The sequence below is a fragment of the Sceloporus occidentalis genome, unplaced genomic scaffold (assembly GCF_023333645.1).
Source record: "Sceloporus occidentalis isolate IW3139 unplaced genomic scaffold, rSceOcc1.0.p SCAF_6, whole genome shotgun sequence".
Taxonomy (NCBI): domain Eukaryota; kingdom Metazoa; phylum Chordata; class Lepidosauria; order Squamata; family Phrynosomatidae; genus Sceloporus; species Sceloporus occidentalis.
In genome coordinates, this window is record NW_028316986.1 from 106,640,462 (window position 1) to 106,712,550 (window position 72,089).

At 40.0% G+C, this 72,089-nt stretch overlaps 1 protein-coding gene across 1 annotated transcript; it reads left to right on the forward strand.

Annotated features, from left to right (window-relative positions):
• Positions 1-1,960: 1,960 nt before the first annotated feature.
• SEC63 (SEC63 protein translocation regulator) lies at positions 1,961-54,089 on the forward strand. Its single transcript, XM_089530634.1, has 21 exons — positions 1,961-2,103; positions 14,021-14,120; positions 15,938-16,052; positions 21,534-21,646; positions 23,706-23,767; positions 26,714-26,772; positions 27,572-27,622; positions 29,396-29,504; positions 34,826-34,920; positions 35,010-35,142; positions 37,592-37,684; positions 38,156-38,310; positions 39,595-39,742; positions 40,622-40,704; positions 43,956-44,015; positions 45,171-45,341; positions 46,414-46,572; positions 47,365-47,466; positions 50,438-50,536; positions 52,262-52,366; positions 53,667-54,089. The coding sequence occupies exons 1-21, from the start codon at positions 1,980-1,982 to the stop codon at positions 53,808-53,810; spliced, it is 2,280 nt and encodes a 759-aa protein (XP_089386760.1). The 5' UTR covers positions 1,961-1,979; the 3' UTR covers positions 53,811-54,089.
• Positions 54,090-72,089: the final 18,000 nt, after the last annotated feature.

Consider the following 72,089-nt stretch of genomic DNA (forward strand, 5'->3'; position numbering starts at 1 on the left):
TCCCTTCTGTCTGCTTCCCTCCGCCTTTCCTAGCATCTCAAATTAATTGATTTTCTTCCTATCATCTTTCTTAACTGTCCAACTCTCACATCCATACATGGCAATAGGGAATACAATGGCTTGTATGAGTCAGACTTTTGTGTTCAGATGTATATCTTTGCATTTTAGCATCTTCTCTAGTTTTTCATAGCTAATCTCCCCATTCTTAATCTTCTTCCAATTTCCTGGCTGCAGTGAAAGGAAAATGTTCAGGATCCTCCCCCTTTGTATGTTCCAAGCCTCAGTGGGCCTTTTTGGCAGCATCTGGTCCCAAACACACAGCAGAAATAATCCAGTTTGACACCACTTTAACTGCCCTGGCTCAATGCTAGAGATTTCTGGGAACTGTAGTTTTGTGCGACAGTCAGGAGCGCCTGCTATCAGCTTTGGCTGATTTGCCAGCTGCGCCCTTTCCTGGAAGTAAGGCACCTAGAAACTGTAATGCATACACTGGTAACCTCACGACTCAATTTTTGCAATGCGCTCTACATGGGGCCACCCTTGTGCCTAGTCTGGAAATCCCAATTGGTACAGAATATGGCAGCCAGGCTGGTCACCGGAACATCTAGGAGTGACCACATAACACAGATGCTGAAATCCCTCCCCTGGCTGCCTATCAGTTTCTGGGTGCAGTGCAAGGTGTTGGTGATCGTCTTTAAAGCCCTACCTGGCCTGGGCCCAACCTATCTAAGGGACCACCTACTTCCATATAATCCGCCCGCACCCTCAGGTCCTCTGGGAGGAATCTATTGCAAGCTGTCAAGACCAGACTAGCTGCAACCTCTCAGAGGACATTTTCTGCCGCTGCTCCCAGACTGTGGAACGCCCTTCCGGAAGAGATCTGTCAAATAACCATTAGAGACAGCTTTAAAAAAGCAGTTAAGACGGATCTCTTCCGGTGGGCCTTCCCTGAATAGATCAATTTGGCTATATTGAATTCTCCCTGCTCCATGTAACCTACCCCCATCTTTGCAGCAGGCTACTGTTATTAATAGTCATTTTAACAGATTGAATTTTAAATTGTATTGTATTTAATTCCTTTTTTTTTTGGGGGGGGGCTAACTTATTCTTTCTATTGTTTGTATGTATTGTATACTTTTGCTATAAGCCACTTTGATTGCTCCTGTAGCAGGAAAAGTGGGCTACAAGTAAAAGGTTATGTATTATTATTTAGCCTTCTCTGTCAGAAAGAGCTCTGGTGCCACAACAAACCACAGTTCCCAGGATCCCCTAGCACTGAGCCAGGGCAGTTAAAGCGGTCTCAAACTGGGATTATTTCCCAGGGTCCCTTTCAGAGATTTTGGGCTTCATTTCCCAGAAGCCTCAGCCTTGGTAGCCAGTAGTCTGGGACTCTGGGAGCTGAAGTCCAAAGAATTCCTTTACAGAGTACAGTTTGGGGACTACTGCTATAATATGAAGGGTTCAGCAATGGTCCTCAAACTGTGGGCCCTTTAATAAGGGACGTTGGACTCCATCTCCCAGAAGCCTCAGCCTTGGTGGCCAAAAGCATACAGTACTCTTAAACGCTCCCTTCTCTCTTTATTGCGCACGCGCGAAGCTCCCAGCGTCGGTTGGACAGCGGGCGCCTCGCGCAGCCAATCCGAGCACACCGCAGCAAGAGCGCCGCCGTATGACGTCACGATAGTAGTGACGGCGCTTGCGCAGGGACACGTCTCCTCTTTTTTTCTCTTTCTCCCTGGAGAGGGAGGGAGGGGGAGGAGCTGGGGGAGGGGAAAGCCAGAGAGGACGAGAGTGCGCACGCGCACCCAGCAGCTAATGCTCTCGCGAGATCGGCGGAGAGGCCGCCGCAGCCGCCGCTGCTGCTGCCGGGGCCGAGCTCGAGAGCGAGATTAGGGAGGAGGAGGAGGGGTCTCGAGAGGGCAAGCGCGAGCCGGAGGAGGAGGGGGCGGGGCGAGGAGGAGGAGGAGGAGGAGGCTGTCATGGCGGGGCAGCAGTTCCAGTACGACCACAGCGGCAACACCTTCTTCTACTTCCTCACCAGCTTCGTGGCCCTCATCGTCATCCCCGCCACCTACTACCTGTGGCCCAGGGACCAGCACGCAGGTGAGCCCCAGGGAGGGAGGGAGGCAGGCAGGGGAAAGATAGCCTTCCCTCTCCTCCTCCTCCTCCTCCTCCTCAGCCACTGACCCTCTGTGTCCCCCTCCCTTCCTCCCCTGAAGGCCGGGCCTTGGAGGCCTTTAAACAGGAAAATGAAATGCACAGATATAGGATTATGGGGGACACCTGGCTGAATGAAACTACGTGTGAAAGGGATCTGGGAGTCCAAGTAGACCACAAGTTGAACATGAGTGAACAGTGTGATGCGGCAGCTAACAAGGCCAATGCGATTTTAGGCTGCATCAATAGAAGTATAGTGTCTAGATCAAGGGAAGTAATAGTGCCACTGTATTCTGCTCTGGTCAGTCCCCACCTGGAATATTGTGTCCAGTTCTGGGCACCACAATTTAAAAAGGATGTGGAGAAACAAGTGTGTCCAAGGAGGGCGACTAAAATGGTGAAGGGCCTGGAAACCATGAAGCCCTATGAGGAACGCCTTAGGGAGCTGGGGATGTTTAGCCTGGAGAAAAGAAGGTAAAATGATAGCCCTGTTTAAATACTTGAAGGGATGCCATATTGAGGAGGGAGCAAGCTTGTTTTCTGCTTCTCCAGAGAACAGGACCCGGAACAATGGATACAAGCTCAGGAAAAGGGATTCCAGCTCAACATTAGGAGGAACTTCCTGACAGTAAGGGATGTTTGACAGTGGAACACACTCCCTTGGAGTGTGGTGGAGTCTCCTTCTTTGGAGGTCTTTAAGCAGAGGCTGGATGGCCATCTGTCAGGGATGCTTTGATGGAGGGTTCCCGCATGGCAGAAAGGGGTTGGACTGGATGGCCCTTGTGGTCTCTTCCAACTCTATTACATTCTATGACCTGCCTTTCATCTCCATCTCTGCTTTTCCTGTCCCAAAACCTCCTCCATTTTGAGCCTGACAGCCAAGAAGTCGAACAGATGGTTCCTATAGCAGATAAAGCCATCAAGTACCGCAGATCAAGTATTCCCTATTACCATGCTAGACCTAGTAAAACTAAGAATGGGGAATGTGGCCATGAAAGAACTAGAAAAGATCCTAAAATGTCAAGATATACAACTGAGCACAAAAGTTAGAATCATACAAGCCGTTGTATTCCCTATTACCACGCACAGATGGTAATAGGGAATAGGCTCAGGGTCACCATTCGTCAGAAAGGACTTGAAGGCACACAGCAACAAGAACAACAACAACAACAGCATAACATGTATAGCACCTTGTGAAGTTTATTTCTGTTTCTCTCTTTTTCCTGTCATCTAGCATGTTGACCTTTTGGGCGCTGGAAATCCAGAGAAGTAATTCACTTCTGCCTCAAGAATCAATGTCGTTTTTGTTTTGTTTTGTTTTTGCATGGCTTCTGGATTTTTCATGGAGTCTGTGGTTCATAGTATTATAGCATTTGAAGGGTCTTCTGAGGGTCCCTTTTTGGGTTCAGACTGGTGCTGTATGGTGTATAGGACCAGTAGGGTCTCCCTCTTCCCTGCAACAGACCAGGGACTGGCACCATAGTTATTATATCTACTGGATACAACTGTTTCTTTCTTTCCAGGAAACTTGTTACAGAGTGGCAGCCAATGGCTCATGAATCACCTCTGGTCCACAGAAAAATGTACTTTGAATAGCATTGCTATTAGAGGGCATAGAAAAATGTATGTGTACAGTTGAACCTCCCCCACCCCCCACGTAAGGCAGATTTTGCCTATGCTTGAGGCCCATTCAAATAAATGGGCGCGGTGAGGGGCGCACCCCTATTCATTCAAATGGAGCGTGCCACCCCTTGTGCCCTGTGCGCTCCCCGTGGCTTGAGCACGTACGCTCAAAGCCGCATATAATGCAGATGCACTGTATGCATAACTGCTTTGAGAGCCAGTTGGCATAGTGGTCTGAGTGTCGAATTACAACTTTGGCGACCAGTGTTCAGTTCCCCACTGGGCCATGAAACCCACTGGGAAAGTCACACGCTTTCAGCCTTGGAGGAAGGCAATGGCAAACCTCCTCTGAATAAATATTGGCAAGAAAACCCCCATTATAAGTTTGCCTTAGAGTTACCATAAGACAGAAATGACTTGAAGACACACAACAACAAATGTGTAACTGCTTAGTATGCATACTAAAGCTTCAGGTGAACATAGCACAACCAGTCTGGGTGATACTGTATGTTCAAGACTCTAGTCTAGTCACATATGCTGTGCTTCATTAACCTAGGGAAATAGGTTATCTACCGCAGCTTGGCTTGTAAATTGGATTAGCAGCTTCCATGATGAAAAGAGGATGCCTGCGTTTGTGCTTTCTGACAGTTCAAATCCAATAGAGTTTAAGGGACAGGTAGCCTTCATGTAAATATCCTTGCCTGTGCACCCTGACTCTGCCTAGGGAATATAAGCCTTAGACCTACAGATGTAAAGCAGTGATCCATGCCATTTCAACTTGGCCTCCAGAGTATGTGGGATATTGATACAAGCTTTCCTTCATTGTAGCCTTTGTATTAGTGAGAAGCAAATGAATGTGCAACTTGATACTAAACCACAGTCTGTGCACTATCACTGGTTTCAATTCCAGGCCCCTAAGAAGCTATTGGGAAAATTCCAAGAATGCTCTGGAGTAAACAAGCCATGTAGTAAGTAGTTACTGACTCCAGTCATGCTTCTGAAGATCTCTCCTACCTTGTTTTATGTCTGTATTTATTTGACTCCTACAAAATGAGTCTCAATCATTATTTTTCACATCTTTGCCACAGTACACCATTGTCAGATGGCTACACACTCTTTTACTGCTATGCCCTGTCATTTCCAGAGGATACGTTTCTCAATGGGCTGCAGCCAATAGTGCTGTTTTCCTACTTCCTCTTATAAGGGAGTAAGTACAAGCCAGATGGCTGCTCTTTATATTACCTTTATTTTATCATGCACTTACTTACACTCAGTATTAGCCTTGTATACTCTGTTCTGTAGCTTCTTGTTGATAGGCTGGCTTCCTAGCAGACTCTGTGAAATTGGAAATTTGAGGTAGTTAACTCAGCGTAAGAGGGAGCACAAGCAGCAAGAGATGATATAAAATAGGGTCTTGGGAAAGAAACAAAGAAAGGCATTTTCTTAATATGTTTAAATACATATTATTTCAAAAGCTAGCATGGTGTAGTGGTTTGATTGGTGGCCTATGACCTGAGAGGCCAGGGTTTGATTCCCTGCTGAGCCATGGAAATCTACTGGGTGACCTTGGGCAAGTTTCAGATTCAGGGGAAAGGAAGGGCAAAATCCCTCTCAACAAATTTTGGTAAGAAAACCCTGTGGTAGGTTCACCTTATGGTTGCCATAAGTTAGAAATGACTTGAAGGCACAACAACAACAAATAATGTGGTGGGTAGCTATATGCATAATATTCAGTAGCAAAAATTAAGAGCCACCCAAATGGCCTGAATGAAAGTGAGAAGAGATATCTTATCTGGGGCAGAAATTCCCACAATTGTGTATTTTGATGGGAAAAAATTTCTCATCCTCCTGTCACCTATTCCTCTGGTAATGAGACTGGAACAGAGCTTGTCTTAAAGATCAGAGTTAACAGACAGGAGAATGTGGGAGCTTGTAGTTTTTCAGATTACTGTTTCTAAGCTGTTGACAACTGTAAAGTTAACAAAGTCTTGAGTTCAGTTGAAAATAAACACACAGGCGGGTTATAGACTGCCCATTTGGGGCAGTCTGCACCCGCCCCTTTCCCCGGTGTATCGGGGCCTCAGCGTGCAGAGCGGCAGCCGTTGAGGCCCCGATCCGCCGCTTTTCAGGCTGCGGGGAAGCAGCAAAAGGCCGCTTCCCTGCAGCCTGAAAAGGGGTGTCCCTGGGGCTTCAAGCCCTAAAGACACCCCGCGGCAGCGGGGAGAAGGAGAAAGGGGCCGCTTGGCCCCTTTCTCTTTTAGTCCGCTGGGCGCAGCCGTCTGAAGGCTGCGCCCAGTGGACTAAACCAGGAAGGAGCTCCGAAACGGAGCTCCTTCCTGCTCCGTGTTCAGGGCGCACTAAGCGCCCTGGTGCGGAGCAAGGATGTCACGTCCGCATCGCCCCGTCTAGAGGCGGCGCGGCCGTGACGTCCTCACGGCGGCGGCCGTATGGAAGGGCCGCCGCCGTTTAGTGCATGACGAGCACGCACTAGGGTTAGGGCGGTGCGGAAGCACCGCCCTTTTGTAACCCTAGTGCGTGCTCGTCACGCACTAAAGTGCCGGTCTGTAACCGGCCTCAGTCAGTTCATTGGAGTAGCAGTTAAATTATGTGCTTCATGAAACTGACTGTTAACTGCAGTATTTTGCACTAATTTACACTTACAGATACATCTCAAAGACAGACACCAAGTTGCATTAGAGTACCATACTTGATATAATTAAGGCATATGTGATTATGTCCAGTTCTGCCTGCTGCAGAAATAGGTGCAGCTGGGCAAAACTTACCTGATAAAGTTGTCCTTACAAGCTTTCACAGGCTTAAAACCTTATTCTTCTGGACGATGCTTCCTCATCCTAAACTGGCGATATCACTATCCATGTCTTGGTGCTCCCTGTAGATTCGACATGTAGTCCATTATTATTATTATTATTATTATTATTATTTATATAGCGCTGTAGATTTGCAGAGCGCTGTACATAAAACAATCAATATAAAAGAGTAAACCTGCCTATGGTGTACAATCTAAGAAATAATAGGATAATACATATAAAATACATAGCAATACAGGAAATGGTTCAATAAAACAGGCAACAAAAACAACATCAAACAGCAAATGATAATCACGCAGTGCCTGGGAACGCTTCTCTGAACAAGATGGTCTTCAGCTTCGTTTTCAAAAGAAAGCAAGCTGTTCCTGTTCCAGGAAAAGCCACAGAGAAGAATAATTCAATTCCTTGTTTGCATTTATAGTCTCCTTCCCTGGTATTATTAAAAACTATAAAAATCAAAACTTCTATGGCAGTGTAGTGAATCTAGGGCTATGTTGGCAGAAGATGTTCATAAAAAGGACTTCTGTCCAATTTTTTGTGGGGGGATTTCCCCCTCCCTCTGCATCACAGCTGTTATTGTCATTGTTATCTGCTGTTACATCGACTTTGACTTATGGCAACCCTATGAATGAGAGATTTGGCAGATCTCCCATTATCAACTGCCCAGGTCTTGCAAACTAAGGACTGTGGCTTCCTTGATTTTAATCAATCGTAGTACGGTCTCCCCTCTTTTCCTACTGCCTTCCCCAGCAAGAAGCTGTACAGTAATACATTTAGCAGGAGTCCCCAATCCCCTGTATAGCATATTCAAGGAGTGGCTTGTGTCACGAAGAAGGAACAGAGAAATCTGCTTCTGCCAGATCGGTTGTACATGGTTAGATCTACCCCCAAACCAGAATGCTTAACAATTTCCGCTCATTTACATTTGGGAATAGGCAGAGTGGTCAAGCAAGTATATGAAAGAGGTAATAGCAAATAGGCATACTGCTTTTCTCTAAATATTCAAAGCAGATGCCTTATTACATGCTTCAGATGTAATACCAAACTGTGCTTTGATGTTGCATGGATAAGCTTGTCTCCACATTTTGCTGTGACCTCCACACTCAAGCAATGATAAAGCAAGCCATGATTGAACTTGGTTTCATATCCCAGGTTCTTAACCAATTGTCATTAGACTAACCCATAAATTCGTATGTTGTGGAAATTGGTTAATTCACAGTTGAAGTGGAACTTTTGTACCCAGCCATAGTCTCCTCAGTTTCTATGTCATGGGAAAAATGGTTAATTCAAAACAAAGTGGAATGTGAAGTCGAAGGCTTTCATGGCCAGCATCCATGGTTTTTTTGTGGGTTTTTCGGGCTATGTGGCCATGTTCTAGAAGATTTTCTTCCTGATGTTTCACCAGCATCTATGGCTGGCATCTTCAGAGAATGCTTGCCTGCAAAAAGTGAGTCTATATATACTGTGTGAGCCAGGGAGTGCAGGAGTGATTAGCATATATATTGTTCTGTGCTGATGGCAGGCCTCAGGCTGGGAGGCTAATGCAAAAGAAGATTAATGTCTGTTAATTGGTGATCATTATCTGCTGGGAAAGCCCCTGACTCTGAGTGGTTTCCCATTTGCATTTGCTGAGTCCTTATTTTGCTATTTCTATTTTGCTATGGCCATCTGGCGGGGGGTTGGACTGGATGGCCCTTATGGTCTCTTCCAATTCTCTGATTCTATCCAATGCCCATATTGGTTGGGGGATGATGGAAATTGCATTCCAATACATCTGGAGGATGCCTGGTTGGGGAAGACAGCTATAGCCAGATGCCCAGGGGATGAGCAGTAATCTCCAGTACAATATTCTGGGAATGCTCAACCAAAAAAGATCAGAGAACTGCTTCAGCTCTATGGTTCTATGATAGAAGGTGTTTGCATTTCAGTGTCCTGCTCTGTATAGCTGTGTTGGTGATAGGTTTTTCATCGTAGTAAACACTTTGTGTATTGCCAACTGCTCTGTTTGCTGATGTCATGCATTGATTACACAAAGTAGTGCATGTCAATGTGTACTGTCAAGTGTAGTTACAGCTAGCACGTCCCAGTTTTCTGTTAAACTCATTATGTTGCACTTTTTGGTGCTGGATCATTGGTTGACGTAGTATGTTTCTGCTACATTATTCTATTTGCATATTGAGTGTAGGGACAAAATCTTTCAAGCGTTTGATAGGATGGTACTGCTACTAAGGCAAGCTTCCACTTTTATAAGTGGCTATGTCATTACTGGAATTTGTGTTGTGCATGTATATTTTCCATTTTTGTTCAAAAGCAATTATAATCATTCATTCATTTGTATCAAGCTTTCCCCAAAACTGGGACTCAGGCTAGCTAACAAAAAATAATGAAAAAATGCAGATAACAACTAAAAATACAAAAAAAATATACAATTAAACTATTCATGTAATTAAAACCATTTTAAAAAAGTCTTTAAAGTCATGGTCATTTTATCTAGAAAAGGGCAATTTATTGTCCACCAAAGTTATGTACCACATATTTAAATGCAGGATAAAGAGTTACTTTGTCAATATTCATTTATATCATTTTCTTTGGTACAATATAGGATTTCTTTATGTTCATGTGCGCATTTATTTTTCTTTAGCTTTTAGTCCCAGATGATGAAAAAAGACATGGCTTGGTTGGATACTTAGTCTTACCTAATGGCAAGTGAAAATTACTTGTAGTGACCAGGCATGGAAGAGTTTCAAATAGTTAGAGAATAAGCACATACACTGAGGTTAACAGAGAAGCAAACAATTTTATGGGCCAGAAACTTTTTTGTGTATGTACTATTTCCTTAGGACTTGCACATGACCAAAATTGAGGTGGTGTTAACATTTGTCAGCATATATAGTATTTGCATGAGTGCATTCACACACAAATGAATTTGACATGGTAGTCTTATTTTTCTTAATAAGTGTTATCAGGAAGCCTGTTGAGCTGTCCTGTTGAATTAAACTTCCTTCAAAAATGTGATGGATAGCTAGTTAACAAAAGTAACTAGGAGATTCTGTGGGAAGCAATAATTGTGAAAAGAATAAACATTCTCTCAAGAACAATTTCAGTGTTAAAGGATTTCAATGCAAATATATTGTAAAGGTTAAACAGAGAAGAATTTAGAGGTTGAAAGAACTCCTTAAAACTTACTTTTAGTATGAACTTGGCTTTAAAATAGATCATTTGAGAATTGGGTAAAACATGAATCACATCGCCTGAGAAGGTGATAAAGGTGTGTTTTTGTGCATGTATATCTGAGTGTGGCACATTAAACACAGTGGTTGGGTTATGAATAAATCAGATTTTGTTGGTTTATGAGAGACTTATTTGGCTTTTATGAACATCCATTTTTATTAATGCAGTAATAAGGACTTGTGCCACAGTAGATATTTAATTTTGTCAAAAGCTGTCTGCTTGCTTACTCTTGATATTTGTAGCACCTTTTGGTCACAGTATGCTTATAAATTTGGGTTTAAATGCGGAGCTGAAATATTTTTACCACTTAATAACAAATGTGCTTAGTTATTCATAAATATTGCCTGATGACTTCATTGAGACACTTTCCAGTATTTATACAATTGAAGCCATAATTCTGATAATACACATTTTTTTCATTATGTCAGTTCCTTGAAAAATCACAATCTGAATAGCTTTAACAAATCATATGATGAAGATTTACATGTAGGAAGAGAGGCTTGGTTTCACTATTTTGCAGTAGTGTATGATACTGTATAGACTTTTATAGTAAACTGGCAGAACTAGTTAATGAAGGTTTATGCAGATCTTTAAAGGTCTAAATAGATCTGCTTTTACTTTGATAAAAAGTAATATAAATGCTGTCTGAGGAACCTTGAGTTAGGAAAAAAATATCTGTTGACAAACCAACCAAGCATGTCATAGATGTTATTATTTTTAAAAAAGTGTGTTCTTTGTGGGTTGTGATGGTGACACTTTCTTCAAGAACATGTAGCTGATAATTGAAGGAAGCAGCTGGTATGATTAGCAACAAATGTTGAGAATATTCATATATGCTTTTGCATAGTATCTAGGATGATCTCAGTATAACAGCTTTGTGTTTCTGGTATTGTATATTTACAATATATAGCATATTTTTGTTTATTGAAAGTGTTGCTATGAGTTGAGATCGACTCGAGGGCAGTTACCAACAAATTGTATATTGGACTCGTTAATTAGCTCAAGCTATAGTTTGGAGGCGGTGCGGCCGTGACGTCGTAATGGCGATGCCCATGTGGACAGGGCACCGCCATTTTGTACATACTCTGTACGTACTAGGGTTGGGGGCGTCTAAAAGAGACGCCCCCAGGCAACCCTAGTACGTATGGAGTACGTACGAAACGGCCTGTTTGTGCGGGGCCTAATATTTTCAGGTGTGTGGATAAAAAACAACAACACCTAGGACACTTGACTATGTAGAGAGAGCAAAAATTATGACAAACATGTTAAATGGATACTCCGGTAAAAATTTCAGTCTGGACAACTGCAGATGTTAGGGTGTGTTTCTCTTTCATTAATGGAATGACTCTTTGAATCCCTGCCCCAGCACAAGGGTAGGAATCATGCAGCTCTCTTGCTGTGTTGTACTGCAAGTCCCAGCATCCTTAGGCAATACAATCAAAGTTGAAGAATGTTGAGAGCTGCATGCCAGCAACCTCAGGAAGGCTACATGATTCCTAACGCTGCTGTAACAAAACCATGTGCTAGTGGAAGAGGTAGGTAAGCTGTTCCTACTACCTGTACCATTTCCACACTGTTCTTCAGGGTCTCTGAAGGGAACTGATGGGTTAAGAGGTGATATGATAGCCCTGTTTAAATATTTGAAGGGATGTCATATTATGGGAGCAAGCTTGTTTTCTGCTGCTCCAGAAACTAGGACCTGGAGCAATGGATGCAAGCTACAGGAAAAGAGATTCCACCTCAACATTAGGAGGAACTTCCTAACAGTAAGGGCTGTTGGACAGTGGAACACACTCCCTCGGAATGTAGTGGAGTCTCCTTCCTTGGACGTCTTTAAGCAGAGGCTGATGGCCATCTGTCAGGGATGCTTTGATTGAGAGTTCCTGCATGGCAGAGGATTGGACTGGATGGCCCTTGCGGGCTTTTCTGACTCTATGATTCTATGAAATCTCTTTTTCTCCACTTCTATCAGTAGAAGCATCTGCTAGATTTGTCTTCACATGAAAGAAAGAGCACTTACTAGGTAGATTGAAAAATGGATGGGAATCTATGATCTTCCAGATGTTTTGGCCCCAACTATTGTTAGCCTTCCCCAGCATGCCCAAGTGCTCAGAGGTAATGGAATTTCTAGTCCAACATGGCTTGGAAAGTTACACATTCTAGACTGTTCTTCTAAAGTCATCTGCCAACATAATGATAAAAGGACATTTAATTAGTGAAAACAGAACAGACTACCACATCATGTCCTTTAGGTATACTACCCAACTAGAGTGAAATGTGTGTGTGTGTGTGGGGGGCAATTGTTCGGTCATTTAGCCCTAAGTGGTACTAAGGTCCAAAACACACTGCAGAAATAATTCAGTTTGAGACCAATTTAACTGCCCTGGCTCAATGCTAGGGAATGCCAGGAACTGTAGTTTTGTGAGATGTTTAGCTTTCTCTGGTGCCACAATAAACTATAGTTGCCAGAATTCCCTAGGACTGAGCCAGGGCAATTAAAGCGGTCTCAAGCTGGATTATTTCTGCAGTGTGTTTTGAACCTAAATTAGCAAAAGGGTGCATGATCCCTTGATTCAGAAGCTCTTCAGAGTAAGTCATTTGTATATGCTTGCATATTGCATGCACATTTATTCAGAATTGCAGTATTACTGTTGTATGGATCTACAACAATTGTATTGGTATCTGACATGAAAATAGTGAGATTTTCCTAGCCATCTTCAGTAGTTTAGTTTCAATGGTCTATGGTTTAACAGATTGAATGTCTGTTATTTTCATGTCAGTAAAGATCTTGAATTCAGATGCAGATAATTCTGTACTTAAGAATTGTGCCCAGAAAATAACTGTTTACAGTTTAATATAAAATCTCATATTATTCTAGTTTGTGCGTGTTTGTTCTGAAGGAATATAACTTCTTTGTTGGAACAGCTTCATTGGTTACTGGTCCATTTCTGGTTTGGACTTAGAAATTGCTGGTTTTGACTTACCAAACCCTTTAGGTCCAGACTATTTGAAAACCTTTATCTCTTCATATGAGTCTTGCGATCTTAGGAAGAGGGATTTGTCTCCATCCATCCCACCACCCTCCTAGGCTAGGTTGGTAGGGACATGGAGGCAAGTGTTCTTGGTGGCTGCTCTTAGGCCTTCGAACCTCCACTTGACAAGTTTCCATCTGCCTCTTTTCTGTTGTCTTTTTGCCAGCAGCTAAAGAGCTCCTTGTTTAAACAGGCCTTCAGTCTTGGCTGACTGGGGTGGTGTGATGTGTAATGGAGTGTGCTGTTTTAATATGCATTGTGCATTTTAAGCGGTTTATATTGTTTAACATTTTAATGTTTTAAAAATTGTGTTTTAATTGGAGTAGGCAGGATATAAATAGAAGTTACTATTAATATTAAGTTATTATTAATGCTTTTTAACTTTTGTACTTCATATTGTTTTAACTGCTTTTTTTAGTTTATGCTGTAAGCTGCTTTGAATCCCAATCAGGAGAAATGTGGGGGGGGGGATGGTGATGATGATGGTGATGATGATGATGATATAAAAGAATGAGCATGAACGGTGTAGTTTGGCATAATGAGTACACTTAAATAATTTTTTCAGCTTTCAGCTGAGATTTATGTCGCAACACTGAAAAGACATTTCAAACTGCATATTTGGCTTAATTTGTAACTTTAATATAAGGCAAGAGGATGAGGTATGAACATGCACCTCCTTTTGGGAAGTAAAAGATCAATTTCTTTGGACTGCAGCTGCTGGGAGAAGTATTTAACCACATAGGAGGTATCAGCTGTGCCTCCCTTTTCACAAACCTGCTGTTCATGTTGACAGAAGAGCAGAAATATTTTCCTTCATAGGTTGCATCCACACTGCAGAAATAATCTAGTTTGACACCACTTTAACTTCCATGGCTCAATGGTATGAAATTCTGAGAATTGTAGTTTGTTGTGGCACCAGAGCTCTCTGACAGAGAAGGCTAAATATCTCAGAAAATTACAATTCCCAGAATTCCATAGCATTGAGCCATGGCAGTTAAAGTGGTGTCAGACCAGATTATTTATGCAATGTGACAAAATACTTTTTTCTTTAAGGTTTCAGCAGATTCAAGAATAGATCCATGTTCACAGGTTGTTCTGCTGCTACCCAACATTAAAATGTTTTTCCTTTCTCTCTTGTTCCATCACCAGAGCAAATTCGCTTGAAAAATTTAAGAAAAGTATATGGAAGATGCCTGTGGTATCGATTACGGTTGTTAAAACCCCAGCAGAATATAATTCCCACCATAAAGTAAGTATGTTTTGGTATGTAAGATGTAGATTCTTATTTTTTTGATAAGAGCTGTATTAATTTTATATTAAAATTTAAATCAAACGTTCAATAATACTATGCCAGACTCTTAATGTTATTACAGGAGTAGGTCCTAGAAGACTTGTGAATGGGCTTTTGAGGTCATAAATGTAAAGAAGCTGAGGAAGACGATCCATACTTCAAAGACTGAGTTTCTAATAATAATATAATTTTACTAGGTGAAATATTTTAGGATTCATAAATCTTCTTTAAACAATTGTATTCATAGTCACTTTAAATCTAGTACTGTACTGTAGTTATAGAACTGCTTTGGAGATTCTGGGATTAGGAGCTTTCTGGGTGTTCCCAAGGATAAGTCTTTTCCAGAAGGACAGTTTCTTTACCACTGCTGATAACAGTCATAGAGAAGTAGTGGGTGGATGTGTTCTTGTTTGGACTTGTGTGGACTTGGAAACCATTGGCTTAAATTAATAGTAATGTTTACTGTGAAGGTCAGTATTGAGGAATCCACATTGGTTTCACCATTGCTTTCTACACAATTTAAGGAATAGGGATAAAGAGTTTAAGCAATTAAGATCTTTACGAGAAACTGCTGTGGAACCCTAGTTGATGGACAGGCAGAAGAGGACTTTTTGTAATGTTGCTCTCATACTGTTGAATACAGAATACACTCTTCCAGATTTGCTGTCAGTCTTCCTTTTCATTGCCTTTAGGAAGGGTGTGCAGACAGTGCATCCTTTTAAAATGTTTTAGTATTTATTATTATGAGGATCTTAATTGTTTTGTTGTTAAATCTTTTTTTAGTGAGGTTGTTAGCAATCTTTTTTAATAGTAGAATTTAAAACTGAGAATATATTCTGAACATTTTGGGGACTATCAGTTTATTCAATAGGCAGTGCTGATCTTGTGTAACTGCTTTAAAGATTCTTTTATCATTGTTGCCTGTAATAAAACACAACATATACTTTGATAGTAAGCAACTTACCGTATTTTCCGGCGTATAAGACGACTGGGTGTATAAGACGACCCCCACTTTTTTTGGTTAAAATATAGAGTTTGGGATATACTCGCTGTATAAGACTACCCCTCATCCAAATCCAAGCAGGGAGCAGGCCAGTGGTGCTCGCGCCGGCCGCGCTCCCTCGCGACCTCTGCGGAGGCCTCGACCTCCTCAGAGGCCTGGAAGGAGGGAGCAGCCTGGCTGCAATTGTGGCGATCGCGGCGGCCACACACTCCTTCCAGGCCCCTGCGGAGGCCTCAGCCTCCTCAGAGGCCAGGAAGGAGGGAGCAGCCCAGCTGTGATCGTGGGGGCCACGTGCTCCGTCCAGGCCCCTGCGGAGGCCTCAGCCTCCTCAGAGGCCAGGAAGGAGGGAGCAGCGTGTCCGCGACCATGGTGATCGTGGGGGCCATGCGCTCCTTCCAGGCTCCTGCGGAGGCCTCGGTCTCCTCAGAGGCTTGGAAGGAGGGAGCAGCCCGGTGGCGATCGCGGCGGCCATGCGCTCCTTCTAGGTCCCTGCAGAGGCCTTGGCCTCCTCAGAGGCCTGGAAGGAGGGAGCAGCCCGGCTGTGATTGCGGTGATCGCGGTGGCCATGCGCTCCTTCCAGGCCCCTGCGGAGGCCTGGGCCTGGGAAGGTGGGAGCAGGCCGGGGCTTAATCCCATGTACAAGATGACCCCCAACTTTGAAGAACATTTTCATGGGTTAAAAAGTCATCTTGTACGCCGGAAAATATGGTACATTCAGAATTTTAAACATTTAAAAATGCTTCTTTCAAAAAAATCTTTTTCATTTTCTCAGGAAGGCAATTCTGCTTGCTGGATGGGCACTCTTATTGTTTCTTGTTTACAAAGTTTCCAAAACAGACAGAGAATATCATGAATACAACCCATATGAAGTATTAAGTTTAGACCAAGTAAGTAATATCCTTCACTATTTATTATTTAATTCTGTTTGAAATAAATTCCCAGGTACATTCAAGAGTACATGAAGTAATTAGGCACCATCCAGTGTCATGGGAATGGACTTTCCCTACCTCTCCCCTCCATTGTGCCCCTGTTTGCATCAGATGGTCTAGAGCAGATGAATGGGGTTGGCTGCAGAAGAACGGGAGAAGTACTGTAGGTCCATTTCAATTGATAAATGCCTTCTAAATTCAGTCCTTTTGGAGGCTAAAGTATTATCAATATGTAGTATTTCTCATTTGAAAACTGGCACAAACTACTTTATGTAAAAAAAATGTATTTTGATGTATGTTAAGCAATTCTAGCTTCTGGGTGTTTTTTGTTTTACTTAGAGATCCGATGCTGTGGGGAGAAAACTGTCACCCCCATTTTTCCCAAAGCCCCTCTGTTCTGAATCACTAGCTGAATGCAGTGATGATGGACTGTTTATGGGCACAGAAGTTGAGAATTAATATCTACAAGACTCTCTCTCTCTCTCTCTCTCTCTCTCTCTCTCTCTCTCTCTCTCTCTGTGTGTGTGTGTGTGTGTGTGTGTGTATGAGAGAGAGAGAGAGAGAGAGAGATTTTTGATCTGGGCTTGGACATGTGGGTTGTCTTGGATGAGGTTACATTCCCCTTAAACGATCACATAATCACATCTGTGTTGGATATTGCAGTATGCTCTTCATGGGACTGTATTTGAAAGTTATTAAGAAACGTAATGGTAAAAATTGTCAAGTTGTTTCCGACTATAGTGTGTGGTGCATATCTCTGTCACTAAACCAAGGGAGACAGCGTTGTTAAAGACTACTCTGCAGAATGTGTGGCCAGCATGATTGCTTGGAATGCTGTTACTTTCCCACCGAAGTGGTACCTGTTTGTCTTCTTGCACTTTTACACGCTTTTAAACTGCTAGGTTGGCAGAGGTTGGGTCTAGCAATAGGAACTCACCCCATCATGCAGCACTTGGGTCTCGACCTGCCGATCTTGCAATCAACAGAATTGGCATCTTAATGGCTGAGCCACCACATCTCTTTATTTAAAAACTCAGGGGGGATACAGATGGCTCCATGCCGCCCATTTTCCCCCCTCATTGGTGCCACGCCAGCCCCATGTCACAGCACCAACATGCTCCCTAGCCAGCTTCTTTTTAAGGGCATCATAAGGGCATGTATGGACGCCCAGCCCTACGGAGCCCTAAAATTGGCCCCAGGCTAGTGCAGAATGCCAGTCTGTACTGGGCCTCTATTGATGCAAAAAGTGGAAATTTCAAATGGTTTAAAATATAGCCGTTCCTGGGTTTAATCTTCAGTGTGTATTATGTGAGCTCTTTTTCATTTCCAGTTCTGATTTGTTTCTGTGGACAAGTCATGATTGATTATTACCTATAAAGCTCTAAGAGAGTTACCTACATGAACATACTTGCATGATACGTTCAACATCTGAGGCCCTGTTACAGGCTTCACCACCTTCAGAGGTGGGTGTGGTGGGGATGTGTGAGTTGTACTCCTTAGTAAGCCTAACATGAACTTGAACTCCTCATACATCAAAGCAAATATGATATAATAGGCCTCACTGAAACCTGGTGGGATGAGTCTCATGAGTGGAATGTAGGAATAGAGGGGTATAACCTTTTAAAGAGAAATAGGCCAAACATCAAAGGAGAAGGAATAGCATTATATGTCAGGGATATTTACACCAGTGAAAAGATCCAGGACATCAATACTGGAAACCAGGTGGAGAGCGTCTGGATAAAAATTAAAGGGGAGGGAAACAACAGGGATATTATTGTGGGAGTCTTCTACAGAACCCAAGTCAGACAGAGGAATTGGATGATGCCTTTCTAGAACAGATGACCAGAAAGGAGAAATGTAGTAGTGATGGGTAACTTCAGCTATCCTGATATTTGAGGAAAGTCAAACTAAGCCAAATCCTCAAGGTCTAGCAAATTCCTCACTTGCCTCGAAGACAATTCCATTGTCCAAAAGGTGGAAGAGGCAACAAAGGGGTCAGCTATTTTAGATCTGATCCTAACCAACAGAGATGATTTGGCTAATGGGGTGCAAGTGGTGGGATCATTAGGTGGAAGTGACCATGTTCTCCTGGAGTTTGTTATACAGTGGAAAGAAGAAGCCAGGCATAGTCAAACATGCATTCTAGACTTTAGGAGAGCTGATATCAGTAAACTTAGAGAAATGCTGGGGGTGATTCCGTGGTAAGGAATACTAAAAGAGAAGGGAGTTCAGCACTGGGAGTTTCTCAAATGGGAGATACTGAAGGCATAATTTAAAACAGTTCCAGTGAGAAAGAAAAATGGGAGGTGTCTCAAGATACCAGGATGGATGACTAAGGAACTTTCAACTGAGCTAAGTTTTAAACGGAACACGTATAAGGAATGGGAAAAGGGGGAAATCACAAAAAAGGAATTCAAAGAAATAGCAAGCATGTGTAGGGGTAATGTCAGAAAAGCTAAAGCGCAGAATGAAGTCAGGTTTGCTAGAGAGGTTAAGAACAATAAAAAGGGACATTTTGGATATGTCTGTAGCAAAAGGAAGAAGAAAGAAATGATAGGGCCATTGCATGAAGAAGATGGCAACATGCTAACAGAGGACAGAGAAAAGGCAGAATTACTCAACATCTTCTTAGCCTCAGTGTTCTCAGAAAAGGCAAAGGTGCTCAACCTGAGGATAATGGAGCAGAGGACAGAATAGGGGAAATTCAGCACAGAATAAGCAAAGAGAAAGTACAGGAATACCTGGTTAATCTAAATGAATATAAGTCTGTAGGACCTGATGAACTACATCCAAGAGTATTAAAAGAACCGGCAAATGTAATATCGGAGCCATTGGCAATAATCTTGGAGAACAGGAGAAGTCCCAGCAGACTGGAGGAGGGCAAACATTGTCCCCATCTTCAAAAAGGGAAAAAATCCCAACAATTATCGTCCAGTTAGTCTGACATCAATACCAGGAAAGATTCAAGAGCATGTCATTAAACAGAGAGTCTGTGAACATCTAGAAGGCAATGCCATAATCACAAAAAGTCAGCACGGGTTTCAGAGAAACAAGTCATGCCAGACAAATCTTATCCCTTTTTTTTGATAAAAAATACCAGCTTGGTAGATTAAAGGAATGCTGTGGCTATAGTATATCTTGATTTCAGTAAGGCCCTTGACAAGGTTTCCCATAACATTCTTGGAAACAAGCTTGTAAAATGTGGGCTAGACAAGGCAACTGTTACATGGATTTGTAATTGGTTGTCCAGCCGAACACAAAGGATGCTCAACAATGGTTCCGTTTCATCCTGGAGAGAAGTGACCAGTGGGGTCCCACAGGGCTTTGTCCTGGGGCCAGTGCTATTCAACATCTTTATCAATGACTTGGATGACAGAATTGGGGGCATACTTATCAGATTTGCAGATGACCCCAAATTAGCTGGAATAGCTAATACTCCAGAGGACAGGATGAAAATTCAAAATGACCTGAATAGACTAGAAAGCTGGGCCAAAGCTAACAAAATGACATTCAACACAGAAAAAATGTAAGGTACTGCACTTAGGGCAGAAAAACGAAATGCATAGATATATGATGGGGACACCTGGCTTTAGGAGACTACATGTGAAAGGGATCTAGGAGTCCAAGTAGACCAGAAGTTGAACGTGAGTAAACAGTATGATGAGGCAGCTAAAAAGGCCAATGCAATTTTACACTGGATCAATAGAAGTATAGTGTCTAGATCAAGGGAAGTAACAGTGCCACTCTATTCTGCTTTGGTGAGGCTTCACCTGGAATACTGTGTCCAGTTCTGGGCAGCACAATTCAAAAAGGACGTTGAGAAACTGGAGCATGTCCAAAGGAGGGTGACTAAAATCATGAAGGATCTGGAAACCATGCCATATGAGGAATGACTTAAGGCGCTGGGCATGTTTAGCCTGGAGAAGGAAAGGTTAAGAGAAGATGATATGATAGCCCTGTTTAAATATTTGAAGGGATGTCATATTGAGGAGAAACCTCCTGACAGTAAGGGCTGTTCGACAGTGGAGCACACTCCCTCAGAGTGTAGTAGAGTCTCCTTCCTTGGAGGTCTTTAAACAGAGGCTGGATGGCCATCTGTCAGGGATGTTTTGATTGAGAGTTCCTGCATGGCAGGGAGTTGGACTGGATGGCCCTTGTGGTTTCTTCCAGGTCTACAATTCTGTGATTCTATGAACTCAGATTTCAGAACTTCTTCCTGATCCGGGTTCATGTGGACCTCTTGCTCTTCAATTTTAGTGGATGGCAAGACCCTGCCGTACATTTAATTTTTTTATCCTCCTGTCTAAGCACTACATTTTAAAGTGAAATGTATGTCTCATGTTGCTATTTTAATAAGGTCATTGGTATATTTGATTATATCAATATTATTTTTTGGGTATTTAATGCGGATGCCACTGGATACCTTGTGGAATGTCTAAAATGTGAGTAGGTAGTAGGAGATTTTTGTAAAACTTAAACTATTCAGGAGCTTAGAAACAGGGGACAGACTAGAATGACTGCATATACACACACACACACACACACACACACACACACACACACGTCTTAATGGGCCTAGACAGACGGGGAGAAAGGTCCTTTCTCTCCCAGATAGAGGTCATAGCAAACAAATGCTGCAGCCTCCGTGAGGCTTAAAAAACCCCCTGCTCCTGGCGGGTTCTTTTTGCGTCACACGTGGGGCGCCATTGCCACTCTCGCACGCACCAATGACATATGTGCAGCACAGCGCCTTTGGATGTTGCGCCGCACGTACATCATCATTGTGGTCCCTGTGGATGGTGGCGAGCCATGATAGATCCTGGACAGCCGAGTAGGGCCCGGGAGCATGCGGATGCTCCACTCGCCCGAGCCCTAAAATTGGCCCCAGGCCCACGCTTTGCGCCAGTCTGTACTGTGCCAATATTATCCTTCAACAGAGTTTTAAAAATGGGTTACAGAAGCCAGAAAACATAAGAAAATTGAAGTAAATTAAAATAAATATGCTTATGCATATCCAAAAGCTGAGAAACAGCAGCAAAAGGTTGCTGTGGCAGCATAGAGGAATATACTGGGGGGGCTATAGAAGTAGTATCCATTGTGGCACAGTAGTCATGTGAAGGTTTTTTTTGTTGTTGCTTAGGTTTAGGCAGCTTGATGTATTTTGCAAATAACAATACAAATTGCAACATACTTTGAGTGGTACAATTGTTACATGCGTTTGATCATCATTACACAAAAATCATTGAAAAATATTTGTGTATATGAAGCCCGGTATGTCTTTCCTTCAAATATGGTACAGTTGCTGAAGTTCATTGTGCAGTTCCAAACATATCTACTCAGAAGTATTGAATTCAGTAGGAATACATACAAATAAGTGGTGTCTTAGATTGGAACTTTAATGTACTTTAGCTAACTCATATGATCCTCTTTCTTGAATAGGGAGCAACTCTGCAAGAAATTAAAAAACAGTACCGTTTGCTGTCACTGAAATACCATCCAGATAAAGGAGGAGATGAAGTTATGTTTATGAGGATTGCAAAGGCTTATGCAGCGTAAGTTTTTAAATAAATTTTCTTCGTGAGAAGAGCAATTGATGCAAGTGAACACACAAAAGATACTGACATCCTGATTGAAATCTTTGAACTAGTTGGTCTGCTTATGGCATCTACCAGTTGCTCTAATTCCAGCCTAATGTTACCTGCATTAATTCTGTGTTACCCCAACTCATTTCTATACTTCCTCCTAACATCCTAGTGTGATGATGAGGTGTAGTACTTACATCCATTAGCCAGATTAGAGCTAAACTTATTTTTCCCACCGGACTTTTTAAAGATTGTACATATTTGTGGCCAAAATGGTATCTGCATTTATGATAAACAAGGATTCTAGAATGTCTTAGCTTATTGTGAATAAATTGCCTGCTTATCCATTCACTCCCACTTTGCTCCTTCTGTTAGGGTTACATCTAAACAATCTGGCAATGTTTGATTTATGATAGGGGCAGGGAAAATGTTGCCTATGGGCCACATATAGCAAGTAATAGCAAGTATATTTCTATACCACTTATCAGTGCACTTAAGCACTCCCTAAGCGGTTTACAAAGTGTAAGCTAATTGCCCCCAACAATCTGGGTACTCATTTTAGTGACCCCAGAAGGATGCAAGCCTACGTTGAGCTTGAGCTCTTTTTCTGGTATTGAAATCACAACCTTATGGTTTGTGAGTGAGTGGCTGTAGTACAGGCATTTAACCACTGTGCTACCAGGGCTCCTATTGCAACCCTAGCCTGCAGAAAACTGTTATTAAAATTTTGCAGCATACCACTAAAATGCTTTAAAATAAGCAGAAAAGGCTTGCTTTAAATGTTTTTTGGGACCATTTTATGAAAACTGAGTAGGAAACGAGGAAAACCCAATTAAACAAGAATCTCCTGCTTGTTTTAATGATCTCTTCCAGTTTGCTGCTAAAATTTGGTAGTACTTAGCAGGTCATAAGATGGTTGTAGTCCCTTAGACCCAGTGAATTTTCCCATCCCTGGTTTAAGCGTACTGTTTGAGCTGGGAATCTTGTTTGGTTGCTTCCTTGATAAGCCAGGGTTTGTAAACCAGTGATAAAAACTGTTTTTTGATTCTGGCTTTTAAAGGCAGCAGCAAACCAAGATTCCAGGTTTGCATAGTACACTAAACAAAACATCAGCTGGGTACATTTAACTGGCATGTTTGCAGGAATGAACAAAGTGTGAACAATGGGCTGAATATTGAATTTTCTGTGCAAACTATACCCCTGAGTTGCAAAATTTATTGCCAGTCATGTGTTAAGTGTCTGTTTGGGTAGCTTAAAGTATGTATATTGTAGCAAAGAGAGGATTGCAATGTTGTTGGACTGCTGGTGTCACTATTCTTCACCACTGACTATGCTAGCTAATTCTGAGGGGAGTTACACTCTAGGAGAGCCACATGTTCCTCATTGCTATTTTAGCACGATAGAGTAGTTCAAATGAAATGAGAATTTTTGCTTTGCTAGCACTTACTTTGTTTTCTTTGAACAGACAGTGATCTGCTATAACACTAAATGGTGATTTATTTACATTTACGAAACTCAGAAATATGCACTCCCCCTACTTTAGTGTAATTTTGAGGAGAAAGTTGGAAGCTTTTACTTTACATTTTCAGTGTACTTTATCTTTAGTCTGAATTGAGAATGGCCATCACTGTAGTTTAGTTAAACAAGTCATCTTGATTCAGTACAGTAATTTTATGACAAGTTCTATTTTGGTTTAATTAGAACACATGGGAACCCCATTCCAACTGATTCAGGCTGCAGCCATAAGCCACTAGAGACCATTTTTCTTTAGTATAGTAATTATTTTTTAATTTTATATTTTATTATTATTATAATTACAGTGTTACTCTCCTACAGTTAATTCTGAATAAGCTGATTCTGAACTTATATGTATTTTAGCAGTGTTATTGGACCTCCTCTGCCTCTTAAGGATTAACAGTTTTTAAAAAAATACCACAGTCCTTAGGACCAGAATATATGAATGAAAAAGAAAAATATCACCAAGCAAGGAAACAATCTTTCTAACATGCTGTTCTCTTTTTTTGGTTAGTTTAACGGATGATGAATCTCGAAAAAACTGGGAAGAATTCGGCAATCCTGATGGTCCACAAGGTAGTCCTGCACATTATTCTATGTATCTCTTTGTTTAATAAGTATCTCAGCCTTTGCCCTGTGGTTTTGTTTTATTGTATTGCTCATTCTCTTTGTTGCAGGTTTACAGTTTCCTTATTTGTTTTGTGTCAGCTAAACACAAAATTATTAGCTATGTTGGCTTGGGATTCTGAGAGCTGAAGTCCAAAATATCTAGATACTAAAGTCTGAGAACTACTGGTTTAGAAGTAGTGATATAGCCCAAAGTTACTTGGGCAAACTGCAGTTTTCTGTTTTGTGCACTGCACTAGGCCTTATTGCTAGATTACCTCTTAAAATAAAAGATTGTTCAAAGAGTATTATACAACAATACATAGGAAATAATTATATGAACATGCACCGAAAGTACAGACACCAAACTGTCACCAAACTATGAAAAACCACATAGATGTACTTCTTCAAGTTTCTTCTTTATAACTTTAGTGGTTACATATAGAATTCTACCTGGCTTGTATCACAGAAACCTGGCTGGGTGCGACTTGGACTAAGGCCCTCCCAGCTGGGTATGCCGTTCAGGAGCAGGTTAGGGAATGTGGGCAAGGGGAGGGAGTTGCCTTGGTCCACAAAAGCACCATCACGTTGACCAGGAGACCTGTCCGGAAAACAGATCATGTTGAGTGTATCTACCTGACTCTGAAAGCTAAGGACAGTCTGGGGATTCTGTTAGCATATCATCCATCCCATTGTCTAACAGACTCCCTGGCCGAGCTGTCACAGCTGGTCTTGGAGCTGGTGTTGGAGCCTCCCAGGCTTCTTGTTCTGGAGGACTTCAACATCCCCTTCGAGGCTGGTTTATCAGATCTGACAGGTGCAGCTCGGGAGTTCATGGTTTCCATGACCACCATGGGTCTGTCCCAATTAGTCTTAGGTCTAACACATTGTGCTGGTAATACATTTGATGTGGTCTTTAGTACAGATCAGGAATATCCGTGGGCGGAGGTAATTCAGTTGATCCAAAACGCTGCAGCCAGACTGGTCATGGGAACATCAAGATCAGACCATATTACTCCAATATTAAAATGTCTTAATTGGCTGCTGATCAGCTTCTGGGCGTAAATCAAAGTGTTGGTCATTACCTTTAAAAGTCTACATGGCTTGGGCCTGAGTTACTACACAATCCGCCCCGCACTCTCAGAACATCAGGGAAGAAATTATTGGAATATACGAAAACTAGACTAATTACAACTTTCCATAAAGGATTTACAGCTGCGGCCCCTAAACTATGGAACAACTTACCAGAAGAGATCTGTCTTATTACCACCCTAGAGGTCTTTAAGAAGGCACTTAAGACGGATCTCTTCCAGCGGGCCTATCCATCTAACCTTCTATAGCTGATCTCAAAGAACACTCCCACTTCTGACTTTGATAGCATGGAAAACAGACAACGATTTGGTCATTTTAGTGATTGGTTATAGTTTCGTTGTTTGTTCTATTGACTGTATTTTCAGTTAATACTGTATCTTGTATTTTATCGTTGATTTTATTCTCTATTGTAATCCCGCCTCGATTATTTACACCTTCAGAGCCAACTTTGGGGACCAATCACAAGCTTTATACAGAGCTAGTGGTATTGCCTCCATTGTTGGAACAGATCCATTACACATACTCTCTCTCCCCCCCCCCTCTCTCTCTCTATATATATGAATGACCCAGTTGATGGGGCAATACCTTCCTACTCATTTATAGTATCAGGCCCCACCTGGAATATTGTGTCCTGTTCTGGACCCCACAATTCAAAAAGGACATTGAGAAACTGGAGCGTGTCCAAAGGAGGGCAACTAAAATGGTGAAGGGTCTGGAAACCATGTCCTATGAGGAATGACTTAGGGAGCTGGGGATTTTAGCCTGGAGAAGAGAAGGTTAAGAGGTGATATGATAACCCTGTTTAAATATTTGAAGGTATGTCATATTGAGGAGGGAACAAGTTTGTTTTCTGCTGCTCCAGAGAACAGGACCTGGAACAATGGATGCAAGCTACAGGAAAAGAGATTCCACCTCAACATTATGAGGAACTTCCTGACAGTAAAGGCTGTTCAACAGTGGAACACACTCCTTCGGAGTGTGGTGGCGTCTCCTTCCTTGGAGGTCTTTAAACAGAGACTGGATGGCCATCTGTCAGGGATGCTTTGATTGAGAGTTCCTGAATGGCAGGGGGTTGGACTGGATGGCCCCTGTGGTCTCTTCCAACTCCATGATTCTATGATCAAGACAGGGAACTTGCTCTGTGGACATCTTTCTTGAGAGAGTTATTTAATTGTTCAGTCCTGCTGTAGCCCTAAATTGAAAGAGATTCAGATCATCTCTCTCATGTAGAAGGCTTTGCACATTGCTAGTCCTTTCAAATCTTGAGCTGTTAATCTTTTCAACTGGCCAATAATTATTAGTGTTCCAGGTTCAAATTATTTTAGTAATAGTTTAACAACTTCCCACTTCAAAGCAACAGGGATAACCCCATCTCACAAGAAAAGCATTTCCTGCTTCATGGGCCCCTCTGGAATTTTTCACTAGTAGCAAATTCTTCGTCATCTGTGCTTTTACACAGATTAACATATCCTTCCATTGCAGATACGTCTAAATCTTCAGGAGGGCATTTCTTTCATGTTAGCTGTGAAGAAATTTAATAAAAAGGTGCTAGCCAAGTCTATCAAGACCTCCACAAATATTAAATAATCTTCATAAGGAGAAAGAACCAGAGTACCTGCTCTATGATTAAAGCTCTAGAATGTCTGTATGGTTGGTTCTCCATAAGTATAGAATCCTCTGTGTGATTTTACAGATGGTTTTTTGAAGAAGCATTCCTCTTTTTCCAGCATGAGGAAAGTACAAGGACTTTAAAGCTGCATGATATATGCAGCTCATACAACTACTCCACTGTATTTCATAACTTTTTTTCCTTCTTCCTTGCAGCTACAACCTTTGGGATTGCACTACCAGCTTGGATTGTGGATCAGAAGAATTCTATTTTGGTAAGGTAACACTCTGTTCAATGATATGTCAAGCTGAAGGCCACAGTAGATATTATCTGAAAGGAATCTTATTTATTCCATTCACAGTTGAGGCCCAGTTGTGGAGGCTTTTTATATTATTTGGCAGTTCTTGGAAGGGTATGGTGTAACATAATGAGTAGCTGCAGAGTTTCTGGTTCTCTGACTTAAATGGGATGCATAAAAAGGAAGAAGGGAGAGTAAGGGGGGGGGGAAGGAAATGTGGCAGTGTCTTTGAGAATAACTGGGTTTTATTTTTGATGAGCTTTCATGGATATGAACCTACTTCTTTGACTGCTGTACTGAATTATAATCCTTTACAGATGCTCAGGAGAATGGTTGTACCCCATTAGAAGTAAGGTCTAGATTCAGTGTCAGGCTAGAAGCTACAATAAGAATCTTCCTCAATTTTTTCCTGTTTTCCCCAACTTGTGAGTTTCCCAGATCTGTGGAACAGGTTTTGATGGTATATGGAGGTCTGCAAGGGAGAAGATGGATTCTTTCTGTTCCTGCCCCGAGTTCTGCTAATGGAGGCATTCAATTAGATCTTGGCCTATAGTGTTTATCTCTCAAATAATTTTATACAATCTGCCAAGAAGAATAGTATCTTCTAGTATATCTTCTACGAATCCCTCCTTAATTGTTTGTAGGCTTCAGAATTTTTTCTATGCTTAAAGGTTGTGATCTTCATCTTAAGAGAGAGCTGTAAAAGTTACAAGTCTGTGATAGCTTTACCTATCTTAAATAATTGTTGGTTTATCTCCTATATTAATCCTTCTAGGTTTTGCTGGTTTATGGATTAGCATTCATGGTTATTCTTCCAGTTGTTGTAGTAAGTATTTCTTTGTACAAAACGGGTAGGGTACATCTTGGTAAAATAGGATAATGACAAAAGTATTAAGTCATCATAATTACCCTGCCCAAAGCTCTGGTGTAGTAATCATTTATTGGTCCTGTAGCTTAAGTAATATATTTTGCTACTCTGTGTAGCAAGTATACTGTATATATTCATGTATAAGTCTAGAAATTTAGGTTAAAAAATTGACCCAAAAACCCGAGTTAACTTGTCCACAGGTACCGTACTTTAACTCATCTATCTATCTACAGCATCTATCTATCTATACATACATATACATAAAACCATCCTCTGGTCAATGGCAAGAATTTAATCTGCCCTGGAAGCACTGATTCTCTCTACTATCTCATCCATCCAGCCTTTTAGTATGAGTACAAATAGTTATGCCTGCTGGAATTTTGTAAGTACTTTGCCATTGTTTTCCTTTGCTTTATTCTTTACATCATTCATTACATGTCTCTAAGTTTTACCCTCAACTTATCCTCGGATCATATCAAAATCCATAATTATGGCCCTAAAACCTATTCTTGACTTATATATGAGGTCGACTTATAGTCGAGTATATACGGTAATTTGAATGAATGTATAATTTATTTATTCAGAAATATAAGCTTTCAGAAGTTTTACTTTTTATTAACTGGAGCTGTGTCTTCTGTTTCTGACCACAACAGAATGGTTGGAGGCTGAGTAGAGTCACAGGAATGGATCTGAATGTTCAGAAGCATGTGTCAGTGTTCTGCATCTTGCACCCTGATGTGTGCCTTAGGAGCTTTCATTTATAAATAGTTGGTTGCTGGGTGCAATTGACAGCTTGTTCTGCCTGCTTGGTAAAAGAAAGAGAGGAACATTATGTCTTCCAAGGGAGAGATCTGGCATTCTGAGATGGCTGTGATTCCCAGTAGATTATTTATTTATTTAAATATTTATACGCCACCCCATAACACAAAGATCTCAGGGCATCTTACATACAACATTAAAACAAGTTAAATAGATCTTGTGCCTTCACCCCATTGCTTTCTGTATTGTCCATTGCACAATTCACCAACATGATGTGTTCATGATGCATCTTTAGCTCTTCCGTTTTTCCATCCTTTTGAGAGCTCCAAAGTTTTCTGCAGCTCATATTGTTATCACTTAGGAATTATTCATCTTTTGATCTTGGCAGAGGTGCTGAATAGACTTTAACAAATTTATGGGTACTGCACACTGAAAAACACTTCATTTGTAGTCATGTGCCTTCAAGTTGCTTTTCCCTTATGGCAACCAAAACCCTATCATGAGGTTTTCTTGGCAAGCTTTATTCAGAGGTGGTTTGCCATTGTGTTCATATGAGACTGATAGAGTGTGACTTGCCTAGTGGGTTTCCATAGTTGAACAAGGATTGAAACCCTGATCTCTCAAAGTCCTAGACTTCATCCATCCTGCAGAAATAATCCAGTTTCACACCACCTTAACTGCCATGGCTCAGTGCTATGGAATTCTGGGAACTGTAGTTTGTTGTGGCACTAGAGATCTCTAAAAATGTCTCACAAAACTACAATTCCCAGAATTATATATCATTGAGACATGGCAGTTAAAGTGGTGTCAGATGGTATTGTTTCTACAGTGTGGATGCAGCCTTAGTTTTTCATTCAAAACTTACACCATGCTCTTTATATTTTATTTATTGCATCTTAACATGCAAGGATATCCATACGGTATTTTGAAATTAATCTCTCTCTTCTCCCCCCCCCCCCTTAAATGGTTTAGGGTTCCTGGTGGTATCGATCAATACGTTACAGTGGAGACCAGATTCTCATTCGTACAACTCAAATTTATACCTATTTTGTTTATAAAACAAGAAATATGGATATGAAAAGTAAGTTTCAAAACACAGTGAAGCATAAAAAGATGGCTTGTTAATTTCTGTACTCACTTGCTTTTATAATGATAAAAATATAAGACTCTGTGATATGTACCTTGTGGATTATGATTTTTAGTAGTCTACTAAGCTGTATATATACTGGGCTTTCTTTTCTGTGCTGCCTGTCTGCATGAGTGTATTTTTCCCAACTTGAATCCCTAATGTTTCTAGATAGCAATTGCTGTCATTGTCAGTCTTTGGCTGTCCTATCTGGGGTTAGTGGGGTGTGTGGTCTGTGGATCCACATTTGGGAAAGGCATGTCATGTTCTTATAAGATGGGAACACTATGCATAAGTTCTAATACTTCAAGTATGAGTTGGAGGTCATGTGAAAGAATGGATTCTACCATAAACCCCTCCTGAAATGTGCATAGTAAAAGAAAGACTAGGCTATCAGATGAAAGCCGGGTTGAAATCGTTCTCTCTGACATGTGTTGCTTTAAAAAATAAAGAAGGACTTTTTAATGTATGGATACTAATCAGCCAGGTAACATCCCTCACCCCACCCCAACAAAGGTCTGTGGTGATACAGCTCAGATGGAGGCTTAGTGTGGTGATTGAAAGAAAGGGAAACCGAAACTTCTGGCTCTACTGTGTCTCAACTTCCTTTTCTGGAAGGAGAGAGAGAAGGAAAATTTTGATTATGGGAGAACATTAGGAGATGGTGGTGAGCTTTACAGGTCTTAACGAAGTCTCTGCTAAAGAAACCCCTTTTTTCAAAGTCATTTTACGCCCATCCAGCTCTTCTTTTTCCTCCTTGTCCTCTGTCTAACTGGATGTTTTGTAGCACTGATATTGGGAGGATGGTGAAGGAGAGCTGCAGAAACACAAACTTACAATGTCAGATTGCAGCAGCAGGTCTGCAGTAAGCAATATACAGTAGAACTTGAGCAGGACAAGAATAGGATTCTGCTCTAGCCAATTCTCCTATAGCTGTCTGCTTGCCTGTAACAGGCAAAGTAAACAGCAGCTGCCTACAGATACCCTTACTGAGATTATGTGAACAGCAAAACAGAGAGGAAAGAGGAAAGCAGAAATCTATACCCAGCATGTTAAAGACGCATACATCTGTAAGCCTGGCCACCAAAATGGGAATCAAGAAAAGTGGAACCTGGTAAAAGAAGAAAATAAATAAATCACTGGATAGTAGTATTAGTAGTAGTAAAATTTTATTCGGTCATTGACCAATACAAAAATTAACAATATAACAATTACACAGTGCAGTTATTAAAAATTGTCTATACAATTTCAATCCCTGGATACATATTGAAATAAGTTTTCAGGTGCTCCCTAGAATGTTATGTTTTTGTTTATTTAAACAAGGTAACCTGACCTGATAGTTTCATTTCACATGAGCATATTGTTAGTTTTGGATTTAAATAATTGCTTAAACATGATGAATTATTATTATTATTATTATTAAACTTTATTTCTAAAGCGCTATAATTATACACAGCGCTGTACAAAATCGGTAAAATTAAAGAGTATATAAAAGCCTGCCCAAGGCATACATTCTAAGATAATAACAATTAAAAAGAGGAATAGATAAAATTACCATATAGAGAAGAAAAAACAAATTAAAAACATCAAATATAAAACAATCACATCACATCAAGTATGAACTGTTCTTTTTTATGAGGCAAGAACTTATCCCTGTTCTTTCCATTTTATTTCTGATTCTGGTAGCAATTTTTCTGTTTTGAAAGACTGGTAACTGAGGTACACTCGTATTGGCTTCTGTACCAACACTGGAGGGAACTTGGTTGGGTTTTAATTACTTCCCCTTGTGCTGTCTTGAACTTGCTCTGGACGACTTTTGGAAATAGGTTTCCATTGGTTGTACGGGAGATAGAAAATGTAAAATGTGAACCCCAGTCCTCACAAAGGAATGGGTACTGAGGCACAATAATAATAATAATAATAATAATAATAATAATGGTAATAAGCATGAGTTTATACCAAGTATTATATACATGTTATCTTTTTTTTAGAGTGAATTCTCTTAGTTTGAATGTGCAACACATTTTTGAAAATTGGAAAGGTTTTTTTTTAAAGCTATGGTTTTGCTTCTAGTTTTGAACAATAGTTCATTTTAATTTGGTTTTATAACCAGGTAACAAGACTGTGAGCTTAATCACACTAGCAAGATCCTGCAGGCAAACGGGAGTTAAATGCAATTTAAATTAAATTTGAATTTAAACAAAACTTGCTAATTCGGGGAGTTTATAACACCGAATTGCTTCCAAAATGAAATAATGCAAAGTTAAACCGTAGTTAAAGCAGTGAAAACCGGCAGCTTTTTTACTTTCGGGTTGTTCCGAAAGTAAAAAGCTGCTGGTTTTCTCTGCTTTAACTGCGGTTTAACTTCTCATTATTTCACATTAACTGCGATGTTGTGTGATAAACTTTGGGCATTTCTGGGTTTTCTTTGTTAAATCACGTTTAACTGTCTTTTGCCTGTGGTATCTCGTTAGTTTGATAAACTCCTGTGTTAGGTTTTTAAGCCCTATACTGAATTTTTAAAGTAAGAAATACTTTTGAACATACTCTTTGAAAACCTTTCATTGTGCCTTTCCTATATGTAAGTGCAGTTTTAAACAATTTGGTAGAACTAAAAATACACATTAAAAATTCAAATAATAAAATCCAAAACGACTATTCTGTTTGCACACGAACTGTTACTTCAGCATTGCACAGGTTCTTGTTCATACATTTTATGGCAACACTAGAATCTGATCTGTTGCTGCTTAAACTTTGTTTGATTGATCCTGTACATGTGCTCCAATAGATTGACAGGTGCTCATGTTGGGAGGAAATCTATAAATAAAACTATTCTTGTCTTGCCATTCAGACATGATATCCTGGTCCGTTACAAGAAAATAGAGTCATCTGCTAGTTAATGGGATACTGGTTATCAACAGCCTTAAAAATGACATTGATGCCAGAGAATAGTAGGGCAAGCAACTGGGTACCAGTAGAAGAATGGGTACCAGTAGAAGAAGATATTCTGGCAAAATGAAATAGCCTTGTGTTAAAGCGCTATGGTCTTGGTCAATGTGGTGTTTGTGGAAACAGTGCACATTAATGTTACAGTGACTCAAGCAGATTAATAATTTAGTGGATACCTTCTTTTTTTCAGCTTGGCTTCCCACTGGGAATTCTGAATACAGTTGTGTTCAAATTATTTGGGAGTAAATCCCATTGAACTCAGTAGGGCTTATTCTAAGGGGTTATTCACATTGTGAAATTAATTCAGGATGAATCCAGGATAAATTTGCATTGCTTGCATACATCCCAAATGCACCTGATTAAGTTGGGGGGGGGGGTTGCCAAAAGCCCAATTAATCCGGGATAACCGGCAATGGCTCCCCCCGTTTTTAAAAAAAGATCTGCATCATCAGTAGTATGACTAACCAATATGAATAGACCCAAATAGATCAGGGATAAACCACTGCATACCAAAAAAGGGGTTCCAGTGCATTCTCATAGTTGGCTCAATCTTTGTTTGAATGCTTGCACGTGTGAACAACTGAACTTGCATAGATGTGGTTCCATAGTGTGAATAACAAACTTGGAATGCGTGAGGGAGAAGATTCACATCATTGTGCTAAAAAAACTGACACGTGAATGACCCTTAAGTAGACATGTCTAAGGCTGTGCTGTAAAGCTGTCACATCTACTCCTTGTTTCTCTTGACTTGTCTATGCTTTCAACAAGACAACTTATTTTCAATTGGTTGAGTTTTCCTTACTTAGGCGCGTTACCATTTGGAGGCAGCACATTCATGACATCCTAATGGCGGTGCCCATCTAGAATGGGCGCCGCCATTTTGTACATACTGTGTATGTACTAGAGTTGCCCAGGGGCATCTCTTCCAGACGCCTCCAACCCTAGTACGTACACGGTACGTACAAAATGGGGGCGCCCATTCTAGATGGGCGCCGCCATTAGGACGTCATGAATGTGCTGCCTCCAAATGGGGCAGCACGGACGTGACGTCCTTGTGCAGTGTGAGGGCGCCTGGGGCGCCCTTTTCACGGCCCCGGAAGGAGCTCCAAAACGGAGCTCCTTCTAGGATTTGCGTTGCTGGCGCAGCCTTTACACGGCTGTGCCAGCAACGCAAGGCAGAAAGGGGCCAAGTGGCCCCTTTCTCCTCCTCCCCACCACCATCAGGTGTCCTTGAAGCCCCAAGGACACCCCTTTCCAGGCTGCGAGCCTGGAAAGTGGCAGATCGGGGTCTGAGAGGCTTCCACTGTGGCAACTGAGGCCCCGATCCGGCAGGGAAAGGGCCAGATACAGGCTGCCCCAAACGGGCGGTCTGTAACGCCCTCTAGTTATGCAAAAAGTGCAGCTAAAAAGTGTGGACCATGGCCACAAACTGCCTCTCAAGAGTGCCAGTGCACATCTCATACCCCAGATTTTAACATTTTACTGGTGGGGGGGGGAACACCTTGCACCCCCTAAGGCAAGGGTAGGCACCTGTGCTTAGGGCAGGGGACCCTTCCCCCTCCATCCACCCAGTGGCCCAAAACCGGTATGGGGGTAGGAGTCTGATTCCTTTGCCACTTGATGGCATGCACGAGCAGACATGCAATATATATTTGTAGGTTCTAGGAAAGCTTTTGGTATAGGGCTGGAGGTCATTTTAAATATTTTGGTGACTTTTGGGAGTTTTTTTTTTGGGGGGGGGGCAAAACCACACAGTTTTGAGGAGGAGGGGAGGGCTGGAAGGCTTTGGGACACTGGTGGAGAAGGGGTCATCAGGGTCCACTGGACTAGAATCTATGGGCCACAGTAGCTGCCCTTTGTTTAACCAGTGCTCTAAAAGGGGTCAATTTTGCTGTGGTTTCAGCCTCCTTGGGTTTTTTTTTGGGGGGGGGCACATTGGAAAGCTCCTCCTCCAACTGGAAACATTTTCTGGTAAATTTTCAGTTTGGTAGAATATAGCAAAACATATGCCATCCTCACCTCCTAGATAGTATGAAAGGCTTTGGAAACTAAAATACGTGGCAGGGGGCAGTTGTGGTGATAGTATGGTCCACAACAGCCTGATTGAGGGCACATACAGCCTCCAGATGTTTGAAAGTGGTTAACTGCTCAAGAAACACTGAGGAAAAGTACAGTTATTTTTACATGATGAATAGTTGAAAGGGACAGCAATGTTAGAAACTCTTGTTGGTTCATAATTGGGAACATTGTTGTATATGTTTGCAATAGTCCTTTGTGCTTGCTTTTTGTTTATGTTGTGATTATATTGCTTTGTCTTTTCTTTGCAGGACTTATAATGGTTCTAGCAGGAGCTTCTGAATTTGACCCGCAGTATAATAAAGATGCAACAAGCAGACCTGTAGACAACATTCAGATACCACAGGTTTGCTTTTACTGAAAGATGTCTTATTCTGTGTGTTGGGGTACAAATGTCTCTTAGTTACCCCTTCCCCTCTCTATTTCTCATTTTAGCTCATCCGAGAAATTGGCAGCATTAATTTAAAGAAAAATGAGCCTCCACTTACTTGTCCATACAGCTTGAAAGCCAGAGTGCTCTTATTGGCTAATCTTGCCAGAATGAAAATTCCTGAGACACTTGAACAAGGTACCTTGCTTTAGAAAGTGGAAAGGGTGGGGGTTGGGCCTTGAAGTGGACCTTGTCAAGTTACACATTTTATACTTAAGTTGTATTTATTTCTCCTACTTAAGGTTAAGGATATGCATGTTGTATTAGTGAAAATATGCAATTGGTTTTAAATTCTTTGCCAAGAAAAGTACAGTTTTGAAATCTATAAACTTATACAAGCTAAATATTATTGCCTGATGTATTTTTCATTTGCGCAATGGATTGTGTCACATCCAGTCCTGGAAATCATCCAGTTAGTGCTGTGTCTCTTTTTGTTTGGGTCTTTGTAGCAGACTCTTTAGTTTTCTGAGATTACACCAAGCCTCAGTTAAAACAAGAATAGATTTTACACAGATAAGATATTTTAAACATATTGCTACCTTACCAACTAATCGTCTCCTAGCATTGTGTTACTTGGAAATGTGTGACAACCAGTTCTGGAAATCAAGTTTTCAAATTCTTTTACAAAAATATAACTTTTCTGAGTTGAACGCTGTTGTTGCCATGGATAAGAGGCAATTAAGAGAATTCCTTTTTTGGACTGATTAAAGAAAAGATCTGCAGTCAGTTAGGACCTCCCAATTCTCCTTTTGGTTCTCCTCTTTGAAGACTGAACATTTTAGAGCCAGATATTTGACTAAACTCAAGTCGCCTACTTTAAGAATTGCCTTCACTGAGCTACGACTTCAATTAATGCCTACTGCAGTTCTAGATGGACGCTACAACAAAGTGACTTTTGAGAACAGACTATGTATCTGCAGTCAGTCTCAGGTGGAGGATATTGTTCATTACTTGTTAATTTGTCCATTGTACAGCGACCCTAGAAAGAAATTTTTAACACCCTTCCTGATAAAAGTGGGAGCTCTACAGTTGATACGATCCAATTCCTTTTGAGTGATACCAATGACTATGTAACACATAGAGTGGCTCTTTTTGCCATGGCTGCAAAAAAGATTAGAAAGAGAGAGTTAAACAAAATTGCCAGGGAGACACCAAATATTAATTAGATTTTATGATTATATCATATTTGTTTACTAATATCCAGGCAAGATGTCTCTTTTTCCATCCATCCTTTTTAACAGTTAACTATTTTTAACTGCACATTAAATGTTGGGACATTTTTTTTGTCCTTTGTATTCTGTGTCTTTTGTTTTAAATGTTAAATGTTTTATGCTTTTTGATAAGCTCATTTTGTCATGGCCTTTGGCTAGTACAAATGATAATGATGCTTATCTAGCTTCAAGCATATTGTGGGGATTACTGCTGTATGTTTTTTTTTTAAAAAAAGCAAAAACAGCTGTAACAGGAGGGGCTGAAATTTGTATTCTGTACTCCCCCTCGACTTGCTCAGAATGTCAATGTATATACACAGGCTGGTGCCTGGGATTCATATTAAGCCCCTCTTGAACTACATAATTTGAATATACCAGGTGTTTGTGAATTCATAAACTATGGTTCCTTCTCCTTACCTTTTGTGTGCAGCACTTGTATATTTTGTTGTGAAATAAGTATGAATGTATACCCCTCTGTTTCAAAATCTTGGCATTTGTTTGAAAAGAGAAGTGGGGGGCGATGTTTCTCCATCTGGGAGCTATTGCTAGTAGTGACAGTGCTTTTGACATTTTCGCCAAAAGATCTTCCTGCAGTGCACAATTTTTCTTTTCTGTATGCCTGCCATTTATTTAGAAACCAGTGGGGTTGGACTTACACATTTACTCTATTCTTGAAACTCTGTTGCTGAAAACCAAATCTATTCCTGTCTGCATAGCTCAGTCCTAGGTTCAGTTTCTTGTGCTTCTCTAAAGTTTTGGACTGAAGGGAAGGAAATGTGATGTGTGAGGACAGAGGAGTGGGAATATGAACAAAATATTATCTTAAAGGAGGAGAAAACGTGCATGCAAATATTTTTCACAGGTACACCTGGGCATTATAAGATATTTTTTCCAAAATCCTTAGTAGCTGGCTACTGTTGAGCAGCGGTTCCCAACCAGGGTGGGAGTGGGGGCAGGGGCGGGGGCAGGTTCGTAGATGTTGCATTACAGGGCATATTATCCAGGATGACTAGTGCTGGCAGACGATGATGGGAAATATCACCTAACATCTAAGGTTAGGGCTGGGGACCAGTGTTATAGGAGGAGGAAGATGCACAGTATAATAAACATATAGCACCTCTGTTACAGAGTTCCTTAAAGTTAACCAAATTTGCCCTGGAAAGTTGGAGAACATTCTGGGGAGGCTTTGGAGGTGTGTAGGGGAGAGTTTCATTATGCTAGTATAAGTCTGCTTGTGTTAAATGAGACACCTGAGAACCATCTAGTAAAGTTTGAGTAACAGTTTTAACAGTAATAAATAAATAAAAAGATGAAGGTTGTAAGCATTTGCTATGTGGGTTTAATAAACTGGGTATTGAGTATTTCATGTCTTCCAGATCAGCAGTTTGTCTTGAAAAAGTGCCCTGCTTTGCTTCAAGAAATGGTTAATGTAATATGCCAACTAATAATCATGGCACGTAGCCGTGAAGGTAAGAACTAAGTTTTATTGTATGCCAAATCAATAAAATTATTTCTTTACAATATCTTTAGAGTTCTGTCCGCAGAGTTTGATGTTAGCAACTGTGAAGACAACTTACTTGGAAAATAACTTGTGTTTTGGAATAAATAGCTAATATTCTAAGTGGAAAGAGAAACCTTGTGCTTATTTCCAGATTTTATGGTGTAAACTTTACATTTCAAAACAAACCTTTTGTTGACTTATTTTCTAAATATTGTGAATTTGAAAAATAAAAAATAAATGGCATTTAATACAATCTGATAGGAAATAAAATACCAGACACAGAGCAGTATTTTAAATATAATTGTGTTATAACTATACTGTCAGGTCTCAGTAAAGTTAACATTACTTTAAAGATAAGCAGAGAACTGGTTTCTGTACTGTGCTGCAGGCTTACACTTGAGAATTCAATTTGTTTTATTTTTCTTTCTCATTCCCTCAGAAAGGGAATTTCGTGCCCCATCATTGGGTTCTCTGGAGAACTGCATGAAACTTTCACAGATGACTGTCCAAGGCCTTCAGCAATTTAAATCCCCACTCCTGCAACTCCCACATATTGAAGAGGATAATCTCAGACGGGTCTCTAATCATAAGAAGGTATAGTACTGGAGCAAATAGTGTGCCATCTTAACACTAACTTGCTTATTCCACAGCTTGCAGGTATTTGAAATGCTAGTTCATACAAGTTTTAAAGATTATATTTCAAGTTCAGAAGATGGAGAGTAAGCTTATTAGCATACTCAGTTCAGCAGTTCATCTTAGTAAGTTATAAGATGTCCGTATCTTTACTGGCAGTACTAGCAGCTACACTCTCATACCATTGCCATTACTTCTGGACATGAAATGTTTACAGATTGATGAATGCCAGATTGCAGCAGAGATAGAGAGATACCTTTCCTGCCACAGCTGGGCTTGTAGCAGAATTTCCATTCACTGTTGCTCCTGTGGCTTTTACTATCCTGTTAACTGGCATTGCTTTGCGGGGAGTAAAACCTGTGCAGAGTTTGCTGCTGATGTGGTGTGAAAGAGGACCTTTGTGTCATGGATGGATATATGGGGAATGGAGGCCATAACTGTGTTGCAGCCTTTCTCTTTTTCCTTATAAAGACATTTGGCCTTGTTTGGTCCTGTTTTGCATGTTTGCATTCTTTCTTTTTGAAATAACAGAAGCAACTCTTTCGGAGAAGCACCTGTTTTATAACTTTCCTTCCAGGAGCACCCAGCCATATGTTCCCTTTGCAGTCTCTGGTGTACCTCACTGTAAGCAGAAAGGATGGGAGGACCTTTGTAAGAAAATTGGCAGGGCAATCATCTATTCAAGTCTATTTATAAATGTATCTTGACTATTTCAGTTTGGTTTTTTCATTGTTTAGAAGCCTTGCTGCAGAAGCATTTTTTTTTATTCTATGTGGAAACTTGTTTCTTTTATTAATAGCAGTCATTTACTTTTTAAAATTAAAATAAATGTAATTTTAAAAAAAACATGCATAATTTGATAAACCTTGGCTGCATCTGAATTGCAGAAATAATGCAATATGACGCCATGGTTTAGTGCTATGGAAATGTGGGATTTGTAGTTTCTTGTGGCTCCACAGTTCTCTGACAGAGAAGGTTAAATATGTCACAAAACTACTAATCCTGGAATTCCGTAGCATTGAGTCATGACAGTTAGAGTACTTTCAAACTGCATTACTTCTGCAGTGCACATTTGATCCTTGACACAATTAATGATCCTTTCTGTAAAATCTGGTCTGGAGTTGAATTCATCCATTTCACAATTGTGCATTTCTGAAAAATCATGGGATACAAAATCTGTGTTATTGGTTATTGGAAAATAGCTGCTTCCCAAAATAAAGATTGATATCTGCTGTTTTAATCTAGTACAAAATCAAAACAATTCAAGATTTGGTGAGTTTAAAGGCATCAGATCGTCATAATCTACTGCACTTCCTTGAAGATGAAAAATATGAAGATGTTATGGCTGTCCTTGGTAGTTTTCCACACATCACAATGGATATAAAACCCCAGGGTAGGTGGTGCTAGGCCTCTTTTATTTGATGAATACTCATGTTTTAGATAATATATCTGTAACAAATTACACAATTTAACTTTCAGGGACTTCAGTTTTTTGTTCCCATATTGAGAGACTGGGTTATGTAGTGAAGAATTAACTTACGCTATTTAAGGTACTATTTGTTTTCTCAGGAGGGTCTAGGGTATGTGATTTTATTTACTATATACTTCAGGTAACTGGGGAGAGGTCCAAAAGGCCATGCAAAGGTTTACACATGGAATGATATTGCATCAATCTTTATCATACACTCCTTCCTCCCACCAAAAGGATCTGGATGGCATTAAGTAAGAGAAGACTGATTTAGAGGAAGGCACATACACTGACTAAACTTTGTTTGCCTCTTGAATTCTCCTGCTCTTAAAACCATCAAGCTGCTTTAAAGTTCTTCATGTTTAAAAGGGGGTGTATGGGTTTTGGGTCAGTGGGCTAGAGAAGTAACAGTGCATCACATTGCCTTTGAGCATCTGCCAGACCACTCATGAAAAAGAACAAAAAGCAAGCAGCCAAACAACCAAACAAAAAGAATCTGCCTCTGAATTATTTAAGTCCTTTATGGTTATCTTTCTTTCCCCATTTTCTATTTGCAGTTTCTTGCATTGCAGTCTTAAGTTCAAATGAATTTAAGTTTTCTCACGTAGTCAGATGGTTATTCAAAGATGCAAATGAGGACATTGGTCATAAAGATCTTCTAACATGTTAAAAGATGTTAAGCAAGATTAGGCACACCTTTGATAGTTTAGAAAAACCTGTTCACAAAAGAGCTGTGTAACAAAGGAATCTATAAATTGATGTATGTGTTTTCCCTTCCTTTCCCCTGCCCTTCTTAAACTTCAGTTTTGGATGATGAAGATAGCAACAACATCACAGTAGGATCACTAGTCACGGTTTTGGTCACCTTAACAAGACAAACAATGGCAGTGAGTATTCTTATTTGTGCATATTATTCTTAGATCCACTGCTTTCCCCTGATATCCTATTGTCCCTTTATGAAGCTGGAAATGACCTTTGAAGGAAGTTGGTGGTTGGCAGGACTTGGGAGGGGGCCTGGATCATTTCCTCTGCAGCTGGAGCATTTTGGGATGAAATTTTGCATTCATTCTGTGACTTGGGGATGCATTCTCGGGGCATAGGACTGCAGCCTGAATGATTTTAAAAATATAGGTCTTTTAGAGTGTCTCTCCATATGGGTTAATATGCGCGTTTCTTCCTTTCCCCTTAAAAGCCTTCAAGACAGCTTAGGGCTGCATCCACACTGTAGAAATAATTTAGTTTGACACCCCTTTAATTGCTCTGGCTCAATGCTGTGGAGTTCTGTGGATTTTGTTTTTGTGAGACATTTAGGCTTCTCTGGCAGAGAGTCACAACAAAGTACAATTCCCAGAATGCCATAGCATTGAGCCATGGCAGTTAAAACAGTGACAAACTCGACTATTTCTGCAGTGTGGATGCAATCTATGTCTTGTCTGTACAGGTTGAGTCTCTCTTATCTGAAATACATGGGACCTGAATTGTTTTGGATTTTTGAATATTTGAATATATATATAATGAGATATCTTTGAGAAGAGACCCATTTCTAAACATGAAATTCATTTATGTTTTGTAAACATCTTATACACGTAGCCTGAAGGTAATTTTATACATAATATTTTACATAATTTCATGCATGAAACAAAGTGTACACTGAACCATCAGAAAGCAAAAGTGTAACTGTCTCAACCACCCATATGGACAATTTTGGATTTTGGTGTATTTCAGAATTCCAGATAAGGGATACTCAACTTGTACATTCCCAAGTAGACTAAAAGAGCAGAGGTAGCTTCTTGCACTATGTGCACAATCACACCATAGTTGCCTCATACATTCATCTCCCAGTTGTCAGTGATTCAGAACACTAGCAGTATCTGTTAGCTCACATTTTATTTGATATTGTTTGGCTAGTTTTCTTGTCAGGTGGGTGGAAGACATAAAATTCTTGGGTCTATGGCATGATCCCAGGAGCATTCTTCTCCTTATGTTGTCTGTTTGTTTTGAACCACTATTTTGCACCTAATCTTGACTTTCTAGTAATATAAGCCAGAAAGACTCCAGAAGCATAAAACCTGCCTGCCCATGTGTAGACTGCTTGTGGGATGAACATCCTGCTCCTTTAATAACTAGCATCTTTAAATGTAGAGGTGTATATAATATAAACATTCTGAATACATGCAGTACAATGCAGTTAGGTATTCACCCACCCCTTTGATTATTATTATTAACCTTTATTTATGAAGCGCTGTAAATTTACATAGCGCTGTACATACAATCTTTTTAATTAGATGGTTCCCTGCCCTTGGGCTTACAATCTAAAAAGACATGACACAGAAGGAGAAGGTAGCGGTGGAGGGAAAGGGTAAGAGGTCCAGCAGTTCTTCTCTACCTCCAAGGCCTGGACCAAGGAAGATGGACTGGAGGGAGGGTTTGGCTTCATAATGGATGGTTAATCATTTTCCAGGGAAAATACATACTCTCAAGTGGGATAATGCATATACAGTACATAGCAATACAGGAAATGGTTTGATAAACAGACAACAAAAGGAAACCAAATAGCAAGCGACAATTATGCAATGCCTGAGAAGGCTACTCTGAACAGGATGGTTTTCAACTCCGTTTTGAAGCTGGTTAAAGAAGTGATGGCTCTTGCTTGTGGGGGAAGAAGGTTCCAGGAGTGAAGGGCAGCAAGTGAAAAGGGGGGAATCTGGGGTGGGGCAGAGGAAATCCTGGGCTGAGACAGTAGACCAGAACGGAGGGCCCTGGTGGGAAGGTGAGGAGAAAGAAGGTCTGATAAGTAAGGAGGGGGAAGTCCATGGAGGGCTTTAAAGGTCGACAGCAGGAGCTTGTACTGAATACGGAAAGGGAGGGGGAGCCAGTGAAGGGATGCCAACACAGGAGGAGAGATGTGGTTAGAGCAGTGGGTGGAAGTGATAATGCGTGCAGCTGAATGCTGGACAGAGATTAAAGGATGGAGGTGAGAAAGAGGAAGCCCAGCCAGGAGGACGTTACAATAATCAAGTCGTGAGACCACTAGGGCATGGACCAGGATCTTGGCAGTAGAGGCGGAGAGATATGGTCGGATTTTGGCAATATTGTACAAAAAGAATCGACAAGCCTTGGCTGTGGTCTGGATCTGAGGGATACACGACAGAGAAGAGTCAAAGATAAAACCAAGACTGCGGGCTTGCTGGACTGGTTGAATAGAAATGTTGTCCACAGAGACAGAAAAGGAGTGTTGAAGGGTGGGCTTAGGAGGAAAGACAAGAAGCTCCGTCTTGGACATGTTGAGCTTCAAGCGCCAATGGCGCATCCACTGCGAGACAGCTGTGAGGCAAGACGAGACTTGCTGTTCAAGCTTTGGAGAAAGGTCAGGGGTGGAAAGATACAACTGAGCGTCATCGGCATACAGATGGTAGGAAAAGCCAAAAGAGCTCATGAGTTTTCCTAAGGACAGTTTGTAGAGAGAAAACAGAAGGGGACCCAGAACAGAGCCCTGGGGAACTCCGACAGATAAGGGAACAGGAGAAGAAGTCTGACCCCCTGCAACTACTGCAAAAGATCTGCCAGACAAGTAAGATCTAAACCAGTCAAGAACAGAGTCTGAGAACCCAAGGTCAGAGAGTATGTCAATTAGGAGACAGTGATCAACGGTGTCAAAGGCTGCAGACAAATCAAGAAGGATGAGAACAGAGTAAAGGCCATTAGCCTTGGCCAGTAAAAGGTCATTGGAGATCTTAGTGAGAGCTGTCTCTGTAGAATGCCTTGGGCGGAAACCAGACTAAAAGGGATCGAGGATGGAGTTGGCTTCAAGAAACTCAAGACAGCGCGAATAGACAACCCGTTCCAAAACCTTAGAAAGAAAGGGGAGAAGAGAAATCGGACGATAGCTAGACAAAGAGGAGGGGTCAAGAGAAGGTCACATTGTGTTGGGTTACAATGTGGGATTGGAATAGTTTTTATTGGCATTGTTGTCACTTGATGTGCATAAGGTATTTGACACAGTGAAGCTGCAAAACATTTTTGTTGTGGTGCAAAAGTTTGACAAACAAAAAGACACATTGGCACTTCACTTAATTAGCATTCTTTTATATAGATGGCATAGAGAAGGCTAACCAACTGTCCTTGCTTCTCTATTTAGGAAGTGTTTGAAAAGGAACAGTCAACCTGTTCAGCTGAAGAGCAGCCTGCAGAGGATGGTGTAAGTTAAAAATTATTTTTTTCAGTGATTGTGTTGTAACTCTGTGAAATCCTTATATTAAATCTCTTGTATGGAGATCTAGCGATACAGTCAACCCATCAGGTCCACAGGGGAATCTGTGGACCCCCAGCTTTACAGATTTCGAAATCTGTGAATGCTCAAGTTCCGTTGCTGCCATTAGGGACAACGGGACTTCAATGGTGGCACGTGCATCATCATTAGGGACAGACCCCATTGTTTCCAGTGGCGTCCATTGTCCTCAGTGGTGGCGTGGCCACATGCACATGCTGCCATTGGGGACAACAGAGGCTGTCACTAATGGCGGCGTGGCCATGTGTATGCGCTACCATTGAGGACAACACGGGTGTGTTGTAAGTAGATACTCAAATTGGCAGACGGCAAGTCTGTGGATACCGGGGGCTGACTGTATAAGACAATGCTCCACTGTCACTTGTATAAGTGCAGTACTTTCTTGAATCCTGTTGTTGCCAGAGCAGTGAGATCAGTGTCAGAAAACTGAGTGTTATTAACCTCATCTGCTAAACTCTATTTACAGTTACCTACTGTTTCTGAGGTTCCTAAGGTCTTTTTAAAAATGTTCATAATTATCACTGATTTTTAAAAAATCTTTGATATGTTCATTATATTATTTCTATTTGGTTTATCTGTTCTTTTCTGCTGTCATGTGAATTTTAATGTATTGGGTATTTATGTTTTCTTGTTCTTGGATTATGAACACCTAATTATAATCACAGGAGTATACTGAGTAAGTGGCATATAGATGTTATTAAATGTGTTTAGGAAGGGAGGCTTGTTTCAGCTCTGCCGTTTTCTCTTTCAGTGCCTTGAATTCCTTCTTAGCCAGCTAGTCAATTGCATGCATTAAGCAGCCTCCAAAGAGTCAGCTTTCCCCATATGGGATCTTTGATAAAGACTCAGTGGTGTCCTGCCATAAGTTTTTTTGCACTTACTGGGGAAAGTTACTTTTTTATCTCTGTTCCCAGAATCACAAGGCAGCGAGGTCAAGCCAGCTTAAGTTGCTACCTTGGCAGACACTTTAAAGAGTTTTGTTGGGGATATCCTGAGGTCCCGAGCATTTAAAAGTGGCTTGGCACTGAAGTAGTCACTCATAACCTTCTTTTCGAAATATTGCAGCAAGGCGACAATAATAAAATGAAGAACAAAGGATGGCAACAGAAGGCTAAAGGAACAAAGAAGGCTTCCAAATCAAAGAAGAAAAAGCTTGTCAAAAAGAAAGCAGCTCCTGTACCTCTGCAGCAAACAAAGCAGCAGAAGCAAAAGCAAGCAAATGGGGTAGCTGGGAGTGTATGTATCAATTTGAATGAAATCGGTTCCATCCGAGTTTGGCAGAAAGCCCTGATTAAAATCCTTGGAAAGTAGTTTCTTGAAAAAAAATATGATAGAAATTAAAAACAAGCCAAATTACCTGCAAATTGTAAGCTGTAATATTTATATCACTTTCTCATATTAAGCACGAAAACCTTCATTCAGAATGTGTAGATGGGCATTAATGTTGATGGTTAGGCAGCCAGATCCGATAGGGAGGAGAAGCTCAATGATTGACTGTGATTGGTTCTTGTGGAATAGGGAAAGCAAGAGGTGTCCCGTCCCCCCCCCCCCCCCCCATTTGCCTTATTTTTTTTTAAAGTTCTGTCACCAGTTGTTCAAGCAGCTTTCCTCCCCTACATATGTACTAATTGGTTTTGGAGGATCTCTGAACTTTCTTGAGCAAGTGTGTGTGTGTGTAGAGGGGGTTAGATGAGGGGAGGAGGGAAAGTTCAGTCCCCTGGCAATGCCCATTCTGCTAGTGAAAATACACCATTGAACACAATCCAAGTCTCTTTTCTATTTTAGATAACATTATCATTTAATACTATATCTTTGTTTGGTTGACTAGCAGATATAAACTGTAAGAGATTCTCCAACATAATTAATCCAAGAGACAGTTTGTAAAGCTTGATATATGGTATTCAGTGCAAAGTTCCTAACTGCAGATCCAGTTTAGCTATCAGGCGCTTGGAGTCCCTGTACTGGGAGGAAGGCAGAATATAAATAAACATAATAAACCTAGTAGTAGTAGTAGTAGTAGTAGTAAATCTTATAACATCCAAACAATTATACCTTTATTGGGCCAACCAAAATGCACAATTACATGTTGCAAGCTTTCAAAGCCACACTGGCTTCTTTATCAGGCTAACAGAGAAAAAAAATTGAAGATGAGATTAATAATATGAGAATATGAGAAGTTGAATAATATGAGAAACTGAAGATGATGATGATGATGATGATGATGATAATAATAATCGTGTTGGAGCTCTTCAATAATGTCAGTCCTAAATTTAAAAGAATAACACAATTATTACCTTTTTTTGTGTAGGAAGTTGTCAAGGAAGAAGAAGAAGAAGAAGTTTCTGATAAAGGAAGTGAATCTGATGAAGATGACACTAATAGGGACTCTTTAAGTGATAAAGATGATGGAAGTGATAGAGACTCTGACAGAGAACAAGATGAGAAACAAAGCAAGGATGATGAAGCTGTAAGGCTTGCTCTTTCTTTCTGGGATGCCATTACCATTTGTTGTTGTTGTTGTTGTGTGCCTTCAAATTGTTTACCATGGGACTGGAGAAATAGCATGTTGGTCTGCTGGTTGTCTTTGAAAACTTGTATGCTACAAACAGAGTTCCTTGAATTACATACTGAGAAGAATATTATTTCTAGGTGAACAGAGCTTGAGACAATATAGACGAAAATTTTCTGCTGGTACATGTTGATGAATGAACTTTCCATAGAATTCCCTGTATAAAATATTTTCCTCTGTATTGGAAGTTACAGTAGTGCTCTAATTGCTGCATTTGTATAAATTTCATGTTACCTGGTTCTTAAAAATAGAACTCAAGAACACAGAGCCTTAGCAATAGTGTCTGAAATATGCTCCTGTCTGAAGCTGCTTGTTACAATAAAATGACACTGGAATTGGATAGAGTAAAATAACAAAAATGTGACACTGTGAAGCTGTTATTTTTCACTGTAGCAGAGAAATGTATTTGGTTTTTAAAAATGTGTATACCATAGGACAAGAATTCTTAGAGGGCAGTACAAGACAATAAAAGAACACATTTTGAGATTCAGAGACATTTTAGGGGATATTGATAAACTGCTAAAAGATTTATTTCAAAATGACCTATAATCTATTCTTCTATAGTTGATGCTAACATTTGGATGCCTTTTGCATTTTTTCTCTTCTGTACTTTGTATCATTTTGCAAATTCAGTTCCTAAAATGAGACATAAATGCTAACGCTATTGAATTATTTTTGTCTTTTCATAAGGAGTGGCAGGAATTACAGCAGAGTATACAGAGAAAGGAACGGGCTCTCTTGGAAACCAAATCAAAAATAACCCATCCTGTTTACAGTCTCTACTTTCCTGAGGTAAGCAAAGAAATAACAAACTACTAAGATATGTAACTCACAATTTGACAAGCTCCAAAACCAGTTTTAATAATCAGTGGTGTTTTTAAATGTTGCAAGCATTTTTTTTTAAAAAAATACCTTCACATTTTCTCTTTATTTTTGAAAGATCAATTCCATAATAGTTCTGTACAATGTACAATGTGAGTTGAATGGCTTGATGGTTAAGATGCCAATTCTGACAGTCGGAAAGTCACAAGGTTGGCAGTTGAGTCCCAAGTGCCGCATAATGGTGTGAGCTCCCGTCACTAGTCCCACCTTCTGCCAACCTAGCAGTTTGAAAGCATGCAAATGCAAGTAGATGAATAGGTACCATTTCATTGGGAAGATAACAGCATTCTGTGCTGTTGTGCTTGTCAGATGACCACCGACTCATCTTTGGACAACGCTGGCTCTTTGGCATAGTAATGGAGATGATCACCGCTCCCTACAGTTGGTTATGATGAGACATTCATGTCAAGGGGAAACCTTAACCTTTATCTTTACCTTTACAATATGAAGTAGGGCTCAAAGCTCTATGCCAGTCTTTCTCGATTTTTTTACCCTAGAGGATCCCTTGATGTTTTTTTCAGGTCTCAAGGAATTGATGCATAAAAATTATATCTACAGTTTAAAAAAATAACTTTGAACAATCACAATGGCAGCTATAGCAATAGCAGCTTCTTTTATATACCACTTCATACTACCTAAGCAGTCTCTTAAGTGGTTTACAAATGTAAGCTAATTGCCACCAATAAGCTGAGTACTTATTTTAGTGGCCTTGGAAGGATGGAACTCCTAGTGATCTCCTGGAACTCTAGAGTTCTTTGTTTAGAAAACCTGCTGTATACTGTTACAGTGTGATGGGTTGTGTGATTCACTGGCTATCCTTATGGATAGTTATGCTCTCCCAATTCATTCAAGAAAAGTTCTCAGTCTGTAACATCTAGTGCAGCCCCTAAGATCTGTCATTCTTGGTGATAACATCTTTAGACCTTCCATTTTGCTTTCCTTATAGAATGTTGAGCTGGGTTTTGCTGTGATGTGGATGTATTTATGCATAATACAGCAGGAATAGTATAAAATGCACTCGGTTCACTCCCACTTTGTGCCTCCTTTTATATGATCAATTACACAAAGCAGGAAGAGGAGAGCTTTGTGTGATATCTGCACTCAATTGTATGTTCTATGACATACAAACAAATTAGAAATTCATAAGCTAACAGTAAATTGTGCTTTGAAGCTAGCTTATGTTCCTGGCTTGTTTGGCTACACTTAACTATAATCTTACGTTTGGACACCAGGCATGCTTTCCCTTTAACCTGAAGGATAAAACAAAGTGAGAGTGAATAGGCAGTGTGCATTAACACTGCATACACACTTCATTGTTTATCAAGCTTGCATTGCTTATGTGCAAATGCAGCCTAGATCATCTTCCTTGTTAGATAGTTTCTTGAAGTAAATTTAAAAATTATGTGAATTGCTCTTCCATTCAGCTCAGTATACATGCTGGTTCCTTGGCATGCCTGCATTTGTTTTCCATCTGTTTTGAAAGGAATGTTGCCCATTTGACAGTAATATGCCAGCTTAAGCTGGACATGTTATTTAGATTCCAGCAATGATCTACTTGCACAGTAATTTTTTAGAATGTAAGTCTATACCTACAAATAAAGGGGGCAGCTGCTTAGCTTTGTCTGGATCCTGGAGCCATGCTGTGCACGTCCTCAGATTTGTGCCACATTTGTGACCAATTAACATTGACTTTCCATGAATAGTTTATTCTTCATCCATCTGCCTTAATAAGATACAGAATACTGTAACTGGCCATTGTGATATTTCAGTGATAGAACTGCCTGTATTATTATTAATAGATTGTTCACCCCAATGTTTAGAGTGCGTTATATCATTCAGGGTGCTACTTAAGACACTTCACCTTTAGCGAGTCCTCTTTTGTGGAAACTGGAAACCAGTGGAAACATCTTTGAGTTGAAAAGAGATTAAAAAAAGCAAGACCTGCAAGAAAAGGTTACAGTGGACCCTTTCTCTCTGATAGGAGTGTCCTTGCTCAGGATCCCGGTCAACTTGGTCATACAGGATGCTTTAAACTAGGACCAGGATGCATACAGCTCCCATGGTGCTTTATGCAGATCCCCCCTCCCAGTTTTTGGACTTCAGCAACAACCTCCATATCCCCTTTAAAACAAACAGGAACTGCTTGCTTTAAAATTCTGCAGCAGCTCATAAAAACCTCTTTAAAACATGCACTTTGTGCTCAATTTAAGACATTATTTCTTCCTTCAAATCAAAATCCTTTATTTGGCTTATGTATATATTGAATGCTATTTCGATATTCTACAGAAGAATAGGCAAGCATTGGTTCTCTAGATGTTGTTTGGTTCCAACTTCCATCAATCTTACTGAGCATAGTCAGTGATGAGGGATAAATGAACACTGCAGCCCAGTGACATGTGGAGAAATACCTAAAAGGTCCTCCCTTCCTATTTTAGCTTTTGCACTTTTCCAGGAATATCTTTTTTCTTTATTTTGTGCTCTTCTTCCTTTTATACTTTCTCTATACTTTTGTGTAGAGCAGGAACCTATGGTCACACCCTCTGAAATATCTGACTGTTGTCTGGCTGGGGTTGATGAGAGTTGGAACCCAACACTGGGATGGCCACAGACTCCCCATCCCTGGTATAGAGGTGGTAATTGGCTTGTTTGTCCCTTTTCATTTTGAAACAGTGAAGTGCAATGGCTGTTAAAAGCCAAGAAGGCTGTCTATCCTTTTCCTTTTTGTTGGAATGAAGCAGCCCAACCAGAACATCTGCAGGTTTGGGGCAGTGGGGATGCAGAATCCCAAGATTTGTTTCACTTCAATGCAAATTTCCCTCATAAGCCTGAGATACAGATTTCTCATACTCGCAAATGTTCGCTCTGTTTTTTTCCTCAACAGGAAAAGCAAGAGTGGTGGTGGTTATACATAGCAGATAGAAAGGAACAAACTCTAATATCCATGCCATATCATGTGTGCACCCTAAAAGATCGAGAAGAGGTAAAGTATCTTGTCAGTTTCCCATTTTCATTTTAAATGCTAGTATGGCAGTTACTTTTTTTTATCTAGCTTGTCAAGATGTGTAAGAAGCTTTTTGCTACTGTAAATTTCGGTGAATTTTTAGGTGAGCCGTGTCACTTGAATCAAAATTCCAGCAAATGAAACTCTCATCTTTTTCCCTAGAAGAAAAGACTCACAACTTTCACAGCTGAGAAAAATCAATAAAAGCAATGCTATTATTATTATTATTATTATTATTATTATTATTATTATTATTATTTTGCAGTGTTAGTGTTTGAGGGATCATGAGAATTTGTAGAATGCCTGTTCCCGTCCTTGTGTATAGCAAGAAATCTTTCAGGTCTAGGCAGCAGAAACCAAGAAATTTAAGACATGTATTGACAAGCATGTCCAAAGGAGGGCGACTAAAATGGTGAAGGGACTGGAAACCATGTCCTATGAGGAACGGCTTAGGGAGCTGGGGATGTTTAGCCTAGAGAAGAGAAGGTTAAGAGGTGATATGATAGCCCTGTTTAAATACTTGAAGGGATGTCATATTGATGAGGGAGCTAGCTTGTTTTCTGCTGCTCCAGAGACTAGGACCTAGAGCAAGGGATGCAAGCTACAGGAAAAGAGATTCCACCTCAACATTATGAGGAACTTCCTGACAGTAAGGGCTGTTCAACAATGGAACAAACTCCCTCGGAGTGCAGTGGAGTCTCCTTCCTTAGAGGTCTTTAAACAGAAGCTGGATGGCCATCTGTCCGGGAAGCTTTGGTTGATATTACCTCCATGGCAGGGGGTTGGACTAGATGGCCTTTGCGGTGTCTTCCAACTCTATGAGTCTATGATTCTATAAGCCATGAGATGTCCTCTCTGCTTCCATGGTTCCCAGATTACTTCCCCTCTATCCCATAAATCTGCCCTGGCTCTATTATTCCATGCTCCTCCTGCTCCCCTATCACTGACTAGGCCACTAGTTCTTCATACATTAGGAGGACCCATTATCTCTTGGTGCTCCTTTGGAGAGTGTCCACAACCATCTCTTTTTTACCATCTCCTCTTCTCCTGGTGAAGTTCTGATGGCAGATGGTTATTCTGGAATAGAAGCTCTGAACAGGGACGGGGTATGGCTTAAAGATTAACCTTTTTCAAATGCCCAAGCTTGAAAAAATGAGCTTTTAATAAGAAAGATCTGTGGTTACCATGAATTAGATGTTTGTTATCATTGCTGTGTGCCTTCAAGTTGTCTCTAACTTACGGTGGTTGTATCATAACATTTTCTTAGCAAGATTTATTCAGAGGAGAGTTGCCATTGCCTCCTTCTTACACTGAGAGTGTGACTTGCCCAAGATCACCCAGTGGATTTTCACAGCTGAATGGGGATTTGAACTCTGATCTCCGGAAGTCCGAGTCCATTGCTCAGATGACTACATCACACTGGCTCTGAATAAAATATTCCAACAGGCATTTAGTAGGAGAGTCATAATAAAAGGACTGATAATAAGAATACATTTTAATAGACAGAACTGTGTTTATAAACAGTACTGTAGATCGTTCAATTTTTTCTTAGAAGAATACTTTACTCAATGAATTTGATGGTTTTAAGCACTAGAAATATGGAAACTATAAAGTCTGGCAATTTCTACGCTTTGTTGAAACTGTTTCATAGTTATGCTTATAAATGTTTATAACTTCAGTTATGTGGGTGAATTATATTTCTAGGTAGAACTCAAATTTCCTGCACCAGGCAAACCTGGAAACTACCAGTATACAGTTTATTTACGATCAGATTCCTACATGGGCTTGGACCAGATTAAACCACTGAAGGTAGGATTTCTAACGTTTCTTAATGGTATTTGTTCAGATTTCTTTATTTGCTCAGATAATGGTTTACATTTTCTGCTAAAGCACAAAGGTTGGTTCCTAAGATCTTCCATGCCTCTTAAAATATATATAACTTGTTTATCTTGCATTCACGGTGACCTACTATGTAATCAAGTTATGAAAATACAAAATGAAGAAAAATACATTTAAATAAAATCTAAAATAAGCTTATATTTAGTCACCATAATCAAATGCAAGTGATCTAATTTGCACATTTATCTTTGTAATCAGATTTTAACACTTTAGGGCCACCCACTTGGCATCTGCTTGCCACTGATTCCATTTCCATTTATGAAGGGACATGAAGTAGGGCCTTCCCACCAGATGGTGAAAGAAACTAGAAATGGACTCTGTAAACGGTGTAGATCCACTGTGTTCTGTTTTGTGCTAACCCTTTACAAGGAAGATGAGAGCTTTTCCTGGAGATAATGTTCCATAGAGAAAGCTACCAGATTAGAATGGGCAGCTTTTTGTTGACTAGCCTGGCACACTGCTCATTTTCTTGTGGCAGCAAACAGCTGTGTGGAGTGGCTATTTCTTTTCTGCTTTGCCTGGGACCATGACAGTTTGTGCCCATCACATTATTGGTAAGGAACACTTTTCCGTCTTTAGATATTCACACATGAGGTCATATCTTCAGTATGTCATCCAGAGATGTTCACATATGTGGTCATATTTCAGTAGTCATCCAGAGACTCTTATCCAGTGCCACTGTGAATGCAGTTCACTTGTGGGACATTCTTGGAAGAAAGGGGACTGACTGGAAGATGTGGGGCCAGAAAGTTCTCATGTGTGAGGGATTCCACCTAAATTAGCATTTAGTTGATTCCAGGATTGCTAATGTGACTTGTCTTGGAACCACTAAACTAGGTTATCCAGAGGCATAAAAGCCAACTGGTTATGAAAGTGCACCTTTCCCTTCTTTGCAACCACTAAGTGTAGTAATTTTTTTAGTAAGGTATTTAATAACACAATCTAGGGGCTATGCAAAGGAGCTAAATTTGTTGTAGTAGAGCCCTTTACATGGTCGCTAAAAATATGATTAAGAATTAGGCTGTTTCTTGCCATTTGGGGGTTTGTCCAAGCTACACTTTTCCTTGATGTTGATTGTGTATCACAGTGCATGTTATGGATAAAAAATGTTCACAAGTCTTTTGTAGGATAAACAATGATAATACCCGACAATAATTTGTGTTCCTCTCTTCTTTCCTTTTCTGGACAATCACCCAACCTCTTCTTGCAGTTGGAAGTTCATGAAGCTAAGCCAGTGCCAGAAAATCATCCGCAGTGGGATACAGCAATAGAGGGAGATGAGGACCAGGAAGATAGTGAGGGCTTTGAAGACAGTTTTGAGGAAGAGGAAGAAGAGGAAGAAGAGGATGATTAAACATTACTATGAACTAACTGTTTTACATGGGACAATTCTGCAAATCTTTAACCTGGGAAAGGATAAAACGAAGCTGTGTTAGAATACGGAAGATGGATTTTCTTCTTCTTTTAGTTTCTCTTTACCAATTATGAGTGCTTTATGTCACTTCCAAATGGAAGTCTGTCAATCAGTTGGTATAACCTGGGAGATGCTTATGGTTCTTTATAGCCTTTACGTACAGGATGGTGCATTTATTCAACCTGAAAATAAAAGCTTTTTTATTCTAAATGTCCAGAAGTGTGGGCTATGTTGTCTGATTGACTTTTGGTCCAATATATTAAAAGACACTATTATTAAGTAGAAGCAATCTTTAAATAAACTTTTCATATTAGAAGATTTGTTTTACACATTTTTGAAGTCACCAGTTGAAATTAACATCCATGGAGTTTCTGTCTTAGGAAAACACAGAGCTCTTTTGCAGTGGCTTTACAAACATATTTGAAGCTGAGATAATTCATAGCTTTGAAACCTCTTGTTCCCTTTGGATTAAAGAAATTGGCATTCTACTCTCAGTTGGGTTCATTCCATATTGTCATGATGGCCAATCATCTGAGACTTAATCTATTTTAGGAGAAAGGGAATTTTATTCCAGGTTCTATGCCGATTACACATATTTCTGTTTCTCAGTGGCGTAAAACATTTAGGTATCTAAGGTCAGCAAATCATACAGGATTTATTCCTTAGAATAAAACTGTGTGCATAAAATGATTGTGGGACCATGTGTTAAATTAAAGTGGTGGCTTAAATTTACTAAGGGTAAAACTATCTAAGCTTAGCTTCTAATCCACTTTACCCTGTTAGAAGCCTTTTAAATTGGACACACACACTAAGATTTTTTTTGTATTTATTGAGAACAATTCAAAATAAACTGGACTAAATTTGATAAAACTTTGCTTTGTAATAGTGCATTTTTCCTTTCTTCTGAGGGCTGAACAGGGACATTAACATAGAGAACCATGCTTCATTCCCAACATAAATATTTGCTTTTGATTTCCAAGGGCATATTTGGGGTTTTGGTGAAGGAGAAGCAAAATCTTACAATATTCTCCCCACATGTAAAGAAAATAACAATGTGGTCAGAAGCTGTAGAAATAACATCCAGATGTCAATCATGTAGTAATATTTTATCACAAATATGTTGAGGAACTATAAGACTGAAATACTGTTAAAAATTGTGACAAATTTGTCATACAGAAACATTTCCATATAATGGAAGCAATGCAAAGGCTGCTCACTAATTTGTGACCTTGTTTATGAAATAGAGGATTGTCACTTTAAATGCAAACTTACATTGATATATTTCTTTGTAATTGCAATAGTTGCAAATAAAATTTGAAAATGTCCTAAATGTGAAGATGGTTTCATTAAAAACAAACAAAACAGTTCTTCTGCAGTAATAAGTTTGAAATTTAAATTGCCCTGGTTTGGAGGTCACCTTTTTGTCTAGCAAGACATCATATCTACAGCACCAGATGATAAAGTTTAAAGTAACTTGTTTTTGAGAGCAGTTTAACAACAAAGGGGATTGGTACCACATAGTTTGGGCAGAAAATTCCCACCTTTGATTCCAGCGTAAACAATGTAAAGAGGCTTACCTTGGATGACATGTTAGAAGTCTTGGATTAATGTCCAGAGCTGATGAGAGATCTGTGACAATATTCCTTACCTTTTAAAAAGGGACTAAATGTAGTTACCATATCATGCAATTCATACTCTGGTTGTGGTTGGCCACTGGTGGAACAGAATGTAAACTAGATAAGCCTTTACTATAGCCCAGCTTGTTGGCTCTGACAATCATGCCACTACAGACCTCAGTTTTGAGATTATGTTTTGTGACTTGTGGTTTGAACATTTCTCCTTGGCGTGTTTGTCTAGGGACATAGAATTTAAAAACAGCTGTATCAGTTTGGAAAATAAGGATGCAAAGGGCTCTTGTACAGTGTGCTTGGGTCCCTTTTTATGCTGAAAGCCGCATGACGGGAGAATGGCGCAGACACCATGCATGAGTCCCATTATTTTCAATGGGGCTTGAGCATACACGCAATTTGCCTTACACTGAGAGGTCCGGAACTGATGCCCGCGTAAGGCAAGGGCACAGTGTACCTCCCTTCAGACTAGCTAAAAGAAGCTGGTAGCATGACTTTTTGTAGACCTGAGTCTTGCTTCCTCAGATGCATGGGATCTAAGGACACTTTCATATATAGGTTGAGCCTCCCTTATCTGGAATTCCAAAATCCAAAATATTCCCCAAAACTTTTCAAATCTTTTCATTAGTGGATGAAACAATGGCACCTTGCTTTCTGATGGTTCATTGTACATAAAGTTTGTGTACATTGCACAAAATTATTAAAAATATTGTACAGCATATTGTATATGCTTATATATACAATGTTCCTATATTGTTTAATTATTAAAAATAATGTACCATAGACTTTAGGCTCTGTGTATAAGGTGTCAATAAAAAGAATCAATGAATTTTGTGTCTAGGTCCCATCCAAGATATTTCATTATGTATATATATGTAAATATTCCAATTTTTTTTAAAAAATCTGGTCTCGAGCATTTCAGATAAAGGAGACTCAACCTGCAGTGTTGCAACAATTTGGATTTCCATCTAATGTGACCTCTAGAGGGAGCTACAGCCAGTCCTACTGTCCTTTTCTTCAGAGGTGTATCTGACATGGGCACTTGGAACAACATCTAAGTGTCATATATATACTTAGGCCCCATACAGACTGCCAAAATAAAGCTGCTTCAGGTCACTTTGGAGATATACTGTTTAAATAATGCATGCATCCTAAGAGTCCGGAAGCTGCACCAAAGCTGCGCTCCAGTCCTTAGGATTGGATCATGGCTTTGGTGTGGCTTCTGGACTCTTAGGACACATGCATCATTTAAATAGCATACCTCCAAAGTGACCTGAAGCAGCTTTATTTTGGCCTGTCTGTATGGGGCCTTAGTTTCATATTAAAATGTGTGAAAAGCCTCTAGTCCAGCCCAAACTGTAACTGGGTGGCAGGGAGAACTTTTCCCCATGTTAAATTCATAAAGATTTTCAAATGGGAGGTGTTTTCTATGGGTTTTAACCTTATTTTTAGTCATGTTTTTCCTATAAAATTGCACCTGCTTTGCTTTTGCTTGATTTTACCGGTTTTAGCCACCTTGTATGGCATTTGTTTGTAGATGGGCAGTGTGTACATTTAATAACCAACATAAAAAAAATAAATATATGGAAGAAAATACAGTATGGTCTACCTCTCTTGGACTTATGATACAGCCGCGTTTTAGATCTGCTGTGGTTATATTCCCATATTCTCTCTTTTTCCTTAACAGTGGAGATAACTGCTATTTTCTCATCATCATCTGTTGCACACTTCCCTACAATATTCATCTTGGGAAACTGCTCCAGTTATTTTGGTGCATCTTGGATTCAATGTACTTTTTGGCTATACTTATTAAAAGGTTACCATTCCAGCTTCTGGCTGTCAGTTGTTAAAGAAATCAGAAATAAACCCATCATCTTTAACAAATTCTTTAATTGCAGTAACTCATTCATTCCGGCAGGGGGACACAAGTGCATAGGTTTATAATAAGGAACACCAAAATGTTTACTCAAAAAATAAACAATAACATATATTTCAAAGAAAAAAACCTCAGTTCTTATTCACTGTTAAACCATCTGTGTTAACAGTAATTACAGATCCTTTTACAGAGATTGAGAGAACAGGTTCTCAGTGAGGAAAGATGGAGATTTATCACCTTCCAGAAGGTGTTGAACTATAGTTCCCATCATTATGACTAGTATGGACAGTGGTGAGGTGTGGACGGTGGAACTTATACTTCCACAATAACTTGGTAATCACAATCTAAAATTTGACACAGGAAACAGAAGTGTAGGAAATGGCAGAAGGCAAGAATGTATTATTTCTGTCCTACACACCTTGACTAAGTTACCAAATTTTTGCTTGGGCAGTGCATGGAGGTTGCTATTTATGTCACATGGCTGCTGCTGCTACCTAGTTCTGCACAGTTCATTATCTGTTCAACTTTTTGACAAATGGTGGTGGTGGGGGACCATTATTTAAATGTAAAGTATGGTGCTCCCATGCCTTCTTTGCACTGGAGAGATTGGATAACCTTTCTTGATTCAAAAAGGGAAGGGAAAATGCTTTTGAAATTTAGAATTAATCAAAATTCAAAAATTCATCAAAAGCCTGCAAAATCTTGTAAATTAATTAATTAATTAAATTTATATCCGGACCTTCTCCCAGCATGAAATCCAAAGCAGTGTACAAGGTTTCAAGAGCCCAAAATAATTTAAAAGCTCTTAATACAAAAGTTTAAACATACTGAAAAACAGTATTAAAATATGCTTAAAAAGAGTAAAATAAAAAGACACCCCTTCCATTAAAAGCTCCATCTGCTGCAACACAATAAATGCAAAAGCTTCCTTAAATAAAAAGGTCTTTACTTGCTGACAGAAAGAGTAGAAAGGGGGCCATCCAGACCTCCCAAGGAAGAGAGTTCCATAACTTGGGAGTAGCCAGTGAGAAGACTGTCTCTTGTAATCTTCACTCTAATGTGTGAGAATTAAATAGGTGAAGATTTCTCTTAACCACCATGACATTTGATAGCATTGTTCTTGTCGCTGTGTGTCTTCAAGTCTTTTCTAACTCATGGTGACCCTAAGGCTCTGGGGTTTTCTTGGCATGTTTCTTCTGAGGAGGTTTGCCATTGCCATCCTCTGAGGCTGAGAGAGTGAGACTTGCCCAAGGTCACCTAGTGGGTTTCTATGGCCGATTCAGGATTTGAACCCTGTCCTCCAGACATGTAGTCCAACCCTCAAACAACTACACCATGCTGGCTTTATTATCCTTTCAAAAACAATCATAGCTAGTATTCACCACAATTTGCAAAACCAACAGGAAGGCATATGAGAACACAAGGAGAGGAACAATTCATATGTATCTCAATGATTGTTTTCAAAGTATAATTCCTACTTCAGAGATTTCTAAGAACACAAAGAAAATATATTGAAATACTAATTCACATGTTAAAGACATGGAAATATTTCTTTAGTAACATCTACTCGTACAACATTTCTAATGACACAATGAACAACAGATAATAGCCATTGCAACATAATATATTTCGTTCAAGACAGGACATTTGTCTTGTAGCTGGCTATGTTTATAAGGAAATGGCTGTAATCTTTTATATTTGGGATCACTTTTCGTACTCATGACTTTCATGTGTGATATATCTACTGTGTGAATTGTTTTCATGTACACTCAGTGAGTGCCTCTGTATATGTGCTGCTATGAACTACTACTCCATTTTCAAGGAAAAAGTTCTTCTAAGACCTCAAATGTGAGGGGATTGCTTCCTACTATAGCACTTCCTCTGTTTTTCTGGGAGTTTGTCCAATATGGACTTGTCCCAGAGAAACTGACATCTTTACATCTCTACACAGGAGCTCCTCATTTGTAATTTTGAATCCTTGCTAGGATCAGGAGCATTACCACCCAGGGCCTTCAGTACTGCAGCCAATCCTTTAGCCTAGTGTGCTACTTCAGAAGTGTGTTGGACAGTAAACTCCAGCATTCCTCACCACTGAGAATGCTGATAAGGGCTGATGAGAGTTGAATTTCAACAACTCTCTGCCAACCCACCAGACAGGCAATCCTGAAGTTGCAACATTCTTGTTTTGTATTTGAAAGTTGCTGCAAGGTCAAGGAAGAGTGATAGACATGACCATGGCAGGTAGTGATGAATGCAAAGCTTCCCATGTTGTGCTGCTTTAAAAAGAAAATCCATCACCTCCAATGCAACCTCCTTTAAACATGAACTAATCTGCTGCCAAACTAACCTAGGTTCTGCTATTCAGTTAAATGCTTAAGTGACTGGATTTAATTTAATTACTCCTCCTTGGTGGTTGAGCTGTTTGCAACAATGAGGTTTAATATGAAGTATAATTTTATGTAATTAGCAGCAGTAGGCTCAAAGCTGGTATTAGGAATTGTCTCTGTCAAAATGTGCTGGCTTTGGCTATAATTTATTCTTTCCAAAATGTACCAGAATGCATCTGTCTTTTTTGGTGTACAGCGGGAAATGAAGACTGAATTTTGGAGTCATCCCAAATTGCACTTTTAAAAATAGTAATAAAAACAGAATCATTCTTCACTTTATAAAATATAAATGGATCAAAGAATGTGCCATCCAACTTTTTCTAATTTTCTGCTGCTTCTGTTATGTTGAAAACAGTAGTTCTACCTGATGGGTTTTTGCTGTACAAATGGAAGACAGCCTTAAGAGTTAGCAACACTAGTCTACACTTCCATCAAGCTGAAGAAAAAATATGTAATAGAGATTTGCTTGTCTGCTTGCCAGTCCTTGAGGTTTGTAATATTAAGGGTGGGTCATACCTGGCTTTGCTAAGTACATGTGAAAGGGATCTAGGAATCTTAGTAGACTACAAGCTGAACACAAGCCAACAATGTGATGTGGTAGCTAAAAATGCCAATATGATACTAGGCTGCCTCAATAGGAATTTAGTGTCTAGACTGAGGGAAGTAATAATACCACTCTATTCTCCTTTGGTCCAACCTCACCTGGAATATTGTGTTCCATTCTGGGCACCACAAAAGAGGGATAATGACAAGCTGGAACACGTCCAGAGAAGGGCAAACCAAATGGTGAAATGAGAGGCAGCTTACAGAGTTGGGTATGTTTGGCTAGGAGAAGATAAGATTAAAAAGAAACATGGTGTTTTAAATATTTGAAAGTAAGTTGTATTGAGGATAGTGCAAGCTTATTTTCTGCTGCACCAGAGACTAGGACATGGAGCAATTAATTCAAAGTACAGGAAAAGAGATTCCACCTAAACATTAGGAAGAACTTTCTGATGGTAAGAGCTCTTTGACCATGGGATACATACCCTCAGAGTGTGGTGGAGTCTCCTTTTTAAACAGAGACTGGATGAGCATCTGTTGGGAATACTTTGATTGTGTATTTCTGCATGACAGGGTATTTGACTGGATGGCCCCTGCGGTCTCTTCCAACTCTATGATTCTAAAGAATAGCCTGCTTTTGTGAATGAGCAGAGGCTGGATGGCCATCTGTTGGGACTTGGGAGTGCTTTAATGGTGTATTCCTGCATGGTAGATGATTGGACTGGATGGCCCTGGTGGTAGTCAATGGGCGGCAGTAGGATTCTAAAGAATAGCCTGCTTGTGTGAATGAACAAAAAGATGCCACAAAACAGAAAATAAGTTTCATATATATCAAGAATGATGAGTGTGCAGCTGTTTAGGTTTTGTTAGACTAACTTCTATCATGAACCCCAGAACAGAGAGTATGGATAGAGGGGGGCTTGAGGCCCCTAGGCTAAATGGGAGGGGTTGATGAGCTCCCCAGAAATGATCAGCCAAAATTAGACCACTAAGACTCCTCACTCTTTCCAAAGGCTTGTTTTTGCATAAACTGTTTTTTTGCCTTCTTGATTTTTCCATTTATATCTTTTAAAACCGTATTTTTTAAAAATAAATCTTCACCTTTCAGCTGATTTAAGCACATGAGAAGAACCATTAGACTGAGGGTCAAGATTCTATTCACACAGTCAATTGTCTATAGAAAGTTCACTATCAGAACATGAGCACAACTACACCATTAATCTTGAGCTCTCTAGCACCCGTGGCACCCCTTCAAAGAAACTGCTCATATCAGCTTCTTTTAGGGAGTGGGTTGGTGCTGCAGCATGCAGCAGCTGTGATACCAACCTGGGGCATACAGAAATGACGTTTAGCCACCCGTCTGTACGGCCACTTTATCTCTCTATTAATCTCTTTAATAATAATAATAATAATAATAATAATAATAATAATAATAATAATAGATTTATTTCTAGCCCGCCCAATCATGAAGAATCCGGGCGGGTTACAACAATAAAATACAACAAATTACAATAGAGTTAAAAAATCAAACCCTAGACCTACCACCACCCCCCATTCCCAGTACTAAAACAGAATTAAACAGTAATAATATTAAAACATTAAAAACATTAAAAACATTAAAAACATTGAACAACCAAAAAATAGGCAGAAACATTGGCGGGGGGAAATAGACAGATGAGAGGACAAATATCTCTATATCTGGGGAGGGTAACTAGGTTGGAAAGGCCTGCCGGAAGAGATCCGTCTTGAGTGCTTTCTTAAAAGCTACCAGAGTGGAAAGAGTTGTTGTTGTTGTTGTTATCCACCCTCACGTTGATCTTGATTCATGGTGACCCTGTAGATGAAACATCTCCAAGACTCTCTGTCCTCCACTGCTCTACTCAGTTCCTGCAAATTCATACCCATGACCTCTTTTATAGAGTCTATCCATTTAGCATGTGGCCTTCCTCTCTTTCAGCTTCCCTCCACCTTTCCTAGCATTATTGTTTTTTCCAATGAGTCATGGATTCTTATGATGTTGCCAAAGTACAACAGCCTAAGTTTTTGTCCTCTTGGCTTCCAGAGATATTTCTGGACCCATTTGTTTGACTTCTTGGCTGTCCATGGTATCCTCAACATTCTTCTCCAGCACCACATTTTGAATGAATTGATTTTCTTCCTATTCACTTTCTTAACTGTCCAGCTCTTGCATCTATGCGTGGTAATAGGGAAGACAATGACTTGTATTATTCTAACTATCTTGTTCAGTTGTATATCTTTACATTTTTGGATCTTTTCTAGTTTTTTCATAGCTGCACTCCCCATTCTTAATCTTCTTATACTTTCTTGACTGCAGTCCCCACTCCTATCAATGTTTGATCCTAGGTATGAGAACTCTTACTATTTCTGTTTCCTCATTGGAGCTTATTACATGGGGAAAAGGATGTCCTTGTCCTGTCCTTATTGCTTGATCGTGAAAAGATTTTCAGATGACATTGTTGGTCATTGTCCCATCATTGAACTGAATCTTATTCTGTCATTGTCCTGTCGTTGAAGTGGAATTGGCCTGTCATTTTGTATTCATGAGAGTTCGTGTTAATACAATTCCACTTAAATGACAGGACAAAGTGTGATGTCACTGAAACACTTTCGTGTAATCGTGATAAAAACGGGAGAGCAATCTGCTTCGCTCCCAACCCCATCCTGTATTCATGTGATAATCTCTATTGTCTAGGTTGAATTTGTGTACATTCTCTGTGGTCATCATCTTTCTTTCTTTATGTTCAAAAATACACCTGCATTTGCACTTTCTTCCTTGATCTTCCTTAGTAGTTGCTCCAGGTCTGTGATGTTTTCTGCTAGTAGTATTATGTCATCTGCATATCTTAGATCGTTGATATTCCTTCTTTCTGTTTTCACTCATCCTTCTTCTGTGTTCAAGACTGCTTTTCAAATAAGATGCATACAAGCTAAATAGATAGGGTGAAAGGGTGCAGTCTTGCCTGACCTCTTTGTCAATTGGGAACCATTCTATTTCTCCATATTCTGTTCTAATGGTGGCCTCTTGTCCTAAGTACAGATTACTCATCCGGACTATCAGATGTGTTGGAACTTCCATGTCTTTCAGGGTGTTCAATAGCCTTTCATGATCTATGCAGTCAAAAGCTTTGCTATAGTCTATAAAGCACATGCTGATTTTCTTTTGGAATTCCTTGGTGCATTCCATTAGCCACCGTATGTTTGAATGTAGTCTCTAGTGCCTCTTTCTTTCCTGAACCCTACTTGAACCTCTGGGATTTCAATCTCCATGTATGGTTGAAGTTTATGTTGCAGAATTTTGAGCATAATTTTGCTTGCATGAGAAATTACAGCTATTGTCCTATAGCTGCTGCAGCTTTTTGTGTCTTCTTTTTTGTGGATGGGGATGTATATTGATACATGTTTCCAATCTGTTGGCCATTGTTTTGTTTTCCAGATCTGTCGACATATGTTGGTTCTGTCACTGTGGACTGAAGCAGTTCAATTGGAATATCATCTGTTCCTGGTGATATATTTTTCCCATTTCATTAATTGCAGCTTCCACCTTTAAGAGGCTTGGTAACAATTAATCACTGAATCTTTTAATATAGCTTTTTATCTATATGTATTCTTATATATTGCATTACCAACATAAATTGGCATTTTTGGCAGCATTTCAGGGCTATCAGGAATGGCCACTGTGGTTCATCAGTAGCATCTTCTGTGTTTTAGGTGTGCTGAAAGCAGCCTGATAAGAGCTGTTTGTCAGCTTCTTTTTATTTCCTCCTTATGTCTACGCAGCTTGTCAGTCTGACCAATAAAAATAAACCATACCAAACAGGTTAACTACCTTTCCTTGCACATCTCTGATCTAGTTGGGGTTCAGTAGAAGTTGTAACTATCCTACTTGCCTCAGTTAGTGCATCTGTGAAGAGGTTCGTTTCCAGGCCAGGCTGACTCTCTTCCTCTTTTTTGTACAACTGTGGAGGCATTTTTAAATCTTTATTTACATTTCAGAGCATCTGGCATTGATTGCAGACTGCAGCCAGTTCCTTAATGAATCTAACTGTTACAGTTTCAGATTTTCACCATTCAAACTGTTTAAATTAAATCTTATGCTATTTATTTCACATTCTATAAACTATACTTGGGTAAATTCAATTTTTTAAAGTTATATGAGCAGGCTGAGAAATTGGGAACTGAATATATCTGGCCTATAACAATACACCACTTAGATTTTGCCTTTTTTATACAGTAGGCACATACTGGATTGACATTTTCACAGAGATATCAACCATAACCCCAGATCCCTTAGTCAATTGCTCCTGCCCACATCTTATCTGTGCATATGTGAAGGTGAATTTTTTTTGTTTGTTTTGATTCCATTTTGCATCTTTTAATATTTGTTTTCACTTATTTTTCATTTACCTTTTTAAATTCAATTTCCCCAGTTTAGAGAGTTCCTTTTGGAACTTTTTACAATGTTGTTTTGTTTGTTCTCAACACCCTAAATAATTTCTGGTCAACAAATATAATCATTTCACTATATACCCCTCATTCCAAGTTTTGTACAGTTTTTTGCTGAAATACTAAAGACAAACCCATGATGTAATTATCTGCATGATCACTTGGCATAAGTCCTATTGCACTGATTGTGACTTTCTCCCAAGTATGCATGCACTGGAAAGCATTCCAAGTCTGTAATCCCCTGACTGTGATTCATGTGATAAACCCACTTGGCAAAGACACAGTGATGGTTGCACAATTATAATTTTAACTTTATCAATAACATTTCTGGAAGGGCAATGCATTTACCCATCCAATATTTACCATATATGCTCAACTATGAGTCAAATTCATGTGTAAGTCGAGGTCGGGTTTTGGGGCCAAAATAAAAGATTTTGCCATGACCCATGGATAGGTCTCATTGAGCCTTTTCTTCATAATTTCAGCTTTCATTTCAGCCAGACACAAGAGGGAGACTCTTAAACAGCAATATCAATCAATTACCCAGACTCTTTCTGCTTGGTTCTTTCTTGCTAAACTCCTCTCTACACTGCATGGGGAAATCTGAAAGAGCTCCTATCACGTTTCCATACTGACCCATAAATATGTTGACCTGGGATTTTGGGGTCAATTTTTGGCCATACATTTTTAGACTTAAAGACGAGTATATACGGTGTATTAAGCTAATTCAGGATGTTTTGAAATGATTCAGTATTTTCAGTTAGAACTTTTATAATTGTCAACCTATACCTCTGAAGACATGAGAATGGGAAAATAAGTTTATAATAAATTAATGGATAAATTCCAAGAATTTAGCCATGGGGCAATGCTTAAACCAAAACTTTTAAGAGCCACTAAATGTATTTATTTATTTATTTATTTATTGAATTAATGCCCTGCCTTACTCCTGAAATGGAATCTAAGGTGACCTGGAATTATAATCTCAGAGATATCTCAGAAGCAAGGAAATGTTGTACTAAGACCATCTCATGTATTCTAAGTGCAGATGAAGGAGTTGCATTGCAACAGAATTGGGAGGGTGCATGATTCCTGTCTAGTTGCAGTATGAATTTCAAAGCTGTATTTGTTTTTAACCTTTGTAAGCCACCTTGCATGGGGGAAAGGGTGGGACATGTATGATGATCTTGATTATGATGATCTTGATAATGATATCTGTAAACATATTAACACTCTTCTCCCATTTGGGAGAAGAGTTACCTTATTTATTTATTTATTTATTTACTTATTTATTTCATATTTACGCCCCCTTTCTCCCCAAAAAGGGACCCAAGGTAGTAGCTCACAAAATAAAACCTTTAAAAAAAGTTTACAGAAAAAAATATAAGCAGTTAAAATCATCTAATTAAGACAATATCAAATTAACATTAAAAATGTTTAAAAAATTAATTTAACAGAGTAGATAAGACATGAAATGTTGATAACCACATGCTAGAGAATACATAGGTAGCTGATGAAGTCCAACTGACCTAGGCAACACCTAGCTTGAGGTGAGGCTTAGAATATTTCTGAAGATTTGCTACAATGTAAAGTTAGTGCTTGGCAAACCAGAAATTGCAGAAAGGGTTTCATGGTCTTTTCTACAGGAGGGATGCCACTCCCAATGAGGCCGTTGATTGTCTAGAACAGTACATAGATGACCTTCATCAACAACTTTCCAAAAGGAACCCTTTAACATTTGGTTTCAAAGGCATGTTGCCATCTTTCGTGAGCAGCTAGTCCATAGACTCCACTCCAGCATTTCTGCAGAACATCGCTGGAGCCCTGGTTGCATTCTTTCAACACTTCTCTTTTAATTTTGTTTTTTCCTATTTTCTACTGTCAACCTCTACAGCAGAAATATATGCTTTCATAATTTAATTAATTGCCACAATTTGTATTCAGGTAGCATGACTGATTTATTAGCTTTCAAGGCTTCTGTAATTACTCTGTGTAAATCAAGTTTGCAGAGATTAGGTTGTAATGGCTGCAAATGTACATTACTCGTGACAGGGCAGGAGTTGGTCATACAAAAAAGGTTATTCAGATGAATGTATTAATGGCTGGGGTTCTAAAAAAAATAGGAGTTTAACAAAATCTTGGGGCAGAAAGAATGCATGAGATGAACATCTGAACAAAGAAATACTGTATGCATTCAGACAAGTGGGAATGCTGTCAATAAAATACTTTATGCATTGGATGGTGGAATTCTTTATCTGAATGACACTGGAGTTCTTGAGAATGGACTGGTGTTATCCAACTGATATAGAGCAATGCTTAACAGATACCATGAACTCTAATATGTGTATTGGTTGTGGTAACAGAGGTGCTAGCTATTGGCTTTTCCTTCCATTCTTTTTGCTTTGGATTCAGAAATGTTAGGAATATATGAGCATATGGCTCAGTAAGTAAACAGAAAATAGCATCATACCAGTGTCTTGTGCAAATAGTTCCACTGACTTCCCTAGCACACGGTCATGTGTCTCTGTCAGTGGGATGAATCTAGCTCCGTTTTGCTGCAAGAAGAATTCCCTGGGATGAATTCTGCTCCTGTTGGTAGAATAGGGTGATATTGGCCTCTTTCCCCATGTTCTCCCTGCAGCACCACTCCTCATATGGTTTCTCTTCCTTATCCCTGGCAATCAGTCACAGTTTACTTCATTTTTGCCTGATCAATTATCTTCCTTAGGCACACTACTCTCTTTGCCTCTTCCTCTCTTATGAAAACACACAAAGCTACCATACTAAATCAGAGCATTGGTCCTTCCAGAGCAAAGCTATATTTTTGCTAGATATTTCCATGGGGCTATAATGAATATTGTTAACTCTAGGTCTAGTCTACAGCCCAGAAAGTAACTTTGATCTCCCAAAAAACATTTGAGGCCAATAAGCCACCATAGCAGTCTCACACAAGCCTATCTCATCTGTAGGAATAAGCAGAAAGGTGTGTGAGCTACGGGGGAAAGCAATAATCAGTAAAGGGAGGGGAAGACCATGGAAACTAGTCCTGGATAAATGCTGTAAAATATAGGTAGTAGACCGATAGGGATGTAGAGGCAGCCAGCAGTGATAGAAAGGAGAAGCTGATTATTTAAGAACACTTCACTGTATCTCTTTGTAATTAAATATGTTGCTGCTGCCTCCTGAGCTAAAAGAAGGCCTTTCTGTTCTATATGGGTCACTCGTACAATTTTTCTTTTTAAAATTTAAACAAAAAATGTTCAGCTCATGACAGATGGTGGTGGTGAAGAACCTTCAGATGGTGGCACAGTAAAAAAGAGATATGTGTGTGTAGTTTTAATGATGAATGGTACAAAGAAAGATGCATTTGAAATTGTTTTCACAAAGTCAACCAAATTGCAGCAGACTACCCTCTATGTCATCAGGGTTTTCAGTGAAGTAAGAGAGAAGAAAATCAGTGAGAAGCCATGTTGAAACCATAGAACACAAGGAATTAGAGAAACATCAGAAAATAATGTTCATCACACTTACTGTACCAAAAGAGACACCTCCCCCCCAAATCATGTGACAAATAGCTGAAGTAGGTAGTTCAGGTTCACCACAGTATTTCCCAGTAGTCATAAAGCCAAACTGGACAAGCAAAATACTACCAAGAATATAGTCTGAGTTTGATTCTGAAATATAGCCTTATTCTGAAGTCCCTTACCCCCCCCCCCCCCCATTTCTTGTGGACAGATAAAAACAGCTAGTATAGTCAAAAACATCTCAACACCAAAAACACTAGAAATTTTGCTTATGGACTTAGATAGCATATAGTTTCTAAAATGTGGGTTTGACACCTATCACAAGGGGCAAAGGAAAGTCTTCCCATTCACTGCATTTCACTTTTTTGTGACAGAGGGAATTAAGCATGACAGTGTTGAGACAAGTGAGGCTACTCTGACATTGATCTCCAGTATTCTACAGAAAAATGGTGTCAGCATTATTAACATTCATCTTACATGGCTGACGATGCTTGTGTAAATTTGTAACAGCACACATTTGTTATCTGTCTTTAAAACAAGACAATAATAGATTCATAGAATCATAGAGTTGGAAGAGACCGCAAGGGCCATCCAGTCCAACCCCCTGCCACGCAGGAAATCACAATCAAAGCATCCCCAACAGAAGGCCATCAGCCTCTGTTTAAAGACCTCCAAAGAAGGAGACTCCACTACACTCCGAAGGAGTTTGTTCCACTGTTGAACAGCCCTTTACTGTCAGGAAGTTCTTCCTAATGTTGAGGTGGAATCTCTTTTCCTGTAGCTTGCATCCATTGCTCTGGGTCCTAGTTTCTGGAGCAGCAGAAAACAAGCTTGCTCCCATCTCAATATGACATCCCTTCAAATATTTAAACAGGGCTATCATATCACCTCTTAATCTTCTCTTTTCCAGGCTACATACATCCCCAGCTCCCTAAGGCATTCCTCATAGGGCTTCATGGTTTCCAGACCCTTCACCATTTTGGTCGCGCTCCTTTGGACACGCTCCAGTTTCTCAATGTCCTTTTTGAATTGTTGTGCCCAGAACTGGACACAATATTCCAGGTGGGGCCTGACCAGAGCAGAATAGAGTGGCATCGTTACTTCTCTTGATATAGACACTATACTTCTATTGATGCAGGCTAAAATTGCATTGGCCTTGTTAGCTGCCGCATCGCACTGTTGACTCATGTTCAATTTGTCATCTACTTGGACTCCTTGATCCCTTTCACATGTAGTCTCATTCAGCCAGGTGTCACCCATCCTATATCTGTTCATTTCATTTTTCTGCCCCAAGTGCAGTACCTTACATTTCTCCGTGTTGAAATTCATTTTGTTAGCTTTGGCCCAGCTTTCTAATCTATTAAGGTCATTCTGAATTTTGATCCTGTCCTCAGGGGTATTTGCTACTCCTCCTAATTTGGTGTCATCTGCAAATTTGATAAGTATGCTCCCAATTCTGTCATCCAGGTCATTGATAAAGATGTTGAATAGCACTGGGCCCAGGACAGAGCCCTGTGGGACCCCACTGGTCACTTCTCTCCAGGATGAAAAGGAGCCATTGTTGAGCACCCTTTGGGCTCGGCCAGTCAACCAGTTACAAATCCATGTAGCAGCTGCCTTGTCAAGCCTGCATTTCACTAGCTTGTTTGCAAGAATGTCATGGGAAACCTTGTCAAAAGCCTTACTGAAATCATGATATACTATATCCACAGCATTCCCGTCATCTAACAAGCTGGTAATTTTATAAAAAAAAAAGAGAGATTAGATTTGTCTGGCATGACTTGGTTCTCTGAAACCCATGTTGAGTTTTTGTGATTATGGCATTGCTTTCTAGATGTTCACAGACTCTCTGTTTAATGATATACTTTAGACTCTTTCCTGGTATAGATGTCAGAGTAACTGGATGATAACTGTTGAGATCCTCTTTTCCCCCCTTTTTGAAGATGGGGACAATGTTTGCCCTCCTCCAGTCTGCTGGGACTTCTCCTGTTCTCCAAGATTATTGCCAATGGCTCCAATATTACATTTGCCAGTTCTTTTAGTACCCTTGGATGTAGTTCATCTGGTCCTGGAGACTTAAATTCCTTTAGGTTAAACAGGTATTCCTGTACTATCTCTTTACTTATTCTGTGCTGAAATTCCCCTATTCTGCCATCTGCTCCATTATCCTCAGGTTGAGCACCCTTTTCCTTTTCTGAGAGGACTGAGGCAAAGAAGGTGTTGAGTAATTTTACCTTTTCTCTGTCTTCTGCTAGCATGTTGCCATCTTCTCCACGCAGTGGCCCTACCGTTTCCTTCTTTCTTTTGCTGCGGAATACCCAACAAAGCCCTTTTTGTTGTTCTTAACTTCTCTAGCAAGCCTGAGTTCATTCTGTGCTTTAGCTTTTCTGACTTTACCCCTACATGTGCTTGCTATTTGTTTGAATTCCCCTTTGGTGATTTCTCCATTTTTCCATTTCTTATACATGTTCCCTTTAAAACTTAGCTCAGTTAAAATTTCCTTAGTCATCCATCCTGGTTTCTTGAGACATCTCCTATTTTTCTTCCTCACTGGAACTGTTTGAAATTGTGCCTTCAGTATCTCCCTTTTGATAAAGTCCCATCCGTCCTGAACTCCCTTCTCTTTTGGTATTCCTGACCATGGGATCACCCCCAGTATTTCTCTAAGTTTACTAAAATCAGCTTTCCTAAAGTCTAGAATGCATGTCTGAATATGCCTGACTCCTGTTTTCCACTGTATAACAAACTCCAGGAGTACATGATTATTCCCACCTAAGGATCCCACCACTTGAACTCCATTTACCAAGTCATCCCTGTTGGTTAGGATCAGATCCAAAATAGCTGATCCCCTTGTTGCCTCTTCCACCTTTTGGATAATGAAATTGTCTCCGAGACCAGTGAGGAATTTGCTAGACCTTGAGGATTTGGCTGAGTTTGACTTCTAGCAAATATCAGGATAGTTGAAGTCACCCATCACTACTACATCTCTCCTTTCTGAGTGTGTGGTCATCTGTTCTAGAAAGGCATCATCCAGTTCCTCCATCTGACTTGGGGGTCTGTAGTAGACTCCCACAATAACATCTTTGTTGTCCCCCCCCCCCTTTCATTTTTATCCAGATGCTCTCCACCTGGCTTCCAGGATTGATGTCCTGGATCTCTCCACTGTTGTAAATGTCCCTGACATATAAGGCTATTCCTCCTCCTTTCCTATTTGGCCTGTTTCTCTTGAAAAGGTTATACCCCTCTATTTCTACATTCCAATCATGAGACTCTTCCCACCAGGTTTCAGTGAGGCCTCTTATATCATATCTGCAGGGTTGTAGGAATATTTGTGATGCAAATATAATCTATACCAAAGGTTTCTGAAACATAAGATGAAGACTTTGAGTTTTGATGTAGATACATTTATTGTCAAGATAAATGTATTTTGTTAGTCAAGAAGGTAGATCCTCTCCCCTTCCCTGGTTTGTAAAAATAGCATACAAAGGTGTGTTTGGCCCATATCAACAAGGTGTTTGTAACTTCTACATATTATTGAATATTTGCTTTAATGCTGATCTGTTTTGATAGCATACTTGTTTTGGAAGTGGGGAAAAGAAGAATGAAAACTGTATGGCTAGATTTCAGTGAGGAAACAGAGATCTCCCTTGCATTCTTATGCTTGCTTTTTGGATGATAATTGGTGATAATTTGATCATTTTTCAACGTGTGAAAAAACTTGAATGTAACAGTGTCAGATATATAAAATTCTATGCTGTCATTCAAAATAAAGGAGAATAGAGAGGACAAATTCTATGGAA

What these genes read in the sequence shown, in the direction of transcription:
- SEC63 (XM_089530634.1), top strand. Translation starts at nt 1,980, where the DNA reads ATGGCGGGGCAGCAGTTCCAGTACGACCACAGCGGCAACACCTTCTTC. An exon ending in TCCTGAGACACTTGAACAAG is followed by an intron (nt 35,143 to 37,591) that starts GTACCTTGCTTT and finishes CATGTCTTCCAG; the next exon opens with ATCAGCAGTTTGTCTTGAAA. An exon ending in GGGTCTCTAATCATAAGAAG is followed by an intron (nt 38,311 to 39,594) that starts GTATAGTACTGG and finishes GTTTTAATCTAG; the next exon opens with TACAAAATCAAAACAATTCA.